At 27.8% G+C, this 72,089-nt stretch overlaps 5 protein-coding genes across 10 annotated transcripts in view; 4 read left to right on the forward strand and 1 right to left on the reverse strand.

The window, feature by feature from the left end:
• The window catches only part of LOC136092305 (uncharacterized), a 13,925-nt gene extending 12,761 nt beyond the window's left edge, over positions 1-1,164 (forward strand). The window contains exon 4 of the mRNA XM_065820225.1: positions 714-1,164. Within this exon, the coding sequence (XP_065676297.1) occupies positions 714-862 (149 nt within the window). The 3' untranslated portion in view covers positions 863-1,164. The remainder of the gene's footprint in view (positions 1-713) is intronic.
• A 2,719-nt stretch (positions 1,165-3,883) lies between these two features.
• On the forward strand, positions 3,884-10,052 carry LOC136092306 (uncharacterized). Of its 2 annotated transcripts, none has more exons than XM_065820227.1 (5): positions 3,884-4,088; positions 4,318-4,463; positions 4,858-5,449; positions 5,598-6,707; positions 6,880-10,052. In XM_065820227.1, the coding sequence occupies exon 5, from the start codon at positions 8,342-8,344 to the stop codon at positions 9,944-9,946; it is 1,605 nt and encodes a 534-aa protein (XP_065676299.1). In that variant the 5' UTR covers positions 3,884-4,088; positions 4,318-4,463; positions 4,858-5,449; positions 5,598-6,707; positions 6,880-8,341; the 3' UTR covers positions 9,947-10,052. The 2 variants fall into 2 exon arrangements, with proteins under 2 accessions (XP_065676299.1, XP_065676298.1); XM_065820226.1 differs by having other exon boundaries at positions 5,662-6,707.
• A 2,278-nt stretch (positions 10,053-12,330) lies between these two features.
• Positions 12,331-15,363, forward strand: LOC136092307 (uncharacterized). The gene is made up of 8 exons (XM_065820228.1): positions 12,331-12,836; positions 12,953-13,089; positions 13,162-13,295; positions 13,682-13,751; positions 13,896-13,942; positions 14,397-14,549; positions 14,694-14,853; positions 15,090-15,363. The coding sequence occupies exons 2-8, from the start codon at positions 12,960-12,962 to the stop codon at positions 15,236-15,238; spliced, it is 843 nt and encodes a 280-aa protein (XP_065676300.1). The 5' UTR covers positions 12,331-12,836; positions 12,953-12,959; the 3' UTR covers positions 15,239-15,363.
• A 10,278-nt stretch (positions 15,364-25,641) lies between these two features.
• LOC136092322 (uncharacterized) lies at positions 25,642-33,016 on the forward strand. Of its 5 annotated transcripts, none has more exons than XM_065820289.1 (8): positions 25,690-25,841; positions 26,179-26,241; positions 29,802-30,021; positions 30,122-30,306; positions 30,918-31,149; positions 31,771-31,944; positions 32,319-32,398; positions 32,494-33,016. In XM_065820289.1, the coding sequence occupies exons 3-8, from the start codon at positions 29,835-29,837 to the stop codon at positions 32,518-32,520; spliced, it is 885 nt and encodes a 294-aa protein (XP_065676361.1). In that variant the 5' UTR covers positions 25,690-25,841; positions 26,179-26,241; positions 29,802-29,834; the 3' UTR covers positions 32,521-33,016. The 5 variants fall into 5 exon arrangements, with proteins under 5 accessions (XP_065676358.1, XP_065676361.1, XP_065676359.1 ...); XM_065820287.1 differs by having other exon boundaries at positions 32,629-33,015; XM_065820290.1 differs by having other exon boundaries at positions 32,789-33,014.
• A 9,565-nt stretch (positions 33,017-42,581) lies between these two features.
• Positions 42,582-43,550, reverse strand: LOC136091744 (uncharacterized). Its single transcript, XM_065819453.1, has 2 exons — positions 43,130-43,550; positions 42,582-43,081 (listed from the first exon to the last, which is right to left on the reverse strand). The coding sequence occupies exons 1-2, from the start codon at positions 43,548-43,550 to the stop codon at positions 42,582-42,584; spliced, it is 921 nt and encodes a 306-aa protein (XP_065675525.1).
• Between the last annotated feature and the right edge of the window lie 28,539 nt (positions 43,551-72,089).

The following is a 72,089-nucleotide window of genomic DNA, read 5'->3' on the forward strand; positions in this document are numbered from 1 at the left end:
ATTGCTCTGTTCTTTAAGAACATTGAGCACTCTATTTGTAAAATACACTAACATAATTTACATATATATATATATATATATATATGTATATATATATATATTCATATATATATATATATATATATATATATATATATATATATATATATATATATATATATATATACATATATATATATATATATATATATATATATATATATATATATATATATATATATATATATATATATATATTATATATTATATATATATATATATATATTATATATATATATATATATATATATATATATATATATATATGTATGTACATTTTTTTTATTTTTATATTTGTTCACCTCCCCAAGGCCGAGAAGGCCACTACAGATGAGGAGGCTACTTGTGGTTTTAACCCTCTCTCAACTCTATAACTCCGAAACACGAACCTTGACGAACAAGGCTGCTGCGCGGAGAAACAAGTTGAGCGCGGTACTACCAGGGACGTGTTGGGAATCGAACTCGTAACCTCTCGCTTATGAAGCGAGCGCTCTACCACTACACCACTACCGCATTTATGTATATATACATATATCTGTATATTATACATATATTTGTATTTTGTACATATATTTATATGTATATATGTACATATATTTATATATTGTATATGTATGTTTTTATCTGCGTACCTATGTATGAATATATGTATTTGTAAAAAAATTTAATTTTAGGTGATCGAGGTTTAATGGCTATAGCCATTGTTGTTGGACATTTATCAATATTATTATTCGATTCTTTTCTTATACCTTTTTGGTTATATATTGAAAAGAAATATAATTTTTGTGGCGGTTCACACTCCAGCCAAGAAGAATTAAAATAACTTGACAAATTTTCCAGGAATTTTTTTAAAATAAAAGTGTTAACATAGCTTTGAGAGTAAGCGGTTATTTATACGTTTTCTAATTTTTATTAGGGGCAAAGGTGCTATTTTGTTATGTATTCTGTGTTTTAGTTAAGGTTTTGTAAAAAAATTTTTTAGTCAAATTTTTTTTATACGAGTACATAATTAGTAAGTTTTTATAAATTGTTTTATATATCTTGTATCATCTTTTTTTTTCTTAATAACGACTTGTAAGAGAATTGAATTAATTTATAAACATCAATAAATAGGAGTTTTCTTAAGTATCTAGTTTTTTAGTATCTGTTTTCTTGATTTTTTAAAAACATGGCATTTTCAGCTTTTACTGCAAATGCCATGTAAAACACATTAGTCATTGCGGTAGTAGTGTAGTGGTAAAGCGCTCGCCTCTTAAGCGAGAAGTTCCGAGTTCGACCCCTACCCCGTCCATGGAAGTACCGCGCTCAATTTGTTTCTTCGCGCAGCGGCCTTGTTCGCCAAGTTTCGTGTTTCGGAGTTATAGAGTTGAGAGAGTTACTAAAAGTAGCCTCCTACTGTAGTAACTACTGTACTATAGTAGCCTCTTACTGTACTGTAGGGGCCTTCATGGCCTTGGGGAGGTGAATTAAAATAAATAAAAAAAGTCAGCTCAGCTTTTTTACATAAAAATAAACTTGCTTGCGCGAGTTAAAAGTACTGCTTTGTTTTTATTGCGTTAAAGCTGCTGTTAGTAAAAAGTTCTGGTTTTTTTCAGGGATTCTTAAATTCTAGTTTTGCAGCTATATTTTGGAAATCAATAATAGATCTTTAATTAAACAGCATTTAAAATGTTTCATATTTTATTTCAGCTTATATTCTTTTTTAGACACAGCTACAATTTTTTTTTTTTTAATAATGAAGCAGCTGATGATTTCATATTGTAAAACATTTTTTTCATTTTTTAGATGCGACATTAACTTTTATTTACTACTAAAAGAAAAATCAATTATATTTAAGAAATATCTTTTTTAAAGAATTAACTTTAAAATAAAATCAAGCATAGATAATATGAGCTATCTTTTTTTATATCCCTTGCTTTGTGGCGCCAGTTCTCGATTATAAAAATTTATAAAATAAGATAATCGCGCATAAACAAAGTTTCTCATTAAACTTTCTTTCACAGAAAAGCGTGATCATTATAAAGAAATGTAAACTTGTAATCATTTACTTTAATAATTTGTATTAACAAGATGGTAGACCACTAATAAACTTAAATTCTTTAAAAATTGCATATAAATTGATATAAATTGATTAAAAACGTATGGTAAAAATCTATTGTATAATTATGGTAAAACTATAGTATAGTATAACAAAAACATATAAACAAACTATAGTATAAACATACTATACAAACATATAAACATGCTATAGTATAATTGACAAATTTTAATAAAAAAGTTATAAAATTTTAGCGTTTGAAAGTATCGGTCTAGGACACCCTATAATATGGTCATTTCGCTGCGGTGAATATATCAAAATCGATTGGTGTTATCAACTTTTTAAACTTGTTTTTAATCTAGTGAAAAAAATTGCTTAATTAAAAATAATATGACTGGTAGATTTTTTTAATCACATTAACACTTAAAGAACAAAAAATAAGGTGTTTTTTGGCTATATATGGCCTTAAATCTTTTTATTGAATTACCTTAATGTTTTAAAAGTAAAAGACACCCATAACAACAAAAAGAACAACTTCTGAAAACTGATTAAATACAAAGTCATAAAATTTTCAAATTGCAAATAAAATCTCACTTATAAAATCTAACAACAAATATTAGTAAGGTGGAATTCAAGTAAAACCTGAAAAAAAATCATGTTAAGTTAGACTTGACAACAACATTTCCTATTCTCAAAGTCATGTCAAGTCAAAGTCAAAGGCTTTTTTTTTGTCAGCAATGACAAAACAAAAGCCCCATGATTTTGAGAATATGAAATGGACATTTTGGGGCTAATTTTCAAATACAAATTTGCAAAATGAATAATTTTTTTATATCGCCAAAATTATTAGTTATTTATATCATCTGAAAGATAATTTAATTCCGAGTAAAACGATTGCTTACACGTAGTTTAAAAAATGTGAATTAAAGCAGCTCTAAGTGAAAACTATGACGTCATAGTTTTTTAAAAGATATTTTTTCTTTGAAGTCGTTAGCATTATATACTGTTAGAAGTTTAATGTTGTATTAAGTAAAACATTTTCTTTAATCGTAACGTAAAAATATTAGTGCTTGTTCAAGGAGGGACTAGGTCGTGAGGGGAGGGGGGAGGGCTATAGCTCCGGGTCTTTTACATTTTGATGTTCCGAACTTTTTTAGTTGACCTTTTTTTTTAGACTTTTTTTAGACTTTGGTGCAAATTCGCTATAAAAAAAAACTTATATTACAAAATAGCAATAAATATCATTTTTTTCTATTTAACAAATCTTTTCTTCTGTTAGAAGTAGCTTCCTTAGTGAGGCTTTATTAGGTTTCCGCATAAATTTATTTAAAAAAAGAAACTTGTGGAAAAGGGGTGAGTTCGTAATCAAAGTAGCTTTCAACATTTCTCTCTTTGGAATTGCTACTAATCTTGCAAATAGTTTTGTTGATTTGATAAAAATTGAGTTTTTTTTTTGTCAATTTAAGCACATTCTGTTAATGTTTCAAGTAATAAAAATTGGTTGTTTTTTTTGCGGAAAACGTTGCAGTGAACATAGGCCGGTGGCCAACATTGATTATCGCTTCATCCCGTTGGACACATCTAATAACTGAAATTTCTATATTGAATCAAGCGTTTCTTAGTATTAACATTTTAAAAATGTAAACTTGCCCCTTTTTTTCACAATCTATTATTTTACTTTCCTTTATCGTGCTTGATCGTTTTCTAACGATTAGTCTATCGTTGATAATTAGTAATTTACGGAACAACCAAAGCGACCGAATGTTATTTAAAACTTTTTAATAAATCTTTCCGTAAAATATCTCTGTCACGTTTGGTTAAAAATATAAACAGACAAAATGGCAGCATCGTTAAGCGACAATATTTGTTTAATTCATTTTAATAATATACCGAATAAATGCATTAAAAAATGCAGTACTAAAGCTATAAAAAAAATATTTAGCACACGAAAAAGGTGGTGCAAGCTTCGAAATAAACATGGAGATGTGGCAAGATTTTCTTTTAGTCTAAAGTAAGATGTAGTTTTACCACAAGTTAAGATTAAACAATATCTATGATGAAAAATAATTTTAATTCTAAAGTGATCAAAACAAGGTTTTTGTAAGTGTTATCACCATAATATAAACAATAATATATTCAAAAAATCAAAATAAGTATATAATTTATCTTAATAATAGCTTAATTTTTTTATCGGGTTTATACAATAAATTTCTGGTCTTCTAAATCAAATTTTTATTCAGGAACTAAAGACACATCACTGTCAATTTTGGTTTGGGACAACATCAATTTCGGTGAGGAAACAAGATCTGGGAAAGGAACTACTCATATGGCTAATGGAATCATTGTTCAACCTTTAAATATTGGACCAACCCAAGAAAAAAGAGAGGTATAAACAGTGCGCAATGTAAGGGGAAAAAATAAAGGGACAGTTTTCACTAATTTATAAATACAATTTTTCTTGTCTAATCTTTGCTATGTTAGGAAAGATATAGAAAAGAATGGATTATAGTCTTTAAAAAGGTGGCTGGATGACATCTTGCTCTTCCCCCCTCACTTGGAGCACTGCATATCAATTATACTAAATCAAAATTAGAAACTTTATGATCTTTTTTGAAACATTTATGTTGTTTGTTAAAACTACATAGTTTTATAGCTAACAATTCTTTTTTTTAGTAGGTGTTCATTCATTTATGTTTCTATATTGGATTTAGCTATTTTCTATAAAAAAAACTTCATTCTTTTAGTAACCCACTTCATACCATTTCACTTTTTTTTATTAGATAACAGTTTCAAAACGACCTCAATCTATTCAAGAATCACTTTCTAGCATATTATGTTATCAGATTGGGAAAAAAGAATCACCCAAGCTTAAAAAGCTAATCGAAAAAATAAGAAAGTTAAAAAGCTAATTAAAAGCTAGTTAAAAAAATTAAATTATAATTAAAGCTAGTTAAAAAAATTAAAAAGCTAATCGAAAAAATAGAGAAAGTCAAGGATCAAGATAGGGCTTATCTATTATGCAAAAGTCAAATTCAAGAAAATTCCTTTCCAAGTTTGACTGCTTTCAATATTGGTCAAAACAAAGCTGCCTCTCATGTCTCGTACATTGGATATTTACCAGTTGTTGATGCTCCTGTTACTGATATTGCAGCAATATACACAATATTACGTAGAAGTGTTGATATTATAAACAAACTAAATTTGAAGTATGGAGTAATTGCCTGTGATGAGGCTGTGTATTCAAAAATTCAAATGGTTCGGTGGAAGGAACCTGAGTTTTCGAATAGATTTGTAGTAAGACTTGGCGAATATCATACTATGATGTCATTTATGACTGCTATTGCTAAAAGATTTGATGGATTCAGGTTTAAGGTATTTAATTAGTTTTAAACATAAGGATGAACATTTTAGAAGATAGCTATTTCTATTTAGAGATAAAGATATTTTGACAAATTTTGATTTTTTGTGTTAAAGTTTTTGATAAAATTATAAACTTTAATTTTTTTTAAATATTTGCTAGCTATCATTTATTGGTTTATTAAAACTGTAAACTTTGGGCATTAATATATCAGTCTCAATTTAAGGATATTGTCATTGAATCTGGTCTAGTGGCAGAGGGAGCAATTAAAGGTATTCTCACAGGTTAACACTATTACAGAAGCATAATGGTGCATAAAATCATGTTTGAGGCTTCAAGTCGCCTTAGATTTGAATCATTCTTGAACTCCTTGGATGTTGACAACCGACGTGAAGTAGAGGATTTCTGCTTGTTATTAATGGAATTACATGGCTTTTCTGAATTCCACTCGTATATTGAAAGTGGTTTGTTTGTTGAAGTTAGAGTAATTATTATTGAAATTAGTATTCCCGCCTCAGCTGGTATCATAAAATCAACGAAGTCGAAGCTTATAAATATACTCGAAGATAAATGTATTGATAAGTTATCAGTGGATATTCCTAAGAACAACGCATTAATTTTGGACGGTATGGCTATATTGCAAATAATTAAACCTGTACCCGAAAATTTTGAGAAACTCAGTCAATTGATATTCACTATGGTAATGAATTTTGCCATAAGTCAAATAGAGTTGACTTTGTTACGGACAGGTATCGAAATATTAGTATCAAACACGCCGAGCGACAAAGACGAGCTGAATCTGGTGTCCAGAATGTTACTATATTTGGGCCTAATCAAAAGTACCCAAATAATGGAAGAAGTTTATGAGTGCTGGCAGCAATAAAGAGGAACTGGTTAAGTTTCTTTTGGAAGAATGGAAAGGTTATGCAATAAATGAAATAGAGATATTTATTACACATGGTGATAGCACATACTGCTTCAGAAATTCGATTTGTACGGAATTGTCCGAACTTTGTAGCGACCAAGAAGAAGCTGATACTCGGTTATTGTTACATTGTAAGCACGCTTCGGTTTCATATGCTCATGTTATACTTGCAAGCCCCGATACAGATGTGTTCGTAAGTGCATTTTACCATAGTTGGTTCATCTCTGCAACTCTTCATTTTGAAACAGGATGTGGAAACAAACAACGTATCCTTAATGTAAATAAAATCGCAAAAGAGATTGGTTACGATTGGTGTGATGCAATGATTGGATTCCATTCCTTTACAGGTAAATTCAAATTAAATTTCATAAGTGAAATCATTATCTATCTTGCAAAGAATTTATTTCATGCACTATTTTGCTACTTTATCAAAAATAATGTGTTAAATTGTGCTGTTTATCTAAACTAATTTTGTATCTGAAAACGTAAATGTTTGAAGTGTTTCTACTTATTACTTAGGTTGTGATGCAGTGTCTGCTTTTCAAGGAAAAGGTAAATTATCTGCTCTAAAGACGGCAGGAAAGAAAAAAGAATATTGTACAGCATTCCGAGGTATCGGAATGTCACAAGATGTATCAGATGACGTTGTTAATGGCATACAGAAATTTGTTTGTCACCTTTATGGTGCAAGCAAAGAAGATGTTGTCAATAAAGCACGATATTACTTGTTCAAAATGGGCAAATCTATAGAAGAGATGCTCCTCCAAATTATGATTCGCTTATTTTACACATTAAACGTGATAATTATGATGCTTACATCCGAAAAAATGCATTGAAAGGTATATTAAATGTTCCTTCGCCCGATGGCTATGGTTGGTCTTTAAATGGAGACCAGGTAAACTTGGTTTGGACAACAATTCCACCTGCACCCGATTCACTTCTTGAATTTGTTCACTGTTCTTGCAAACCTGTTTGCGTCACAAATCGATGTTCTTGTAAACAAAACGGAATCACATGCACTGATCTATGCGCATGCGGTGAAGCGTGTGAAAACACCTCGTTTGAAGAAAGACTCTATGATGATGATGATGATGATGATGATGATGATGATGATGATGATGATGATGATGATGATGATGATGATGATGATGATGATGATGATGAAATAGAGTCAGAAAGCGATCTTGATGAATAAAAAAATAGTTGACATTTCTAGTATTTTTTCTTTTTTTAAACTTTAGGTGCTCTACTTTTTGTTACACAATACCCTCTAAAAAATGAAGCATTGATTGGATGTCGATCAACGTTGATTTTGTGTTTATATTCGCAATCAACAGAGATCAACTGTAAACGGATGTTATTTCAACGGCAACTTTATCAACAACAAATCAATATTTACTTCTAAACACTTTATGTACATTGATTTACTGTTGACGTAGGAAGAAAAAAAAATTCGTTGCGCTTGAATCTTAGTGCCGTTTGCTTAAACGATTGGATGACTTACTACAAAGCTTATTAAAAAATAAATGAATATATAATACTAGCTACAAAAATCATTCATCTTTAGATTTCTTTTAATTTTCTATTTCAAGATTAGTGGAAAATAAGATAAAAATGCCAAAACGTGACAGAAGCGTATACATGAGAGGTTATATGAGAGAAAAAAGAGATTCAAAAAAAAGAATTAATAATTATCTTGAAGAGTGCAATATTGGACAAGAGAACTGTGAGTTTCTATCTTCAACCAATAAAAATTTTTCTGATGTATCTGAAGAGGTGTACAGTGATACAGTAATATCTTCAATCACCTCACCAAAAAATGAAATTGAAGATTATTTAAATAAGTCTGAAGCAAGTTATAGTGATGCTGATGATATTGCAGATACAGATAGTTTGTACAGAAATATTGATCCTCAAACTTCAACAAAAGATTTTTTATATGAGTGGTCATTAAAATATGACATAAAAGATGATGCTTTAAATGCACTTTTTAAATCACTTTAGCAAATTTACTCCATATTTACCAAGATGCAGACAGACATTACAAAAATCTCTTCAAAAAGTTGATGTCGTTTGTGTTAGTGGAGGTGATTATATATATCTTGGTGTTAAGAATGCTATTGAGTATTTTATGTCTGTATCAATTAAAATTGTGGTAAAGCTTGATATAATTGTAAACATTGATGGTGCACCTATATACAATAGTAAAAAGACTTCAATTTGGCCTATATTAATTACAATTAATAGGAAAGGACCATATGCTGTTGCAATTTGGTATGGTCAGGGAAAACCAACATCTTTAGATGAGTACCTTCACGATTTTATTCTTGAAATGAAAGATTTACAAAGTAATGGATATAAACAGCTGTTAGTGACTATTAAAGCTTTTATTTGTGATGCGCCTGCAAGAGCATTTGTAAAATGCATTATAGGGCATAGTGGCTACCATAGCTGTGAAAGATACACGGTAGTTGGCACACAAAAGCATGGTGTACGATTATTGGAAACAATTGCTCCTCTTCGTACTGATGTGGATTTTAAAAATAATTTATATAAAAAAGAAGGTCACCAACTTGAGAATCTTTCTCCACTTGTACAATTAAATTTTCCAATGATAACTGGATTCCCACTGGACTATATGCATCTTATATGTCTTGGGGTGGTTAAAAAGCTTATAATGAACTGGTGTAAAGGCCCAAGATGCATTAGATTAAGTCAATCTGTTAAAGACAATATTTCAAATGAATTGATAAATTTACGAAGTTATACGCCATCCAATTTTCAGCGTAGGCCACGCTCTTTAAATGAACTTGAGAAATGGAAAGCAACAGAGTTTCGATTCTTTCTTCTGTATGCTGGACCTGTTGTGTTAAAAGGAAAAGTAAATAAAAGTAATTATGACTTATTCATTTCTCTTTCAATTTCAATGCACATACTGCTTTCTGATAGAATGGTGCAAAATAAAGTATTAGTTGCCTACGCTAAACAATTACTTAGTTGGTTTGTTAGAGAAGTGCAAATTTTGTATGGGGAAATCTTTGTGACATACAATGTTCATAGCATGATTCATTTAGCTGATGATTGTGTTAATTTTGGGGAGAGTCTTAATCATCTTTCATCTTTCCCATTTGAAAGCTTTTTAGGTCAAATTAAAAGAATGGTACACAAATCACATCAGACAGTTACCCAGATAGTTAAACAACTGGATGAGAGAAAAAAGTTAGATATTTTTCTTAAAGAAAGGAATAGTAAAGAAGTTCTTATCAGAATGGCAAATGACAAGATTAAATCAAATGTGCGAGACAGAGTCTATTTTATCAAAGACAAAGGGTTTGTTTTAGTAGAGGAGGTTTTGGTAGACATTGTAAAATGTAAAGCACTAAATCCTTGTTCAACTAGAAAATTTTTCCCAGATTATTTTGAGACATCAGATTTAGATATTTTTTATGTAGATTCATTAACTAACTTAAAAACAATATTTGTAAATAAAAATGAACTTTTTAATAAAGGCTTGATGATACCTATTCCAAAAGGTGGATATGCTTTTTTTGTGCTGAGACATTGTGACATTGCCTGTGATCAATAACTGCTTATATTAAAAACAGACATTTTTTTTTATTGCTGATACAGTCTTTGCTTCTGTTGTATATGTCTACAATATATATAATTAAATAAACAATATTTTTCTTTTTTAATTTATATATATTAATTAATAATAAGTTTATTAATAATATATATATACATATATATATATATATATATATATATATATATATATATATATATATATATATATATATATATATATAGAACCCTTAGATGTTGTCCGAAAGTTTTTTCGATATTTTGTTGACAAAAAGTAAAAATTAAAATGCAAGACCGGAATTTTTTTTTTTAATAATGATAGACTGCCTGCCCCAACCAAACCCTCAGTCGATGTAGCAGCACTCCCTTGCGGGTCAGGCTATTTGTCAGTCGATGTAGCAGCACTCCCTTGCGAGTCAGGCTATTTGTCAGTCGATGTAGCAGCACTCCCTTGCGAGTCAGGCTATTTGTCAGTCGATGTAGCAGCACTCCCTTGCGAGTCAGGCTATAAGATAGTCGATGTAGCAACACTCCGCGCATGATTTACAGTAAAAAAAATAAAAATAAAATCATTTTAATAAAAAAAATTAAAATAAAAACATTTTATTAAAAAAAATAAAAATAAAAACATTGTTTATATTGTTAAAAACATTCACAATGTTTTAAAAACATTCAGAATGTTTTTAAAAACATTCCGGTCAATTAAATTTGCGTTTTTGTGGTTTTTTTATATAACAATTAATTTGTAATTAAATTAATGGTTTTTACTTTAGTCCAACACGGAAATGTTGGACGAAAGTTAAAAGTAATTAAAAGTGACGTATATGTTGGCGTAAGAATCACTTTTTTCCTTCCGCTCTTCCCAAAGCCAACAAACTATAGATCTATATATATATATATATATATATATATATATATATATATATATATATATATATATATATATATATATATATATATATTAGGGTGGAGTGAATTTTAGTTTTTTTTACAATTCGTTTAGCCTGGGTGTGCAAAAGTTGTCTATTCATTTCAGAAATACTCTGGAAAAATATCAATGCTCTAGGAAATTATCTTGAGGTGCCTCAAGACCTTTAAAATTTTAATGGGTTCCTAATATTATGTAAAAAAATTTTCAAAAGTATGTCATGTTGAGTCTCAAAAGAAGCAAAATTTTATAAAAATTTCAAAAATAACAACTATTTTATAAAAAAATTATTATTTAAGATTTTTTTGAAATTATAATTAAAATAAAAAATTTTTTTTTCATTTTTAGTTTAAAAGGTCATTTTTTCTGCAATAAACTATAAAATAACAATTTTTTTTTAAAAATAATTGTTATTTTTGAAATTTTTATAAAATTTTGCTTCTTTTGAGACCCAACATGACATACTTTTGAAAAACTTTTTTTTACATAATATTAGGGACCCATTAAAATTTTAAAGGTCTTGAGGCACCTCAAGATAATTTCCTAGAGCATTGATATTTTTCCAGAGTATTTCTGAAATGAATAGACAACTTTTGCACACCCAGGCTAAACGAATTGTAAAAAAAACTAAAATTCACTCTACCCTAATATATATGTATATATATATATATATATATATATATATATATATATATATATATATATATATATATATATATATATATATATATATATATATATATATATAAGTAAAAGGCCCAGGTAACAAAAGAAAAACTATTCAAATTAAGATTAAAATATATTTATTAGTTAATTTTAAACAATAATAAAAACTATTTACATTTAACTTCCTATAAAAATTTTATAAAGGAAGTAATTAAGGTTTTTATTTAAAAAAATATAATTAACAAAAATATAGTATAACTTGTTGGTAAGGAAGTTTTAAAAGTAATGTGAGAATAATTACTTTCTGTTTATATGTTGATTGTGTCATGTCTCTGTTTATGAAACTCACCTACATAAACAGGGACATGACACAATGAACATATAAATAGAAAGTAATTATTTTCACATTACTTTTAAGACTTATATACCAGCAAGAATATTTTTGTTAATTATAGCTTTTTTTTATATAAACCTTAATTACTTCCTTTATAAACTTTTTATAGGAAGTTCAATATAAATAGTTTTTTATAGTTTTGTAGTTCTCATACAAAGGTGAGGATTTTATATGAAAGGCGTTCTGTGTTAGAGAAAAATTTAAAATAATTGTTTAAAATTTAACTTATAAATATATTTTAGTCTTAATTTGAATAGTTTTTCTTTTTTTATATATATATATATATATATATATATATATATATATATATATATATTTTATATATATATATATATATATATATATATATATATATATATATATATATATATATATATCTGCTATCAATCTGAAGATATAATGTTCTTAATGAAATTGTTCTAGCTAATCTTTTGTGCAATGTTTTTTATTGTATGATTTTCATAACTTTTTTCTTATATAACTTTGTTTGGAATCAAACAGCATCAAATAGCAGTCTATTGAAATGTCATTTGCCATTGTTGAATTTACAAATGGAACAATTAAAGAAGTGGAAGTTATAGCCAAAAGTTGGATGAAAAATGATGGGAAATGCTTCTGGCCCCCATTTAAAAGTTCCTCTGCAATTTGAAAGGCTGTCACTAGTTTGCAGGCACCGACCTCTGATTGGCAGATATACCCTGCAAGGGTTTTATACACCACAGGTTGGAATTAACTATTAACACCAGGTAAAATAATTGAAATAGACCTTAATATTGTGTACTGTGTGTTGAAAGTATATCTGTGTATAGATTTTTATGAAGAAGCTCGAACACACTTGGAAAAGGCAGCAGATACTTCAAACATTGAAACTGATACTGAAGACAAGAGAAGAACAAAACAGAAGTAAAGCTCCTTAAATTATATTTACTAAATAAAGAAAAGTTTTCACTTTCTTGTCTCTAAAATTGTAAATTATCCATATTGAGCAAATAAACATTTTTTTTAAATATATATTAAAGGAGAAAGATGACAATGGCATTTTGGGATAGTGATGAAGATGTGGAAGTTAGTGACAAGGAACTAAAAGAATATAAAAGACATCATTTGACGAGTTCTGATAACCAAAGTAGAATGAACTTGATTTCAAAAATATCAGGTAAGTTATTTTCATTAAAATTAAAAACTATATTATGATAAAATAAACATTCATTTCCTTAATGAATTATAGAAATTCTGAAACCAATATCAACTCCATGTTTAAAGAGTGAGGCAACTAACTATCCAGTAGCTGAAAATACCATTGACTTTTTGAAAGCAAACAATGGAATTACAAGCAAACTCAAATTGTCATCAAGTGAATTGGTACAAAAAGTGTAAATATTGCTTTTTATACAAATATATGCAAATTTTAAACCTGTTTATAAACTGTTTTTAATATACTTGTTTTATTTTCATAAACCAAAGCTGAAGATAATATTATTTTGTTAAAGTGTTACTGTGACAAAAAGTTTTTGGTATAAATATCAACTTTATAGATTGTAATTAAAATAAAAAGTTTCTGAAATAAATATCTGACAAACCAACAGTAAGTGTAGGAGAGTATTCGCCAGTTTGATTTTGTGTGTTTACTTGGATCAGATACTTTTTGTTCCATACATATATATATATATATATATATATATATATATATATATATATATATATATATATATATATATATATATATATATATATCTTTATGTACCCAGATAGAAAATGGTGCTAAAATCTTTTGTTCAGAAGAAGAGGATAGGAAACAAAAACAGTTGTCTAGTCAGGGTAAATAGCTTTTTTAGAATGTATAGTTTTTCTTTTTTCTTTTTCTTTTTTACGTGTTAAATGTATATTTGCCAATTTATTCATTTTCTATTGATAAACGAATGAAGGTTTCGTTTTTCAAAAAAAAAAATTTTATACTTTCAGATTTTCAAAAAGTTGTCTTGAATTGGATGGCAAAGATAGATAAAAAGGTATAATTACTATTGTTGTTGTTTTAATGCTAAGGATTGCTGTTGTTAGTTATCTTATTTTTTTTTTTTTAAACAAATTTACTTCTGTAGGGGCTGCAAGCGGCCTGTCGTAATGTTAGGAGTTAATCAAAATCTGATTTTATTGGATAGTTTAGGTCCTTTATCAACCCTGAGCCAAAGAAGGTAGTAATTAGTACCTTTTTTGGCTCTAGGTTGACAAAAGGTTAACTGCTGACATTGCTACTTGCTGCTTGCAGCCCTTTCAGAAGTAAATTTGTTTAAAAAAAAAATTAATAATTAGATAACCAACAATAGCTGTAATCCTTCGCAACCCTTAATTAATTAGGGGTTGAAGTAATCTATATGAAGAGTACTATTTAACATATGATAAATAATATTCTTAAAGAAAATATATTCCATATATATGTGGAATATATTTTCTTACCTTTTGTAGATTGATATGTTATTGCAGCAGCAAGCCACAACAGGAATAAGTACTCCTAGCCCTGTGCCATCAGATACCATTTTTGAAAGGTGCCTAACAAAATCTGATGTTGATTTACTTGAAGAAAAGGTCAAGGCTAACAATGTTTTCAAGGGTAGAGTAGTGAGTTTTTATTATTAAATATTTGGTTGATAACAACTCAATTGATATGCACTGCAATAAATATTGCACAATCTTGTAATTTGAATGTTTTGCTGATATTTCTTATTTAAACTTTAATCGTTTTTTTTTTTTTTTAATTACTAGTTGAATGTCCTTAGCCGAAGTGGAGGTTGTTCTGCATATAAATCAGCTTTTGCTATTGGAAAGCTGTTGATGAGTGAGGAAGCTGGGTCCTGTTTCAATGTCTCCGGTGGTTTGTTTAAAACAAATTTTAAAACATACACACTTTATCAATTAATCGTGGGTAAGAAAAGTTTTATGGATATTTTTTAATTAAAGTTTGTTCCACCACAATATAAAAAAAGGAGGAAGAGATACAGGCAGGATTTTAGGCAACAATTATAATACCAGCATCACTATAGCACTTTCACTAATTCCTGAAAAATTGTCTCAATAATAGTCATATACTTGTTATTATTTGTTTATCCCAGTCATTTGCTTATCTGATAGTTTGCAATAATTTCTGCAATTTGATTTTAGATGCGATTATGAGGCAGCATCATAATGCGAAAGTTACAGAATGCCATTCGGGAATTTCAGAATTCTTAAGACAATCTGGAACAAGACACAACCGAAAAGGTTTAAAGATGAACCACGTTGCAAATTCTGAACCTTCGAGCAAAGGCTGAGCCATCTATAACTTTTTGTAAAGAAAAAATCTCCATTTTTTAATCTAAAATTGAAAAGTAAATTTTTGTAATATTTCACGTTGAAAATATGTCAAAAAACAAGCTCTATGATCTCGCAATGCTTACTTTTTTTTTGTTATTCTTCTGAGTTTGTTTTGAATTAATCGATGTCCTTTCAACAGTTTGTTTACATTTGCCCAACAATTTTTACCATCATCCAATTTACAAGAGTAAGTTATTAAATATAATTTAGGCTATATATATATATATATATATATATATATATATATATAGAACCCTTAGATGTTGTCCGAAAGTTTTTTCGATATTTTGTTGACAAAAAGTAAAAATTAAAATGCAAGACCGGAATTTTTTTTTTTTAATAATGATAGACTGCCTGCCCCAACCAAACCCTCAGTCGATGTAGCAGCACTCCCTTGCGGGTCAGGCTATTTGTCAGTCGATGTAGCAGCACTCCCTTGCGAGTCAGGCTATTTGTCAGTCGATGTAGCAGCACTCCCTTGCGAGTCAGGCTATTTGTCAGTCGATGTAGCAGCACTCCCTTGCGAGTCAGGCTATAAGATAGTCGATGTAGCAACACTCCGCGCATGATTTACAGTAAAAAAAATAAAAATAAAAACATTTTATTAAAAAAAATAAAAATAAAAACATTTTATTAAAAAAAATAAAAATAAAAACATTGTTTATATTGTTAAAAACATTCAAAATGTTATAAAAACATTCAGAATGTTTTTAAAAATATTCTGGTCAATTAAATTTGCGTTTTTGTGGTTTTTTTAAAAAACGATTAATTTGTAATTAAATTAATGGTTTTTACTTTCGTCCAACACGGAAATGTTGGACGAAAGTCAAAAGTAATTAAAAGTGACGTATGTGTTGGCGTAAGAATCACTTTTTTCCTTCCGCTCTTCCTAAAGCCAACAAACTATAGAACTATATATATATATATATATATATATATATATATATATAACAAAAGACCAGATTTTTAAGTAAGTTATTAGCAAAACAACTAAATCGATAAGTGTTGATTTAACGTTGATGAACAACGTTTAATTAATGTTTTTTTTATACAACATAACAACGTTGATAAGTGGCTAACATTTTGAACAGTAAATCAATATGAAATCAATGTTAAAAAGAAACACCAAATCAACATTGAATCAACACTATACTTTTAAAACGGTAATTGTTGATTTAATGTTGATGAGCAACGTTTAATCAACGTTTTTTTTATACAACATTTCAACGTTGATAAGTGGCTAACATTTTGGACAGTAAATCAATATGAAATCAATATTGAAAAGAAACACCGAATCAACATTGAATCAACACTATATTTTTTAGAGGGTATATGAGTACGAGGTAGTTCAATTACATCGACGAAAACAAAACTTATTATCTTGAGACATGGCCGGCGAGAATAGATATCAAGTAAATGGGGGTGGGGTGGGGGGCGTAAGTCTAAAAAGGTTACTATTCCAAATTTGCAAGCTGATCCGACAAAAAAGTTTAAACTTGCAAACTAAATGAGCTAAAAGGTCCACATTTGCCAACTAAATGAACAAAAATTATATGATCTTATATAGACCACCAGATGGCAATATAAAATCTTTTAAAAAACATATAATTCTGTACCTAAAACTGGCTAAAAATAAGCGCTTATATATAATGGGAGATTACGTATTAATTAAAAACTAATTCTCAAATTAGTTTACAATTAATACGTAACTGCTGTCATTAGTCATTTTGATCCAGTCATTAGTCATTTTGATCCAGTCATTAGTCTGTCATTAGTCATTTTATTATTATCATTTATTATTATCATTTTATTATTATCATATTAGTCATTTTATCATTAGGCTGTCATTAGTCATTTTGATCCAGTAATTTTAGAACGAAGTACTAATAAGCGAGGAGGAGGAGTTTTATTTTTTGTTAAAAATAACCTTCTGTATAAAGTTCGAAGCGAAATGTGCGTTTCTGACGAAAACAAAGAGATTTTAACAATAGAACTTATCAATAAGCGTTCAAAAAATATACTAATAAGCTGTTGTTACAGGCCACCAGCTGGAAGAATTGAAAACTTTGGCAAATTTTTACTAAAAAACATAATAAAGCAAACTGATCGTGAAAAGAAAAAAAATTACTTGATAGGGGATTTCAACATAAACTCCTTTGATTATTATGAAAATCAAAGTTCGAGAAAATTTTTTAATGGTTTATTTGAAACTGGAACAATACCTTTAATTAATCGCCCGACTAGAATCACAAGTCATTCATCATCATTAATTGATAACATTTTAACAACCGATTTTTTTAATAAGTCGCTAAAAAAAGGAATTATAAAAACCGATGTTTCCGATCACTTCCCGATTTTTTTTTCTATATGTGTTAATTTAAAAAAAGAAAAGCAGGGAAAAGTTTTTATAAAAAAACGGCTTATCAATAATAATAATTTAAATTCTTTCAGAGAACAATTATCACTTGTAGATTGGGGTTATATTAACTTTAATGATAATATCAACATAATCTACGACAATTTTTTCAAAACTTTTCACCAAGTGTATGATTCCAATTTTCCTTTAACTGAAATAGTTTTAAGCGATAAAGAAATATCATCTCCTTGGATTACTAAAGGTCTCAGAAAATCGTCAAAAATTAAGCAGAAGCTTTACATAAAATACCTAAAATCAAAATCTGAAAAACATAAACAAAATTATAAAACTTATACAAACTTATTTGAAATTCGCAAAAGTGCAAAAAAAAACTACTATTCAAACTTGCTTAATAAATATAAGCACCACTCAAAACGCGTATGGCAAATCATGAAGGAGGTGTCTGGAAAACTTAAACCAAATAAAAATTTACTTCCAAATTTTATACAAATTGATAACAAATTAATAAATGACTCAAATGATATTGCATTTGAATTTAATAAGCTTTTCACCATTATCGGTACAAAATTAAGCGATAGTATTTCATTCATTAAAGATAAATCTGTTGATGTGTTCGAAACATCAATAAGCTCTAATCTAAATTATACTGAGTTAACTTTTAATGAATTTGAGGTTGCTTTTAAGTCATTAAAACGTAATAAAGCTACTGGGTATGATGATATTAACACAAATATTGTGATTGATTCCTACGATGTTAATAAAGATATTCTTTATAAAATCTTCAGAGCATCCATTGCACAAGGGTCTTTTCCAGATAAACTAATAATAGCAAAAGTAACTCCAATCTTTAAGACAGGGGATCGTACAAATATAACAAATTATCGCCCTATTTCAGTTCTTCCAGTTTTTTCAAAAATTTTAGAAAGAATAATGTACAACCGAATCTACTCATATCTTGTTGAAAATAAAATTCTATACGAAAACCAATTTGGTTTCAAAAAAAATAATTCAACCGAGCATGCCATTCTTCAACTAACGCGCAATATAACTGACTCTTTTAAAGACTCTTGTTTTACACTAGGAGTGTTTATTGATTTGTCTAAGGCATTTGATACTATCAATCATCAAATTCTGTTAAAAAAACTAATATCATATGGTATTAAAGATAAAACCCTATTATGGTTTGAAAGTTATCTTACTAACCGTAAACAGTTTGTTTACAATAAAGATTCTATATCTCATCTATTAATAAATATAACATGTGGTGTTCCACAAGGATCCATACTTGGTCTACTTAATTTTTTTAATATACATAAATGATCTTCATAAATCATCAAACTTAACAACAATAAATTTTGCAGATGACACTAACTTGTTTTTGTCTCATAAAGATATTAATATGCTTTTTACTAATATGACAAATGAATTAAAAAAAGTATCTGTTTGGTTTAAACAAAATAGATTGTCTCTAAATATAGAAAAAACTAAATGGACACTTTTTTATCCACCTTCAAAAAAACAGAAACTGCCTCATATCATGCCAGACCTTTTAATTGATAATATAATAATAAAAAGAGAAAAAGTTACTAAGTTTCTTGGAGTATATATTGATGAGAATCTATCTTGGAGAAATCATATTGATAATACCTCCAATAAAATCGCTAAATGCATTGGAATTCTCTATAAAGCAAGAAATGTATTATGTAAACACCAGTTAACACAATTATATTATTCATTTATACATTGTCATATAAACTACGCGAATATTATATGGGGAAGCACTCATAGAACAAAACTAAAATCTCTTTACCTTCATCAGAAACACGCAGCTCGCGCAATAAATTTTAAAAATCGGTTTTTTCATACGAAACAACTTTTTAAAGAAATGAATATTTTAAATGTATATCAACAAAATGTCTTTAACATTTTATGTTTCATGTTTAAATGTAGAGAAAATTTGTTGCCAAACGTATTACAAAATCTTTATTGTATGAAACCTAAAAACAAATATAATCTTCGAATTAATAACGATCTTATTGCCCCTTTTTGCTATAAAAGCAAAGACCAGTTTTTTGTTTCTTATCGAGGTTCTTATCTCTGGAACAAAATAGTCTTACCAAATTTTGATTTTTCTACCCAACTGACTTTTGCCTCATTCAAACAAAAACTTAAAAGAATTATATTTTTAATTGAAAATATTTTGATTTACTTATAATTGTTTTTTTGTTTTGTTTGTTTATTCGTTGTTGTTCTATTTTGTATATTTTATTTATTTTTTAATCTTGGCTTTTTAAAATTTTATCTTGGTTTTTACATGTTTTTGCATAAAGTTGTATTATTATTATTATTTCACGTAAGACATTGTATTTTTATCAAAAATTAACCATATATTGTAAAGGGCTTCATGACAAGATCCACATGATCTTCTAGAAGTCCTGTCGTTACTAATGTAAAAATTGTTAAATTTAATTGGTTATTGTAATATTTTTAAACGGCAAAATATTAAAAAAAAAAAAAAATTAGTTTAACCTAATTTCGGCATGTTTTCTACCTATTGCACAATCTAACATTATGTGCAATCCTGTCCGCTTTCTCTATGCTATCTTTCTAACACGATTACTTCTATCTTTTGCTCCAAGATAACTTCGTTCTTCCAAAACTCACTTTACTCTCGGCCGTAAAGCGGTTATGACGCTCCTTCTTGGGGGGATGAACATGTCTTTGCGTGCCTTGATATGGTGGTCTCTGTATGGCAACTAGCCGGAGGAGAATAAACCACAATACCTATAATGGGAGATACTAATTTGGATCTTTTAAAAATAAAAACTAATAGCAATGTCAAATGCTTTTTAAATAATCTCTTACAGCACGGCGTAGTACCCTTAATAAATAAGCCGACTCGAGAAACTCTCCAAACCGCTACCCTCATCGATAACATATTTACAAATAATACTATAAAATTTAACATTCAAAGCGGAATAATAAAATCTGACATAAGTGACCATTTTCCAATATTTTTTCTACTTAACAATTTCAACAACAAAAAAGAAAACAAAACAATGATTATAACAAAAAGGCAAATAAATCAAACAAATATAACAAAGTTCCGAAGCAACTTAGCAATGGAAAACTGGGATTAGGTTGTTAATTGCAAAGATACTAACGCAGCTTACAATATTTTTAAACTCACTTTTGCAAGTTTGTACGAAAAAGCGTTTCCGAAGCTTGAACAGTTAACTAAACTCAAAAACCTTAAAAGTCCTTGGATGACAAAAGGTCTTATTAAATCTTCAAAAAAAAAAAGATAAAGCTTTATGAAAAGTTTTTGAAAAAAAGACATATAAAAACGAAAAAATATATAAACAATACAAAAATCTATTTGAAAAATTTAAAAAGCATTCAAAAAAAAACTATTATTGCAATTTAACTTTTGCGGTAACACCAAAAAAACATGGGGCGTAATTAAAGAGGTAACAGGGAAAAAAAAAGATGCCACCAAAGTATTCCCGCAATACTTAAAAACAGATGAGAATGATACAGTAGCCAATAAGGCAATAGATATTGCAGAAAAATTTAATAATTATTTCATAAAAATTGGGGAAAAACTAGCTAATAAAATAACTCTTGGAAAAAAATGTTATGAATCGTATTTAGAAAAAAAAACGTCAGTTATGAACGAGCTTGATATAATTCCGGATGAGCTTAAAAATGCATTTAATACCTTACAACAAAACAAAAGTCCAGGTCTAGATGACATTAGCGTGAACGTTGTAAAAAGTGTCTACGATATTATCGAATATCCCCTTCTGCATATCTGTAACCTGTCTTTAAAAAATGGGGTATTTCCTGATCAGCTAAAGCTAGCAAAAGTTGTTCCTATATTTAAAAGCGGAGATGATTCTATAGCTTCTAACTACAGGCCTATTTCTATTTTATCATGCATTTCAAAAATATTAGAGCGCATAATGCACAATAGACTTTACAACTACCTGGTAAACCACCACCTGCCTAATAATAACCAATATGGTTTTCAAAAACACCATTCAACAGAACACGCTGTAGCCAAACTTGTCAACGAAATTTTAAATGGGTTTGACAACAATAAATACACTCTTGGGGTTTTTCTCGATCTGTCAAAAGCGTTTGACACAGTTGACCATGAGATTCTTCTTTATAAACTGTATAATTATGGAATAAGAAATAACAATTTAAAATGGTTTCGCTCTTACCTTAAAAATCGGAAACAAGCTTTATCATATGACAACACTGTAACACGACTTGAAAACATTACTTGTGGGGTCCCACAAGGATTAATTTTTGGTCCATTGTTATTCCTCGTTTACATTAACGATATCTACTTATCTTCTAACATACTTAACTTTGTCCTTTTTGCTGATGATACGCAAAAATTCTTTAGCCACACAAACATTAGCCTATTATTTAATACTGTTAATCAAGAACTTGAGAACCTGAACGAATGGTTTAAGGCTAACAAACTCTCTTTAAATGTCGAAAAAAGTAAATATATTCTTTTTACAAAATTATCAAAATCTGAAACCCTCCCCTTAAAACTACCTGATTTACTAATTGATAAAAAAAAACTTAAACGAGAAAACTCAATCAAGTTTTTAGGCGTAATTCTTAATGAACATATTAGCTGGAGTAATCATATCAAAGTAATAGAAAATAAAATATCTAAAATTATTGGTATTATGTATAAAACAAAACATCTCCTGAACGCAAATTGTTTAAAAAATATTTATTTTGCATTTATTCATAGCTACATCAGCTACTGCAACGTTATCTGGGCAAGTACTTATCCTTCAAAGTTAAATACAATCTACAAAATACAAAAACAAGCAAGTCGCTTGATATTAAATGCAAATAAATACGCTAGTGCCAGACCACTACTAAGAGAAATTGGAGTGCCTAATGTCTATGAAATAAATATTCTTAATATACTTATTTTTATGTTTAAGTTTAAAAATGGTATGCTACCAAGCATTTTCCAAACTTACTTTTTTTTTTTTTAAAACATAAATACGAAACTAAATACTCAATAAATAATTTTTTTATACCAAAAACATTATTAAAACAAGCTGATTTTTCGATATCTTGCCGAGGGCCGCGGTTATGGAACTTGGTTTTAACGAGTAATATAAAAACTTTAACTTCAAGTCAACAATTTAAACGTGCAACAAAACAACACTTATTTGATTTTGATACAAAGCAATTACTATCCTTTTATTAAAATTTTTGATAATGTTAACTATTTAATATCTATTAAATTGACACAACATGTTAATTATTTTGTATGGTACTTAAAACATGTTTGATATTATTCTTTATTATAATAATAACAATTTGTAAATACATTATTTATTATTACTTACACCATTTGTAGATGGAATATAAAACAGAATTTATTTGGTTTTGTATGTATATATGAACGGACATATATTTGCATGTATGTGTGTGTGTGCGTGTATGCGTGCGTGCGTGTATAATAAAAATAAAAGTAGAATAACATAGAGAATTAAAAAAAAATAATAATAATTTTAAAAAAATAATTAAAATTTTTTTTTTTTTTTTTCTTTTTTTTCTGCAAATAGTAAATTGATTGTTAAATCAGTTTTCTCTTTAGTTTCTACTTTCCTTTTTCATTTTTATCTGAATTTTTTAGTTATATCAACGGGGCTGGATGATAAGACCATGTCTTCTGCCGGCTCCGGTCGAAACTTTAATGTTATATTTTTATGTTGTAAAAGCATTGTAAAAGCTTATTTTTTTAATGACGAAATTAAATAAATAAATAAATAAAAAATAAATAAATTGTTTGTCTTGATAATCGCTTCTGTAAACTAATGTTGTCAGGATTTTGTCGAATTGCTAGTCAAACGGCTTCTGAATTTTTATAATTAGCATTGTCTTCTTTAGTTTCTGAAAAGACTCCACTTGATAACGAGTGAAGATGAGTATCTTTTGTATTTAAAGAGATTTTTCGTTTTGAACTAACTATAAAAGTTTTGGAAGTCGTTATAATCGTTTAATTTACGCGTTAACCCCATATATAGATGCTGTTCACTAGTTCCAACTTTAATACCTGTTAGATTTGTCATTGCATCATGAACAGCAGCTGTGTAATTACTACTTGAAACCCAGAGGAGGCGTACATCCTTTTTAAGCCCACAGTCTCTTGTTAACCCACCGCTGGTTTTATGTTACCGCATAAGTGTTTGTTCAACCACAAGATCTGACCATAATCTATCCCAATATCTACCGGATCCTCGAACCGCGTGTTCACCTTCTATAAACTTATCATGAAGCCAGAGGTTAGTCTCTAAAAGAGTAAGCATTTCTTTAAGCTACATTCTAGAATTTCTGGCATAGATTACATGTTGCTGAAAATAACTTCAACATTTTCTTCACAGCTTGCAGATGATAAGTACCAGTTTAAAACTCTTTCGGCACAAATAAGTTTATTCACGTCAACCGATACTTAAGGGAATAATCTCAAGTCTTTCATCACGTCAATATAATCCATATACTGAAGCTATTATGCGTCTGTATGCGGTTCAACTTTCCTTTTCATAATGAAAATAGATAATGCATATAAGTACTCTTAGTTCATTTAAAAACATCAATTGTTTCCTGCTTGTTCATACCGTGATGATCAATTGCTTTTTGGTTGGCAGGTTTAAAGCCAGCAAGATCAATTCTACTTTCTTTTATTTAAAAATTTATTAAATAAACCATTAAAACACTTTGAACTATGGTGTGAGCTCTAACAGATCTAGCAACTACCTTTTACTTAAAGCATGCGTTCAACAGTATTCTCTGTGTACACTTCTTCAAAGACTTCCTCAAGTCTAGATCCCGAAATTAGCTTATCAATGCTACCAAGAAAACTCATGAATATGTGAAACCAATCAAGTCTGCACTTAATTTTCAGAATTTCATTTTTCACAATTCAAATAGCTTTCAACCGTAGCCCAGCGGGCACAGACGAACGCAGGACGTCTGTATGATGTCCTATGGACGTCACATAGAAGTGACATAGATATAAAAGTCCATAGGACGTCCTCAAGACGTCCAGCAGATGTTTTATGCCCCCATTGGGAGTGGTTGATCAAAAGTAATACATGGTATAGATATGATATGCCAAGTATTTTGGCTTGAGATATCACAAATTGAAGAGTTTAATAAATACATGACTCGTCCAATGATTTTATGTCAATAATGGGAAAAAAATTGATAGTCGCCCTTTGAAAGTTGTCACTGTATGTAGTCGCAGCATGTTGCATGAATCCTGACAAATTAATTAACCCTGACGTGGAGGTTCCTTTGAAGTTAAAAACCATGCGTTTGCCAAAATAGATAAATATTCATTAGAAGTGAATGAACCCCTACGGAAATAATCCATGGAATTCCATGGGTTTTCCATGGAATTCCGTAGAATTCTATGAAAGTTCCATGGAATTCTATGGTTTTTCGATGGAAATCGAAATCATATGGAAAAACCATGGTATATTCATAGCACCTTGGGTTTTACAAATGCGCAATTAAAATTTTTAAAGATGTCGTATATTGAGTTTAATCATGGAAAGTAAAATAGTTTTCATTATTAAAGTTTGATAAGCATAAGAAAAGAAGTCTTATATATCAAACACAAATTAAATCATGAAAATCAAGCTAAAATCTCTTCAATAAGAAATTGATGGGTTTGTTGATAATTTGTATTTTTCGGTGTAATTTCTTTTGCATTATCATGTTACATATGATATGAAAGAAATTACACCGAAAGGTACAAATTATCAACAAACCCATCGATTTCTGTTTGAAGAGATTTTAGTTTGATTTTATTATTAATAGAATTATTATAATATGTGAATTATGTAATAGTTTGTGAAAACTTTTTAAATTTTACTTTATTATTTTATTTAAATTACTTCATTATAAGCAGAAAGGTTTGAGTGGCAATATAAATGATGCTATACATCATTTGTATCATTTATGACATTGTTGGTTTTATATGAATTTAATATTTTTTTAAATAATTTAAAAGGTGTCTAATTAAAATGATGAATTGTGTACAAATTAACCGGAAAAGATATAAGCGTTATCTTTGGGATACAACTTGTAATGATGTTCCAAGAACAACTGAGTGGAGAAGGAAAGCTAAGGTAAAGTTTTTAAAGGGAAGTTATTTGATGTCCAAGATTTAACTTCACAGTCAAATGTAAACATATAAATAATACATTCTTATTTTGTATAATTGTTTTTATTTGTTTATATTTAACTAATTAAAAGTGTTTGTCTAAAGTAAAAATAAATCAATTTATGCATTAACTTTTATATATATTAGGTTTTTATTAGGGCCCTTTGAACCAATTCGAAGTGTCACTTCGATTTGAGATTTGATTCTGAAAAAATGATTAAAGATTTTCAAGTCTTTTTTGTGTGGGAGGGTTTATAATTTTATACTTTATAAGTTTATCTAAATTCTTGCATTATAAGCAGGCAGGTTTGACTGGTGATGGAAATAATATTTTACAACCTTCAGATAGTTCAGACGAAGAAGAAGTAAGCTTTTTTTAATTTCCATCTATAAGTAATAATTATTTTGTTCCTGTCTTGTTCTATATAAATGTTATCAACATGCAGATTACATTTATATATGTGCATAAATCTTTTTTTTTTTAACTTTATGATTTTATTTAAATTACTACATTAAAGCAGGCAGAACATTTTTATATGTAAAAGTCTGTGCATAAATATTTTTTTCATTTAACTTAAACGTTTTATTTAAATTACTACATTGTAAGCAGGAAGGTATGACTGACAATATAAATGATGTTTTACACCATGCAGATAGCTTGGATGAGGAAGAGGTATGAATCTTATAATTATTATTTATAGATTAAAATATATTCATTTCTGCTTTTTTCTATATAAATGTTACCTGCATGCTGGTAACATTTATATAGAACACTCAAATGGTTGTGTGTTAATGCATAATTATAAAGTAAATTATAATAGATAATAATTATAGGTATAATTAATTTAAAAATAAAGAAAATTAATTTGTATGTATATATAAATTTTATGATGTATTGTCTAGATTGGTGAATCGGATAATAATGATAACTCTGATAAAGCATAATGAATATCATGGTAATTTGTTTGACAATCCTCTGTATGAAGAAAAAATGTTACCTGATTCTGCAATTACAGTTGGAAGTGCAATCGCACTTATAATGGCCTTTGTTTTGCGGCATAGCTTGACGAAACTTGCTTTGGATGATTTGCTCAGCCTTTTGCATATTTTTATACCTAATTTATTGTTACCAAAAACTAGATATTTGTTTAATAAAATGTTTGGTGCCTGCCAAGGCAAATTGGAACAACATTTCAATTGTAATAAATGCTCTACTTGTACATATTTGGGTACCACTGTAAGTGATTTTGATGTTTGTCCAGTTTGTGAAACTGATGTACAAAACAGTTTGAATAGAGATTTTTTTATTGTGCTGCCACTTGAACATCAGTTACGCGAAATGTTAGAAAGTAGTAATTTATTTGACCTTATTCAGTATCGTTTTGATCGTAGTAAATATAATGCCAAAAACATTGAGGACATTTATGATGGATCTTCATATAAATCTATTGCAGAATTGCAACAGACAATAAATATGTCACTAACATGGAATTGTGATGGAGCAAGTGCTTTCAAATCATCTTCAAAAAGTATTTGGCCTTTGCAATGTGTTATTAATGAGTTGCCTTTTAATATTCGAAGGAAGCATGTGTTATTAACTGGTTTATGGTTTGGTGCTAAGCCGAAAATAAACACTTTTTTAAAGGTGTTTGTCGAGGAATGTTCAAAATTAGCAAATACTGGTTTTTTGTGGTTTAGTAAATCTCAGAATAAAAATATATTAAGCAAGGTTTATTGTTTAGTATGTTCTTGTGATTCTGCTGCAAGGTGTGTTTTGCAGAACATTAAACAATTTAATGGAAAATACGGATGTGCATGGTGTTTAAATCCAGGTATTGCAATTAATAACATTAATGGTGGACCTCCAAAACGTGTTTTTGATGATCAATTATATCCAAGCAGAACTTTAGATGGATTTGTTGATGATGTGAGGTATCTTGTAGAAAATGGAGTTATTAGAAATGGTGTAAAGGGTGCGAGTCCATTGTTACTGATTCCTTATTTTAATATAATTGACGGATTTGTTGTTGATTACATGCACTGTGTTTTGCTTGGAGTTGCAAGACACATGAGCGTCTTGTGGCTTGAAAAGACCAATGAGCCATGGTATATTGGCAATAAAATTAGCACTATGAATAAAATGATGCTAAAAATAAAACCACCAAGTAATATTACAAGAGCACCAAGATCTTTACATGAAAGAGCACAGTGGAAAGCCTCAGAATGGCGTAACTGGTTGTTATTTTATTCTTCATTTGTTTTACATGGTGTTCTGCCACAAGTTTATTATAATCATTTTTTGTTACTAGTGGAAAGTATTTACATATTGTCAAGTGAAAGTATTAGTCATGCAGATCTAGATCGAGCTGAAAATCAATTGCACATGTTTGTGTCCGATTTTAGTGCTATATATGCCATTGATTATATGACTTATAATATTCATTTGTTACAGCATATTTCTTCTACTGTTCGTGAGTGGGGTCCATTATGGGGCATTTCTAACTTCATGTTTGAAAACAGCAATGGTTTTTTGTTGGACCTTTTTAAGGGTACACAAAGCGTACCACTTCAGATATGTCGTACCTTTACGCTTTACAGAAATTTGCCAATTATAGGTGCTAAATATTTAAGTACTGTACCGGAATCTGTTTTAAAATTTTTTGATAAATGTTTATCTAGAACAAACACATCTGGAAAAGCTGTTAGCACAGAAAATGTAAAATATTTTGGTGCACCAAAGTATAAGTTTTTAACCAATGCTGAAAAACGTGCTTTAGAGATAATTTTGCCTAATGTAGTTCCAGATCAGTTAGCTTTTTTTAAAAGAGCAGTTGTTAATGGCCAAATGGTGCATAGTCAGCAGTATGTTAGGAGTTGTAGTAGAATTAATTACTGTGTACTTGTGCGAGATAATATACTCTGTCTTGTTAGCTCATTTGTTATTGTTAACAATGAGTGTTATGTACTCTTGATTAAACTCACTACAGGAAGATGTGCATTTCTATCTCATCATGCTATATCTAGACATATTATGACAACTACTGGTTCTAACAGTAACACTTTGGTAGCCATGCTTGCTAATGAAATTCAGCAAAAGTGTTTATTTTTACCTTTAAATGTGTTTTCTCTTGTAACATCTTATGTTTGCTTCCTGCCCAATCAATGGGAAATTGACTAAATAGTTCCAAATTCCATTTTATTTAATCTGTTTGTATAAATTTGATGCTTTCTTTATTTACTTGAATGTAAATTGTGTTTGTTTTTATTATGCATCATGTATCTTATTCTAGCTATCCTAAATATTATATATAATTTTAAGGTTTGTTGAGTTTATAAAAATGTTTCATTTAAAAAATCATTGTTATTATTATTACAAGGTATTTTTTATAATCAATTTCTATAACCAATTTTTCTAAAATTATTTTCTTTATTTAATTATAACAAACTATTATTTCTTTTATAGTTAATAATAATAGAAATAAAGATGATATCATATACTTACATTTGGTATTGTTTATTTATTTTGCTCAGTGTCAGGCCAGATAGGTGTTGTCATACCCCTTCTCCCCCCAAAGTTAATTTTAAACAATTTGATAAATTGGATAATAAGGAAATTTAGAATTGGAAAATTTTAATTATTCGAGGCAGGAAAAAGGTACTAAGTTTTAGTTTTTAGTTCAAGTCTTCTAAGGCTTGGTACCTTTTTCATTTATGTTTATTTAAGAGCAAAATAAATAGTAATTATTATTATTACAAAATAAATAGTTATTATTACTAAAAAACCAGTTACAACTTATTTGACATATTACTAATATGTCAAATAAGTTGTAACTATTTTTTTTAAGTAAAGTGCTAGTTAGTTTTTTAAAAGTTGTTTTTATTTATATTTTGTGTGAAAAGTGTCCCAACAAATTTTTTTTTATAGTTGTTATAAAATATATTAATTCCTGACTTGAAGATGAGTTACGCTTTGGTGTTTTGGGTGAACAGCCAGCAAACTTCAATTGTGCCTTCAATTGCTGTTAGTGACAAGCGAATGCTTACTGACGATAAACGAGTCGGCAAGGTCAAATGGATGGACGAAAAAAAGAAGGTACCTTCAGAAGGATGGTCTTCACACGATGGACGTGTTCTTTCAATTAGTGGTAAAAATACTTAGTTAATATATTATTATGGGCAATTTACTTTGTTTCTTTATAGAATCTCATTAATATTTTTATAGAATCTCATCAATATTTTTCTTAGACAAGCGAATAGATTTGAGCAAAGAAGAAAATAAATATTGGACAGAAAAAGATAATTTTGATTCAGATATTAGTAAGAGTCCTTCTTCATCAAATGAAAGTCATCGTGTTTTATTCAATGAAGAGTCTGCTTCCAAGAAATTAAAAATGTATGTTTGTAACTCAGAAAATAAATTAAAGCAGAAGGTTAGTGTAGTTTCAATCTGGTTTTGTACATATAAATTATATTTTTTATTTTAATAGCTTAGTAATTATAGTAATTAAATGTGTAAAAAAAAAGATTTCAAGAAACTTTGTTGTTATCAATATATCAATTTGTCTTTTTGTTTAATAATAAAAATTTTATAATTCGTTTGTTTGTAATTTTTATGGATATTTAAATTTTAAAAACAAAAAGACAATATAAAAATATGATTAAATTTAAAATAAGTTTTCTCTTGCTTTGTCTCTCTATCTTGTTTTTTGTGACTTAAGTACTTTTAGAACGAAGCTCCTTATATTTTTTATATACTTGTACCAGTGCTTGAAATGACAACCTATCATCAATCAATGATCAGCTATTTTAAAGAAAATTTTTAAAAATTCAATGGGAATTATCCTAATTTTGGTAAAAAATCACATTTGATCGGCAAGTTTTGAAAAATTATTTCGAGCGCTGTTGTACAGTTTCTGTTTGTGTACTATTGTGTATGTGTCACATCTCTTGATTATGAATAGAATATACTATCAAAAAATGAAATGTCAACATTAACACACTTATTACAAATGTCTAATTGTTTTCTAATTAATAATCTCAGACGGAAGATTATGCAGCAAAATCCTTCAACAAAAGGATTTTATCAGCTATTTCAAGCAATTGTTATAATGAAAATGAAATGGATAGCGAAAACCTGGATAAAATGCCCTGGTTTTCACAATCACAAACTGTTACAGCTATGTTAAAATCTCCAAATACTGCAAGATTACCAACATCTTCAAGTTGTTCGAAGTGCAAGCTATTGGCTTCCACTGTACAAAAATATCGTGATGGTAATGTTTAACCTTTTCATTATTAGTTAACGGATTTTTGTTAATTGCTTTATAATATTTCCTCTTGTTTATAGTATTTTTATTTTATTATTAATTTAATCAAAACAAACAGAATTTGAATTATTGGGTAGTTTAAAAAATTGTTTAATTTAAATTTTTAACATATATACAAATTCTACATAATCAGCTAATACACCTCATTTTGATAAAATTGATAATTGACACTATTTGAATCATTTAAATTTGTGCAACTAATAATTTGTTAGATATATCTAAATATCAGAATGTTTATACCCTACAGAAATTGCTGCTATGACTATACAGGCAGAAGAACATGCTCATTTTAAAATAGAATATGAACGAATGAAACAAATAGTATGTAAATTGAATGATGATAAGTTTAGCTTCTTTGCACTTTTGACAAAAACGTTTTTAAAATGTGCTTATATATGTTTTCTTAGCTCAGTTATGTAAAGTTTATGTATTATATGAGATATTTGGAAAATGCGATTTATATATATATATATATATATATATATATATATATATATATATATATATATATATATATATATATATATATGCTACATGTATTTCCTTTTTCAATTTTTGTTGTTATAGATTTACCAAAGATGTTTGGGTTCATGCAACAAAGCCTAACATCGGCTCTGAGCCAATCTAGTTCAGAGTGTTTAGACAATGCGTCTTCTATTGCTTCACCCCAAATAGCAAGTTTTGCTGCAAGTACAACAACGCTGAGTAGATCTATGGACAAACCATCAGCAAATCAGCAAAGTAAGAATTTTTTTAAAATTTGTCTAATTCAAGAAAATTCAAGAAAATGTTTTTTGCCTTTTGTTATTATTAGTTAAGTGTTAATTCTATCAATTCATGTTTTGCCAAAAAGATCCATACTATAGATTAAGTCGCTATTTGCCATACTTTGAATTAAGTCCCTATTTTTAATTCCCTATCGTTGTGTTGATTAAGATGATTTTCAGTTAAAAAATAAAAGTATATTTCTTTGCTTTATCTAAATCTACTTTGCTATTAGGGTTATATTTTGTTTACCTGTACTTTTGGAAATAAATCAACTTTGTCATTAGAGTTATATTTAGTTTAACTTTACTTTTAGAAATAAATTTATAAACCTATAATTGCTTTATTAGAGAATCAACAATTTATTGTGAATTCACCATCTCCATCAAATGCTGTGCAGAATGTCACTGGGGTTCAACAAGTTGATGAGGTATAAATATAAATTATGGTACTGGTTTTAGTTTGATTTATTTAATTATTAATTATTTACTACTACTATTTAATAGTATTATTGTTCATTATTAGAGTTTAGGCTGTTTTGTTAAAATTTGAAAATTGCTGAAAACTCTTGTAGCCTTGTCTTAACCTAACTGTTAAGGTTAGGTTATGACAAGAGTGCCTATATAAGAGCTTTATATTTTGTGCATCGTTTATCAAAAGCTATTGACAGTGGAATCCAACTTCTTCAGGATAAAAATCTTACGACTGGTTTAGTGTTTAATAGTACTTTTATTGAAGATTTAGACGAATGTCAAAACTCTCCTGGTTACTGTCATTCATCTGCAATATGCTCAAACAATATAGGTGCATCATTCAAAAGGGTTAATGATTAATTGGCATTGAAAAAGATTCGGCTTTTGCATCTACATTGCTGATCTATTAAGTTTGACACTTTTTTCAAGTAGATACATCAGAAAGAGAAAACATTTGTATTTGTCAAAAGCTAGTATGATCAACATTAGATCAACATGCTTAATCGTATCTAGTTGCCATATGTGCAAATTTTGGATTTTGGTATATTTTAACCAATCAAAATTAGTTTTACATGATTGTTGCAAGTTTTACGTATAATAACTTTTTAGTTTGATCTGGGATTTGGTGTGAAAGTTTCAAAAAAGAAGCTTTCAATAATTAGTTCGACAAGGTCAACTCATCTTGCAAGGCTACTCATGGATTTGATATTCACCCAAGAGGAGATGGCACAGTGTTCTGTAACAGGTTGTGTTAGTAACCCTTTAAAAGTAGAAAGGCCAGCATTGGATCCCTCAAAAGTTTTTGCCCTTTTGAGTAAGATTTTTTTATATTTTAAAATTTGTAAAAAATAATTTCTGCGTCATTTTTTTAATTGGCATTACTAAACGTTACGTTTTTATGCCATTGTACAATGCGTTACTTCATGTATTAAAAGTTATGTTTTTTCTGTTTTGTTATGTAGCGTATGTTCACAAACAATTTCCTGGAACCGAAAACCGGTTGATAAAGCAATCAATGGCTGAAAAGCTGCAAGAAGTAGGAGGGAAATTTCGAAGAAAGCAAATCAAAGGAAATAACATAAATGAAAATGAACCAGAGGATTTTTTGTTTTCATAAACTTTTTCAATAATGTTTTGTGTGTGCACTGTCAGTACATAGTCAGCCGCCAATTAAATACAAAGTAATATATTACCTTATATATTAACGTTAAATAATTTAAAGCGCTAATCGATATATTGCTTTGTAATTGATGGATGACTATGTGCCGACAGTAACTGTCGGTATGTAAATGTACTGTTGGTATATATATTTTTTTCATTTTAATTTGTTGAAGCCTGAGTTATCAGATTTATATATACTATTTTTATGCAATAAAACTAGTAAAATTTATATATAAAAATTAATTTTTAAACATAAATAAAAACATTTATATGTTTAATATTTAAAAATATTAAACATGTAAATTGTTATACTTTCTTTAAAATTGTTTTCTTGATCTATTTCAATTGTTTTTTCAATGTATATCACTTATGATAATATGATATTACTTCTAGTTTATTGTTGCATTTATTTTCAGTATGCTTATACATATGCATGTATTAAATATTGTGGTGAAGTCAAATTTTAATGTTTTAGGTACACTATAGCTATTACTTTTCAAAGATTTGTAGAATTCAACAAGATTTAAATTTTATTTTGATTATTGCTTTCGTTGCGCGAAAGCGATCCATAGATTAGGAGAACTCAATAATATATTAGCGAGTTGCGTGATAAATTTTGCGCTTGAAGGTTTTTATGGCAATAACATAATATTTCAAAAAACGTTAAAAAAACTAAACATGCCATTTTACTATGGAAAACCATGAAATTTCGATTGGAATTTGAAACACCTTTCCATAGAAAACTCATGGAATTTCCACAGAAAACCCATGGAATTTCCACAGAAAACCCATGGAATTCCATGGAAACGTGTTCCAAATACCCATGGTTTTTCCATGGGTTTTTTCATGGATTTTCCATGGAAATTTTCCGTACGGGAAATAATGACATTGCTATTTTTTATAATTTAAAATGCATTAGATTCCTTAAGATATTTCTTTTTCTAAATGGTTTCAACCACTTCTGTAGTTTATTTAGTTCCAAAGATATACGTGTTTTAATATTTTCAATACACAGACTTTTTATGAAGTATTTTGTTAAAGTATCTCATTAAATTTTTGGCACCGAAAATTTAAAAAAAAAACGTAACAAAATATTTCATAAAAATTGGGTAAAATGTTGCATTAACAAATCTAAAATAAAACTTTATTCGAAATTAAATCGTTAATAGAAATTATTTGTATGAAGAAAAGTTTCTCCGGGGTTAACAAACACGGACCATTAAGGGATCGTCCATAAAGTAAGTACGCTCGGAGAGGAAGAGGGGGTCTGCAAATAGCGTATATGAAAAGGGGGGACAGTAGGTCAATTTTTAAAGTATGGAGACACTAAATTAAAAAAAATATCATAAAATGTTGGATTGGTAGGTTAAAAGCGTAGGTACTTTTATGGAGGTAGAGGGTATTCAAAAAAGCGTATGGCAAAATGTGTGTGTGTGGGGGGGGGGGGGGGATTCGGCAAAAAAATATTAACTTTCTTTAATATATCAAGTTATCTAGTGGATCCAAAAAACACATACCGAAAACGTCAGAATGAATGAATGAATGGAATTATATTTCACTCACAAAAAAACTTAAGAAAATATTTTTATCTTTTGAAGACTTATCTTTATATTTTTAACATTTTATGAAAATATGAAACTAATTATATATTGTAATATTTTTTTTTTTTTTTTTTTGTTATGTATTTTTTGTTCCATAGTATACATTTTCGTGATTACATAATAAAGATTCGTTAGGATTGAATATACATATAAATATAAAAAAAAAAAATCACAAACATAAATAATAAACAAACTTCTATAATACGAACTCTAAGAAGAACGCGGGAAACTTGCAGAAGACCAAAAGGTCTTATCATCAAGAACCGCTTCACATTGTCAAACATATATATATACGTATAGAAAAATTAAAATATTTACAAAATTTTTACGTTAAATTGTTACATTATAATTGTATTAAAGTGTAAGATAACAATTATACAAACATGTATCGTTACTTTTTCTTAATATTACCACGTTTATTGCTAACGCAATGTTTGAAATATATATTAAAGTATATTAAAAAATAAGAGTTTATATAAGAAGCTAGCAATAAACAAATTTAGAAAAAATCAGTAAGTAAATTTTTATACTTTAAAATACTCTTTTTAATAGTTTTTTTAAAGCCATTTAAGTTTTCAAGGTTAATAATATTTTGATTAAGTAATAAAAACTTATTCCAGATATGAGGTGCACGATAAGTAATTTTAAATTGCACAAGCTTAGTTTTGCATGAAGGCTCAAAAAGGGTACTATTTGTGCGCAACAGGTATTTATACTCGGGCTTTTGTTTATAAAGATTATACAAAATTGAAGGAGTTTTTTGCATTTTACTATTATACATAAGACTTAGAACATTATATATATTTAGTACAAACAATGTTAGTAAAGACATCTGTTCAAAAAGAGGCTTTGTGTGTTCGTTTTTATTTTAATAAAATTAATTACTCGTATAGCATGCTTCTGTTTACGATAGGTTCGATAGGATACGAGAGGTTCTAGTTTGCTTTTATAGATACTACCCCATGCTGTGTTACCGTAATTTAAATAACTTTGAACAAAGCTATAGTAGATTTGTTTGAGTAGCGGCTTTTTCAATAAATGGCGTGATCGGTATATTATTCCGATACTTTTAGATATTTTACTACTTAAATAAGCGATATGTTTATTCCAATTTAGATTTTCGTCAATAAAAACACCTAAAAATTTAGTAACATTATCCCTACTTATTTCTCTATTTTCAATAAACAATTTTGGACGAGAAGATTCAACTTCTTTTTTTTTATAAGAAGGATGAAATAAAGAAAACTTCGTTTTACTTAAGTTAATAGAAAGTTTATTTGCCCTAAACCATCCAGAAATTTTTACTAATTCTTGATTCATTTCTCGCACAGTTCGTTTATAATTTTTCCGGAGATAAAAAAGTTGCTATCATCAGCAAACATTATAGTTGAAATTCTTTTTGATGCCCGATAGAGATCGTTAACGTAGATTAAAAAAAGCAAAGGCCCAAGTATTGAACCCTGAGGAACACCACACTTTAATATGGAAGGATTAGAGAGTTTATTATCTCCATAGTATATAGATTGCACACGTTTATCTAAGTAGCTTTCTATCCATTTGTTCGTTCTACCCCTTATGCCATACATGTTAAGCTTTGATAATAATATTTTGTGGTCGACTGTATCAAAAGCCTTAGAGAGATCTATGAATACACCTAATGTAACTTCCCGTTTGTAAAAGAGTTTTTTATTTCATCAACTAGGTGAAGGACTGCGTGTTCAGCTGATGTATTTTTTTGAAAGCCGAATTGCTTGGAGTAAATAAAATTATTTTCTTCAAAAAAAGTATATACTCTATTGTGCATAATTCTCTCAAGTATCTTAGAGAATGTAGAAAGTATATTGATATTGGTCTGTAATTGCCTATTTCACTTGTATCTCCTGATTTAAAAATAGGTTTTACTTTCGCAGTTTTCAGTTTATCAGGAAAGATACCTTCCTCTAAGGAGTGTTTAAATATTTTATGTTTTGGCAATTAATTATAATGTTGCTATTGATGTCGTCGATTCCGGTTGCTTTGTTTCTTTTTAGGCTTTTAAAAGCATTGTTAAATTCTAACATGGTTAGTTTTTCGTTATTCAATTCTTTTTTATTACGATCTAAATATTTATCAAAAGATTTATTTGCACTAGGAACTTGGGAAGCAAGTTTAGATCCTATATTAACAAAGAAGTTGTTAAACTCATTTGCAATGACGTTTTCATCATGAATTGTTTTGTGGTTAATTTTTAAAGTTTTAGGAAAGCACGGTTTGTTAATTTTTGGTTTACCAATAATTTCATTTAATAACTGCCATGTTTTCCTAGAATCTGTTTGACACTTATCAAGTAGTTTATTATAATAATTAGCTTTAGCGGTTTTTTTAATTTTCTCAAAGAGACTTACATAACTCTTGTATTCCGATTTTGTTTTATCGCATTTTTTTTTAAGGTACTTTATATATAATCGTTGTTTCCGCTTAGATGATTTTTTAAGACCTTTACTCAACCAAGGTAAATTTATGTCTTTAAATTTAATTGTTTTTACTACTTTGGGGAAGTGTTTATCATAAAGAAATACAAAAATATCTATAAACGTATTATACATTAAATTGGTATCATTTGAGGATTCTAAATTTGACTAATCAATATTGGCTAACTCACTTTTAAAGTTAACCTGGCTATCCAAAGAAAAATGTCGCCTTGTGATTGTTTTTTTTTCATTTATTTTAATTTTATTTGAGGTACTTATTGAAATAAATATCGGAAAGTTATCCGATATAGATGTTTTAATTACTCCTTTCTTTAAGGAGATTTCAAATAAAGAATTTGTTAGTATATTATCTATTAGTGTTGCCGAATTTTTTGTAATTCGGGTTGGTTTATTTATAAGAGGAATTACACCAAATTGAAATAAATTATTGTAAAAACTTTGTGTTTCTATAATATTTTCATAAATTAGAGCATTAAGATTAAAATCTCCTAGGATAAATAATTTTTTTTTTCTTGTAAGCTTTTCAAAATAATATTTTGAAGATGATTTGAGAATATTTCTGTTGATGTTTGTGGCGGTTTATAACAGCATGATATTAAGGTATTTTCAGAGTCATTGCTAATGATTTCAATAGAAACAAATTCCCTGTCGTAATCAGATGTGCATAGGTCGTTTCGTAATTTATACCGCAAACTATTTTTGATGTAAATTACAACACCCCCGCCTCTTTTTTTCGATTTCCTCTGCAAATGCACTCCTTCATAGTTATTTAATTGAAAAAGCGTGCATTCGTTAAATTCGTCATCAGTTAACCATGTTTTGCTTAAACAAATAATATTAAAAATAAAATTGCTTTCCTCTAAGAATATTTTAAAGTTTTCAAAATTTGCTTTAGCACTTCTAATATTAAGATGAACAAGAGAAAGGCTCTCATAACGTTTAACATCTTTTAAATACTTATTTATTTCATCTGGAAACACGTAAGGTGTTTCCATATTCATTAATGAAAAGTTATCAATAAAGTTTTTGTCAAGGTCATATTTATCAAAAGTATTTTGATCATTTAATTTAAAAACCTTATCTGAAATGTTTTCAAAAAGACTTTCGTATTCAAACGTTTTCGGATTCATTTTAAAGGGTTTCGTTATTGATATATTATCAATAAAAATATCCAAAAAAATAAATAAGAATTAAATAAACCGTAAATAAAATAAGTAAAAAATTACTTTTTATTTGTCTTCCACTCGCGTACAATAAGCTTGTCGTATGATATGTAAGCAAATTTTCCCAACTTTCTTTCAATTTTCATTTTTCACGCAATTCCTTTCTTATTTTATTCGTTTCCATGCAGTAATCTTCGTTAATATATATATTTTTTCCTTTTAACTTTGAGGCATTTCTTAAAATTTCCTCCTTATCTTTAAAGTCCAATAATTTCAGAACAATTGTTCTGTTCTCTTTTACACCTTTTTTACCAGCTCTATGTGCTCTTTCAATTTTTACATTTTCTACACCCAAGTACTCATTAAATATTTCTTTTACCTTTTGTTCGTTTTCCAGCCAGGTTTCATTATCATCTTCTTTAATTCCGTCAACTCTTAGATTGTTCCTCCTTGTTCTATCTTCAATTTCTCTTAGCTTACTGTTAATTTTTTTGAGGTCAGTGTTGTTATTTTGTATTTCATTATGGTTAGATTTATTTTTTATGAAAATATTTAACGAATTTTTTATTTTTTTTTCAATAAGTTCCTCATGAAAATTTAGACTAACCTTTATTTCTTCAACTTCTGCTGCCAGTGTTGATATTTTTTTAGCGTTCTCTAAAATATTTTTTTCTACTTTGTCTAATCTTTCGTTTAAGATTTTGGTATTTGAACTAACGATACTTATAAAGTTGCTTTCTTGTTGCTTTAGTGCTGCTTCTGTCTCCACTTTGTAGTTTGTAAACAAGTCTTTAATCATTTTTTTAATTTCAACAAGTGTAACTGCCATAATACCAATAATATTTATTACCACTTATTAACACAAATAGAACTGTTAGTTTTTTGTGTTTTTTTATATACAATAATATCGGATTCACTTTTATGTGTTTATGCTATTTTATACAAACTTTGTATTTATATATAAGAATCAATAATAATTTCTTATTTCTTTACAAATTTATTTATATATTCTTACGAAACTTATGTTTTTCGCAAATTATTTCTTTGACATTTTTGTTTTATTCTTTATTTAATGTTATTTTAATGCAATCAATATTCACGAGCGGTTCTCAATGATAAGACCTAAAGGTTTTCTGCGAGTCTCCGCGTTCTATTTATTATGTTTTTAATTTTTATACTTGTATATCTTATTGTATTTGTTATTGTATAACGATTTTTTAATTGTTAGTGTATAACAATTAAAAATTGATTTTTTTCATCTTAACTATCTTATTGCATAAATTTATTTAATATTTAAGAAAAGAACAAAAAGTTCGACAACAAAAAAAGAATACGCGTAAATAAAGATTAGTCTTTACAAAAATAAAAATAGTCGACGAAAATATTGAAATAGTCGACGACTTCTTAATAATTATATATATATATATATATATATATATATATATATATATATATATATATATATATATATATATATGTATATATATATATATATATATATTTATACATATATATATATATATATATATATATATATATATATATATATATATATATATATATATATATATATATATATATATATATATATATATATATATATATATGTATAAATATATATAAATATATATAAATATATATATTTATACATATATATATATATATATATATACATATATATATATATATATATATATATATATATATATATATATATTATATATGTATATATATATATATTTATACATATATATATATATATATATATATATATATATATATATATATATATATATATATATATATATATATATATCTATATATATGTATAAATATATATATATATATATACATATATATATATATATATATATATATATATATATATATATATATATATATATATATATATATATATATATATATATATATATATATATATATACATATATATATATATATATATACAGGGCCTTTCAGAGGTTTGGAGAGGCCTCGGCCAGTTAAAAATCGGAGGCCCCAAAAGAAACATTTTTGTGCAAAACGCGACGCAAGATAATGCAAAGCCATTTAAGTCTCCAGATAGATCAGGACCAGATAAATGTCTAACTTTAAGACTAAATGCAATAAATTAGACAGACCGTCACACACAAATGTGGCGCTTTTTGTACGTTTTATCAAGCCAACTAGCCAAGAGACGCGCTTATCTACTAAAAACGCATTTTTGGGGAGGCTTGGGAATTAAGAAGGTACGACGTATGAGTGAAATGTTACACTGTTACTTTATTGTGAATGTTACAATTCAGATTTCACAAATGAATGATTCATGCATGAATAATTATTAATTGGTTTTTATTATTTGGTTTTTTTCGATATGTAATTATTTCGATATGTAATTATATGTAATTAATGAATAGTTAATTAATGTCACATTTTGAAAATGAAATCTAAACAAATTCACTAAAAGTAACTATAACAGAATGAATTAGTTTTAATTAGTTTTAAAAACGCTTTTCTTGCTTTTTGTTCTGAAAATGCAGAAATTATATTTGAAAAATCTAGTTTTCGTGCAATATCACAATTTATATTCAACATAGCAAGTCCATTCAACCGTTCTTGCCCCATAGTTGAACGATGATAATTTTTTATCTGCCTTAAAACATTAAATGTGCGTTTGCCCGAAGCCGTCGATGCAGGCAAGCTGATAAAAATTCGTAATGCAATTGTAATGTTTGGAAAGACCAAGTCCAAGTATTTCTTCCAGCAATTTTTTTGGTGTGCAGTCTAGTTTAAAATTAGTACCATAGATTCTTTTAAGACATAAAACCTCATTTTCAATTTCTTGTGAGATTTCTTTGTCATATTTGTGCTGAAAATGTTGAGCAGCCAATACAAGATCTTCGTCATTCAAATTTTTAAACTGCCAGAGAAATCCAAAAAGTTTACAAATTTCTTGTAACGACTGAAATCGTCGCGTGAGGCCAGATTGAATTGAGTCAATGATGACAAAATATACATTGATTTTAAAATACAACTCAGCATTATCTTGACTTAAAAAATGACGATTAGTTAAAAGCTCACATGAAACACCAATACTTCTTGCAACAAATTTTGACTCATTTAAAATCTTATCAAGCTGTTCACGCAACCTTTGAATGTCATTACATAGATTTTCAATGTTATCATTTTCAATATCAAGAGTGGCTTGGCGTGCCTCGATGATTAGACTTGTCTGATGAATCATTGTGAGTAGCTTCATCCAGATAGGCGACATCAAAATGCAATCAAATTTGGAAATATACTTTTGAATAGCATTGAGTTCCATTTTAGCCTGGGCTGTTAAATATAGCACCCCAAGTTCATATAAAGCACTTCTTACTGAGTTCAAATGTTGTGCAACTGGTTTAACACCATCAATCCGTGCTGACCATCTTGTTTTGGACATTCCATGCAACGAAACAGGAAGATGTTGTTTTAAAATTTCCCACCTTTGAGGAATGCTACTGAATAAATTGTACATTTGCTGAATTGTTCCAAAATAAGTTACTGCTTCTTTGCATGATTCAGCGCAATCGACACCAACTAAATTTAATGAGTGATTTCCGCAGCTAGAAAACATACAGTTTGGATTTTGTTGCATCAAAACCGCTTGCACCCCGTTATACTTTCCAGCCATATTAGCACCGTTGTCGTAAGCTTGACCAATGCAGGCTTCGAATTCCAGCTTCAAAGCTTTCAATATTTCTAGTGTTCGAGCAGCGATTTCTCTTCCAGTTTTTTTGAAAAATTGTCAAATAAAATAAATCTTTCTTCAACTGAAAAGTTTGAACTATCTAAAATTTTAACATAATTAATAACCAGAGTAGTTTGCTCCTTGTACGAGCAATCTGGAGTAGCATCAACTCTTATTGAAAAATATTTTGCTTTCACAATTTTGTGGAGGATTACTGTTTGAACATGTGAACCACAAATATCAATAAATTCGTTCTGAATTCGTGTTGAAAGATAATGAGCTTGCATTCGCTGCTTACACTGTTGTGATTCTCGAACATGTTTAACATGCTCAGCTGAAAATGGGTCATATTTGCTAAGAAGCTCAATAATACCTAAAAAGTTTCCATTCGCTTGATCACCTATTCGTTGGTTAGAACCAAAAAGTTCTAATCCACGTTCAGAAAGAAAAATAATAACATTTAGAATACGTTGGAATAATTTTTTCCAATTTTCAGTTTCAGTCTTGAGTTCTGATAAAAATTAATTATCCACTGAAGTTTCACATAATGCTGCTCTACTAGCAGATTTCCATACAACATAGTTTTCTTTATGGTAAATTGAACTTTCGTGCGACGGAATACGATCTTTCAATCTTCTCCAACCTCTACTGATGCCCCATCCGGCAGAACTAGAGAAAAATGACACATTTGCAGCATTTTTGTTCAAAAGGAAACATGGTGCACAATACAAAGATTGTTTTTCAACACTCAAGCACAACCAGTCTCTTTTGCATGTTTCTCCATTTGCAAGAGTTTTGTTTAAGAAACGATAAGGAAATGCATGATGATTAGAGTCTTTAACGATATTATTTGGAATTTCAAAGCAAGTAACCTTAAGAAAAGAGTTCACTTTACAAGAATTGTTCTTGTTGATAATCCCAATGTCAATAAAATTGAACAGATTACCTTGATGAATCTGATTATTTATCTCTGTTTCCATATCTCGAATTTTATTTTCACCTGCATTTTCCTGTAATGAGATTTAGATTTCAACCCGTTCCTGGTTTATAATATTTAAATTTCCTGCTGGTTGTTGGTCCAAAATTGGGTCTTCTGCAATTGGAACAACTATATTTTCAATGTTACCATTGTCACTCACACTTTGAGTTTGGTTTGCTTGTTCAATTTGAACTGTGTTTTGTGATTTTTTTGAAAACGAATATATTTTCTTTGAGTTGGTGCATGCTTCCTCGGCCAATTCTTTTCTCCGCCGCCTTTTACTTGCACCACTATCAAATTTTCTCTTCATTTTAATGGTGTCTGGAAATAATATTGAAATTTTAAAATATAATAAATTTATACATCAATCGAACTTTTACAAATTTATAAAACGAATTATGTTTAAAAATTAAAAAATATTTACCAGAACAAAAAAGTATTACTATTCTCAAAGTTACAAAATGTAACGTACAAGAGCAATGCACAAAAGCGCAATATATCAATTTTATACAAAATGATAAGAAACAGTTCAAAACAAATTGATTTAATCTTGTTTGATGAAGTACAACTAAAAAATATAAGAAAAAATGAAGCTACTAAAAAGCAGAACACTAAGTCATAACTTGAAAACTCGTACGAGTTAAAAGTAATTGAATTGTATCAATTTGATCAAGCGCGCCCGACGGAGGGTTAATTGCATCATTACATGACGTACTCTTTACCATGTCGAATTTAGGTTTGGAAATGTGTAATTATGAAAAAGAAATTAATTTATTCTTTTAAGTTAACCTAAAGTTAAATTGTTTAGAATAATTAGATTAAAATAATTACTTTGATATTTATTTTCGTGTTCAACAAATGTGTTTTGAAAATGCGAGGCCCCAACAAAATCGGAGGCCCAGGCCATATGGTCCATGTGGCTCCCCGTCTGATAGGGCCTGTATATATATATATATGTATGTGTATATATATGTATATATATATATATATATATATATATATATATATATATATATATATTTTTTTTTTTTTTATTTCATAAAACTTTATTTAAAATTGAATAGCATTACAAGTAATGAATTGTACAATTTTATCTGTCCTTTAGTATTAGTAGTTTGCTAAGAATACAGGGGAGGAACATATTATTTATGCATTGAAAAGGCAGTAGAGCTTCCAATATTGCTTCGGAGGTAGAGGTCACTGACGCCATCACGAAGGATACGGAGATATTTTTGAATAAAAGTTTTTTTTTAAGTAGTAGTTTTTGCAGTGTTAAGAGCATACGGGAATCTGTTAGGGTTTCTGCTGTTGGTTTGAGTTAATTTAGTGGTTATAGGATGGCATGGGTCTGCAAAGATCTTTTTAAGTATATTAATACAGATCCTGTCAAGTAACTCTTCAATGTCAAAAATAATGTTGAACCTGCTTGAATTGGTTAAATCAATTACAATAATTTGCAGGGCATTTTTATGAAAATGTTGGATCTCTCTTTTTGCAGCAGCACTGCACCAAGTGAGAATAGGAGCACTATATATCTATATATATTGCCAATTAAAAAAGCTGTATTGCAATATTACCATTGCAGAGATCTTATGATAAGAGGTGATTTTCCAAACATTTCCTCAGTTAGTATAGCTTCATGTCGTCTTGGTGATTTCTTTACTGCACAATGTGCTGAAATAAGCGGTTGTCTCCAAAAATGTTTGCCATGCATTGTTTATGAGGTGAAGAAAATATGGCAAAAAGAAGGAATTCCTTTTATTAATACTGACAAGCATATCAGGTTTTTATAAAATTAAAATAATTTTAGTTTCTAGTTTAATCCAATTTCAAATTTATGTTATATAAGTAACAATTATAAAGTCATACAGTTTTATATATTTATAATAAATTACATTAATTTTAATGCATTCTTCTACCTTTGTTTTAGAGACAAGATTGTTGACTTAGAAAAGAAGAGAAAAGATTTAAACAAACACAGGAACCATTTAAGTACAAATTTAGTTTTAAAAAGGGAACAGTTTTCAAGAATGCTAGAGGAGGTATTTGATGTAAGTCAAAAGAATTGTGAAGGTATTATTATGAAAGATAAAACTAAAGATATAAAAACTAGAAGAGAAGATGCAGATTTTCTTAACGACCAGAATGAAGCGCGTGTTCAGAAAATGTTAGGTAAAGATAAAATTTCACAAAAATTTTTAAAAAACAAAACAAAAAGAGAAATAAAAAAAAAAAATCAAAGAGCAACCGTAAGAAAACAGAAAGAGTTGGTTACTGAGAAATATGAAAACATAACAAAAGTTTTAAATACTTTAGATGATAACCAAGATGAAGAGTATCTACAGCCTTCTAGAAAATTAGAAAATCTAATGTTGTTCCTCTTATTGTTCCAAAAAATAAAGGAAAAGATTTAGCTCCAACAGCATCACAATATGGAATAAGTTCGACTGCACTGAGTGCAACTCTTGCTTCTCTTATAATAATTGTTCTGGAACGACAGATGATTTTTCTATTGCTAACCGAAGTATTTTGTGGCAGAAAAAATTAAGTATAAGAAAAACTGCCTGTAATATCAAAGACAACTTTATTACATTGGCTAAGGGTAAAAGTCTTACTGTGCAATTTGACTCAAAAATTATGTTTGATATGAAAAAACTCGGTAAAGAAAAAATTGAAAAAGCAGCTGTACTAATCAGTTCACCAGATCTCCCAGAATCCCAAATTTTGGATATTTTAATTGTGAAAGATGGCACTGCTGAGTCTCTTAGGAAAGCAATCAAAAAAACTTTACAAGACTGGGAGCTATTTGACTATGTTGGTTGTCTGTCCTTTGACACCACAGTTACAAATACTGGTTGGCTAAAAGGAGTCTGTACTCTAGTTGAGCAATGGAGAGGAAAAGCTTTAACTTGGATGGCTTGTCGTCATCACGTTTATGAATTACATATAAAGGTAAATATTGAAAAAGTCATACAATATTTTTATATTTATTTATATATTTAATTATAAATATTTCTTGATGAATTAAATGCTTTATTAATAAAATTTATTTTAACGATTTGAAATAAATATATTTTAGCTCTTTTCAAATGTTCTTACTGGTGGTAAAACAAGTGGACCAAAGACTGAGTTATTTGATAGGCTGGAGAGTAATTGGAAATCTATTCTTGAAAAGAAGATAAATTATGATGACCTAAAGAGATATGACTCAGAAATAAAAATTGTATCTTTTTTGGAAAAGCAGGTTTGTTTAATTGTCCCATTTAGATTAATGTGTTTAATTATAAGTTTTAATAATAAAGTTTTTTGAAATTTAGGTTTCTGAATCATTAACATTCCTTCAAAATTGCCTAGATAACGATATATTTCCAAGAAATGACTACCAGTATTTTATACAATTAGCAGTTCTTTGGTTAGGTGGCAAAGTAACAAAATTTCAATTTAGATTTCCAATGGCTTCACATCATGCCAGGTTTATGGCACAGGGAGTTTATTATTTAACAAATGATCTTCTTCAGCCACAGTTCAGTAACTTATGTCCTAACATAATATCATTGCAAGAGGGAAAGCTGATTTATGAAATTGCTTCATTTACAGCACTATTTTATGTTCCATGGTCTATTAAAGCCCCTATCCTTACCATAGCACCTTCTTTAGATCTAAAAGCTATTAATAAAATGATACAATATTCTGAATTCAGTTTTAAACCAGCAGAAGCTGTACTGAAATCACTTAAAAAGCACAATTGGTATGAAAGATTTGAGGTTATTTGTCTTGCTGATAAATGTTTATCTGTAGATCAGCTACAAAAATTAGCTCTTAAATTAGCTCAAATAGCGAAGCCCACCAGTTATAAGATGGGGAAACTGAATTCCGGAAACTTTACTGACAATGAAAAAAAAAATAACAATTTTCGGGTTATATTAGATTTAAAAATTATGTCACTGGTCTTCTTGTTGTAAATGATAGTCCAAAACGTGCTATTAAACTTGGTAAAGACTTCATTGAAACTTTCAGAAACGAAGATAATAGCCAAGCTAATTTATTAGTTGCTGCAGATCATCGGCTAAAATTTTAGACATCAGAAAAAAAATCTTGGTTGAAAACTTTAAAATGATCTTTCTTTAAAAAATAAATGCAAATGTAAAAATATTTTTTATTTAAAATACAAAGGTAAAAATATACACCCCCCTACCTCCAAATATAAACACCATGTATTTAAATGGGTAGGGCTGACCATTTCCATCATTTTTTGCAATAAAGCAAAACATAATCTAAAAATAAATATATCAGGCTACAAAAATAACTCTTAAGATATCTTTAAAATATTTGTAAGTGACCCTGCCCCCCTTAATATTTACAAAAATTATAAATTTTCTAATTTTCGGACTGCTGGGACCGACCCTAGGGGTACCCATAAAAAAAAAGTTACATATTTTTAATACACATATCAAAAGGAACCAGAAAAATTATTATGGTATTTTTTTTATTGACTTTGGTGTTTCATGCCCCACCCTAATATATTTATATATATATATATATATATATATATATATATATATATATATATATATATATATATATATATATATATATATATATATATATATATATATATATATATATATATATATATATATTTTATATATATATATATATATATATATATATATATATATTATATATATATATATATATATATATATATATATATATATATATATATATATAAATTTTGAAATTAATGGTCAAAATTGATATTAATTAAATTATTAAGAAATCGTCGACTATATTTATACACTTAGTATACTATTTTATATACTAGATTAGATTGTATTTATTAGAACAAATAATACATGTTCTAAAGGATACGCAGTTCCATGTTGATGGTCACTAACAGCGTGCCCCAAAATAAATTATGTAACAGCGTACAACATTGAATAGATAACTTATATACAAATAACAAATGAGATATGCAGTCAACACCGACATGATTTTTTAAAATTGATTAAATTTCACTCTTAAAGATGTTGATATTATTTGATGTTGAAAACATCGAATGGCAAATGATTGCAAATGTTAACAATTTGGTAAGAGAAACTATATTTGCGAATATCTAGTCGACATTGTTGTTTACGCATTTTATATTTATGTCCTCGCGTGTTGTTTTTGTTGTCAATAAAGAAGAACATAGATTTATCAATTAAGACCAATTATGCAGAATTTTAAAGCAAGTTGATAAATCATGTTTTACTCGCCTTATTTCAAGCGAATACAAATCAAGCAACTGAAGTCAGTTATAGTAGGTCAAATTGCTTTAGTGCAGAATTTTCTTTGTGAAACGTTTTTGCACGTTCTCAACGACCTTTATCAGTTCAGCATGAAACGGCTTGAAAATTACAAAAAATTGTGTGACGTAGCTTATGGGTGGCCCCTAACCCGAGCTGCAAAGAATAAGATCGCCTTTTTCAAAATCAATTAATAATGGAAATGACTATAGTCTATCAGGTTCGTTATCATACTTAACATGGTTATGTGGTTCGCTTCCCATTTATTTGATCAACTCCTACCACTTGTGTCCCAAAATACGTCAAAAGAATCTTCTTCTCTAACACAATGTTGAATACAAGTATCTACAATATCGGATAGATTGTTAATAAATCTGGTTAAGGAATGTTTTTTCTGTTGCTCTATTAATTTGTTTAATCTTGAATCCTGAATTTTTTCCATTAATTTCTTTTTTTTTTTTGCTTGCAACAGCTGCATCACGTAAAATACAAGGTTTTAAATTATTACTCAAATTACATAAAGGTTGTTTTTTTGGTATTAAATTTGCTTGAATAACAATAATAAGATTTTCATATAATTCTTCCCAAGACAAGTTTCTTCTTTTGGTTCCTTCTACCTTTAGTTTTTTGTCACATTCCATACCTAAGATGACACGATAAAAATTAAGTTGAGCAAGGAGTACTTTTGATTTTAACAATTCTTCCATATTATAAATTATAAAAATTAATATTATATAATATATATAATATTATAAATAATATTAATACTATAAATGAACTTTTCACAAAGTTTAAGTTCTATAGAAATAAAATTAGCAACTTTTTAAAAAGTAGTAAAAAATCATACTACATAACATATTTTAATAACAACATGAACAAAATAAAAAATTCATGGAAAGGCATAAAAGATATCATAAAAATTAAAGCATCATTACGTAAAACACCTACTCAGCTAAATCTGAATGAAAATATCATCACAGACCATGCCACTGTTTCAAATATATTTAATAACTACTTTGTTTCTATTTGTGAAAAACTACTCAATAAAATCATGCCATCAAAACGTACTTATAGTGACTTTCTTAATTTGCCTAATGCTAATTCTTTTTTTATTGACCCTGTGAGTGAAGATGAGGTATCTAGTCTTATTAATAATGCTCTTAAAAGTGATAAAAGTTATGGACCTAACAGCATACCAACATTTTTTCTTAAACTTACTTCTCACATAATCTCCAAACCTCTTAGCATTATGATAAATAATTCTTTTAAAAGTGGCGAATTCCCTGAAGTTTTTAAAGTAGCTAAAGTCATTCCAATTTTTAAAAAAAGGCTCCTTACTAGACTTTTCTATCTATCGACCCACTTCTCTTCTTTCCAACCTAAGCAATTTTTTTGAGAAGGCTATGCATAACAGGCTATACAAGTTTCTAGAAAAGTTTAAATGTTTGTACCAACATCAATATGGATTTCTAATCTTCTCAGTAATTCCATTAATTTCTTAATGGAATTACTGAGAAGATTAGAAGAGCTCTAGATAATAAGCACTTTGCATGTGGGGTGTTTATAAATTTGGATAAAGCTTTGGATACTGTGGATCACTCCATCCTTTTCACAAAATTGGAATATCGAATCAGAGGCATCCCACTAAAATGGCTTACTTCGTATCTCCAAAACAGAACACAGTTTGTTTCTATTAACGGCACTAAATCTGATTTACATAATTGCTCAAATGGCGTCCCACAAGGTACAGTTTTAGGACCACTTCTTTTTGTTCTTTTTATTAATGACATAAATACTTCTTTTAAATTTGCAACTGCTTACCATTTTGCTGATGATACTAACATGCTACTGGTTGACAAATCACTTAAAAAAATCAAAAAATATATTAATCATAATCTTGGAAATCTTGTTCAGTGGCTTCGCTCTAATAAACATTCTCTCAGTTTTAACAAAACAGAGCTGATCATCTTTAAATCCAATCTGGAACCAATTAATAAGCACTTAAATTTCAGGCCTTCCCCTATCATTCAACAATATCTTTGCAAGTACAAATAGTCACTATCCTCTTTGCTCTATCAGTAGCTTAAACTTAGTTATTCCAAAACACCACTCTGCTAAATATGGAAATAAATCCATGAAATATCAATTTATTACCTCATGGAACAAACTACCTCCTGATCTAATATCTCTTAATTCAATCTCTGAATTCAAAATCAAGCTTTTTAATTATTTGTTAAAAAAATACAATTGAATATTTCTACAAATTAGTATTGGAATTCTTTATTATCTATATCAATTCGTGATCCTTCAGTTTTTTATTTGATATTTTTAACATTTTGAAATTTTTTTTTATCTGCCATTTCGAAACTTTTTTCATTATATTATTATTAATATTAGTACCAATATTTTGGCATTATTTATTTATCTATCTATTTATTTATCTCTTTTAATTCAACCATGCTCTACTTCGTACTAAACACGTTATTTGATTTGATTTGATTTGATATAAACTGATTCTTGCTATGAAATCCATGCTCTTACATTTAAATTTGTTAAGCTATTACAAGCTGAAATTTTTTTTTGGTGTAATTTAATTTCTTCTATATTTTTTTCGTCTTGCTTTGCTAGAAGGCGGATAGCTTTATCTTTTTTAAGTGCTTCTTCTCTTTCATCATACTTGTATTTCATCATTGATTTGTTGGTTCTTGAATAATCAAGTAATTTTTTTCTCTCTTATTCTGTTTTACTATTTAGCCATTCTAATGTTTGATTCTGAGACTACATCATCAAAGCCTGGATAGTTTGAATATTTGCATTTGGTTTTATACATATCATTAAATCCAAAACGGCAAAGTCACTTTCTGATGCTTTGTTAGTAGCAGAGACATAAGAAGCTGCATCAGCAACTGAATCAGATTGATTCCAATATTTACCACCAGGTAACTGATCAGCACACTGACGTTCCAAAATAATAATGAAAAATAACTTCAAGTGATTGCACAGTCAAAGAATCTTACTCATCATTTTGTGTGTTTTTAAACAGTTTGCAGTAAATCATATCTCGATGAAGAAGATTAGTATCCTACAAAATTTTTTTATTTGCAAACAATAAAGAAGAAGCATCCTTACAAAGAGTTTAAAGTCTAATTTTCAAACGAATTAGGTAGGGGTTCAATAGCAAAATGCTATCAAGTGATTTGATAATTTGCCATAAAAGAACTGTAAGTAGTTTATTAATGATTCCTAATGACTCAACTTTAGCAACAAATACAAGATTTGTGATATCTTTCTTAAAAGCCTTTAATAAATTGTTTGGATTAGGCCACGCATTAAGAAATTCAATTATAGCATCCTTGTAATAATATAGGGCAGCTGCATTATAATAAAAAATTTTAAAACGATTTCCAATAAATGGAACAAAAAATACTTTTTTTATTACGAGAAGAAAGAAAAGAGGCAACACCAGCTTCCTCACTACCCCTTGAATGAAATGCCTTACATGTAGTACGAACTCACCTAGTAGCGCCACTTTCTTTACTAATAAAAGCAAAAACATTCTCATAATTATCTTCTAACAAAATTTTTTCAAAAGAATTTAAAATTTTATCTGTTTCAGAAGCAAAATTAGCAAGCAAATGGAGTTTGCAGAAAAAATTACTCATATCCTTCATATTATCTTTAACATTTGAAGAAAGTAAATCTCAATTATTGATTGCAATTGGCAAAAAGTTTTCCCTTAATATTTTTAATTGCGAATTAAATAGAGGATTAACTGGACCAAGTTCAGACATCGTTGATTTAATTGGTGTTATTAATTTAGCAAAGTTGATTTCTTTTTCCATGGCAGAGTTGCTAACAACATCACAAATATCGTCTATTATGTTAGTAAAGTTCTGCAAAATATTAGCTGCATCACTAGCAACCACTTCAGACAAACCAAAAGATAATGTTTCACCACTTTTTGTTATTATTTGAAAATTTTGATGTTTATGGTGTTTCTGTGTACCATCAACATGCAAGCAATTGCCAACATTAGAATTTTTATTAGTCAAATTATTTTCAAGCATTGTTTCAGCAACTTGAAATTGACCTAAAATTGCAGCTTCCTGAATTAACCTGCATTCAACAGCAGCTGATGGCAGTCTAAATACATTCTTTTTGTTAGTTTGTTTAGTACTACTTTAATGACGTCTTTGACACTATTCATACCAACAAAGAAACCAACTTATTTTTGATTCTGTTTTTCAAAACCTTTGTTTTACTATATAATGTCGCAACTTCTTTTTCTAAACTTATAAGATTTTTCATATTGTTTTCATTACTATAAATGTTTTTATTTTGTAAAGCAATTTTTAAATTACTAACTTTTTTTTGCAACTTCAGTTTTTCTCTTTTTAATTCTGAAATATTTATACATGAACTTTCTAGAATCGAACTAATAATTATTGTTTCTTTTTTTAATTGTGATATCTTACATTTTGTTTCGTTGTTTAAGGAATTAATTTCGTTCTTTTTTATTTCCAACTGAGCTTCACGGTATATAGCTTTTTTATTTAAGTTTCTTACACTAAATGATTTTTTGTGTGCCTTAACTAACTCTTATTTGTTTTCAATAATGTCAAGGTTTTCTTCCTCTTCACAATAAAGTTTTTTAATTTGGTACAGTTCACTTTTCATTAATAAGTTTCTTGAAACAAGCATTTGTAGATTGTAGATTGTTAGACATATCTTCAAAATCTTTTAGATGTTTAAAATAATCCAATTTTAAATATCTAATTTTAAAATAATCTAATTTTAAATCCATCATTGATTCAATTTTTCTTTTTAAATTTTTATATTCTTTTTTGAGCATTTTGTTTCGCTGATTAAAGTTATTTTTTCAGGAATATTAGAACACTATTTAAATGCATTATTATTTGCCACAGGTGGAGTAAAGGTTTCACCTAATAGCAATACCGAACTACTATTTTTGCGAAGTTTCTTTAACTTTCTGATGTTATTAACTAATCTAATTATCTTTATGGATAATGATTTTTTTCAGCAGACCAGATTAATATTAAATCTATATATATATATATATATATATATATATATATATATATATATATATATATATATATATATATATATATATATATATATATATATATATATATATATATATATATATATATATATATATACATATATATATATATATATATATATATGTATATATATATATATATATATATATATATATATATATATGTATATATATATATATATATATATATATATATATATATATATATATATATATATATATATATATATATATATATATATATATTCTGCAGCATGAATAGATGAACTTTTGCCTATTAATGACTAAAATGACTTTTATTCAAATGAAATATTGAAAAAGTTCACGCACAAACAAATTCGAAATGTAATATTGGCCATTTTAACGTAATTTATTTTTGTTTCAACTATATATAATATTTATATATAATATAAGTCATTAAACCAACTGATATGATAATTTATACAACATATTATTATAGAGACAGGCTAGTACTGTGGAGGAGTCGTTTGAGTACAATCGACTCTTTTTGTACCAAGTGGTCTTTATTCACACAAATTATGTTATAAAAATCAAGTAAAATGTAAATTTTTACTCTTAACTTCACACTACTCGAAACGAACCCGCTAAAAATGTTCGCGATACTGCCCCGAAAGAACTGTTTGGAAATTTTTGGAAATTTTTGGAAATTTTTCAGAACAGTATAAAAAGTTGTTCGTTCGAGAAGTTTCTTTAGAGTTATAAAATTTCCTTTTGCTTTTTCGCAGAGTGATATAAGCCGATAAATAAGCCTCACTTACTCAAAGCGGATAGTTAAGTTTAAATAAATTAGCCTAATTTTGAGTCAATACTATTATTGTCTATTTAAAAGAGATCTTGTATTATTTGGTGAGTTACATTAATATTTGTGATTTATATACAAACATATAACTGTGCATATAATATTTTATTAATTAATCTTCTGTAATTTTGAATTGCTTGTTTTTAAATAAAATATATGAAAACTCGGTAACAGTTTCTTTATTTTGTAACGTGTTTAATATTTATATTTATATTTTTCTATTTTTGTTGCTGAGTAGAATATATCATGTCGTTTAAAAAGAGCTCTAATACCGTGATTAATGTGGAAACTTGGATAAAGAACATAATCCAGTTTCAAGCACCATTAAGAAAATGCAAAGCGGCAATATACAAATCATCCTTGAGTGAAAGGAGTTGCATGCTCCATAAAAACCAAGTCATTGGACGTTTCAAATTTCTTGAAACCGTTACCAAAAAAAAGAGACAGAGAATCAATGTAATTTTTATTTAACTTAAAGTCCTATACAGCAAAACTTTGATTGTTTCACATGTGTCTGTTCAAGTCATTTGTGCAAAACTAGCATAACTTTTGGAAGACTAAGAGCGCTGCAGAAAGAAACAAAACTTTAATGCATTGAATGAACCGTTTGACACCACTAAAGTTAATGGCAAATTGTTGTGCAAAGAGGATGAGAACTTGTATAAACTGCAAATTGAGAGCAAAAGCCAGGTTGTTTATTCCACTGGCAAACCTGTTAGTGCCAACACCATCCCCCTCATCCAAGCCATATATTTGTAAAATATGCAAATGGCCTGAGCAAGAAAAAGAAAAATTAGTCTTTTGTCAAACCTCTTATAACATTTAAATATATATTCACTACGTTTCAAGTTTTCTTTTTTTGTACTGCAAATCATTAAATGTGTTTTTATCTTTGGTCTGCAATAAGTGTCTTGTGTATTTTCTTACAACGATATCCTTTGCCATTACAAATAAATTTAATATGTTGGGTAAATTTTATGGTGCCACAATACGTGAACAATGACTTTGGGAAAAAAAATTTGAAAAAAATTAATTTTTACTTATGCGGAATTGCAGTTTTTGGAAAGTTAAATTTGATTATTTACGCATAAATACAAGGGGGTTAAATTTTTTAAACTATTAAAATCTGAAACTTTTTATAGTTTTTTACATATTACCATATAGTATGAAACGTGAATAATTTGTCGTTTGATGTTTTTTTTTTTTTTTTAATTTTTTATTTTAGGTGCCCCAAGAAGTCCTAACGGCCTTGTCACAGAGCACCGCGGAAGTGCATTTAACCAGGAAGTTCACGCCTCCTTCCTTACCGTGACGCGAAAATTTGTCCAGAGCTCGTTTCGAACCTGGATCTCCTGCTTATAAAGCAAGCGCTCTAACCACTGCGCCACGGCCGCACAATAGTTTGTTGGACAATTTCTTCTTCCATGTCGCTCGACGTCGGATTTATGTCAGGGTTGACGTCGGATCGACGTCGGATTTATGTTGGAATTGGAAAGGTTTTTCGACATACAATTAGATTTAAATACAATTAGAAAATAGCATATATTTTCTGGCGTAAAAGCACTTCTTATAAAAAACAAATTTCTATTTTTCTATATCATCTTTCGGAGATATTCTCTTGACAACAACTTTGCCAGGTGCATACCGCAATATTCTTTGAACTTCCGCTTTGATATCCATAATTGTAGCTTTGATTCTTTTCGTCAGAACACTCTCTAAACATAAATTGACAGAATAGAGGTATAAATATATAAAGACCAACACAAAATTAATTTATTAAATTTTTCGGTTTCTAAATCTTAAAAAGATAATTTATTAACTGACTGACAAGAATAGCTAAAAACTAATCCCTTTACAATCTATATATGTAAATAAAATAAAAAAAAAACAATTATTAAAAAGCTAGAAAAGACTTTAAAGAAAAACATACGATATTAAATAGTTTATAATAAAACAAGAAAAATTACCAATGATAAGCTCAAAAACTTTCAACATTTCAAAACTTAGTTTATCCTGAACCTCTTGGTTATTTTTTTCTTTCCGGTTATTCCCTTTCATGACTTCAAAACAAGCCATGACTTTGTTTGACATCAGACTATAAAGAAAAATAATATTATTAAAATAAATAAAAAAATAATAATATGTCAAAAAAGTTTAATACGCCTTGATGATTTTTCAATAAAAATTTGTTTTTGTATGCTTTAATTTAAATTTTTGACCCTAATTTTATATATATATATATAGAGAGAGAGGGAATTTATATTAAATATCATTTTTAACACCTTATTCATTATTTTATACTCAAAACAAAAATTATCTATTGAATCATTAAAAATATAAATCAAAAAATCACTCAATGGCTTTTTTTAACTTTTCTATTATATAACTTAGTAAAATTACATATTAAAAAAAAAAAATTGATTGATTGAAGTTATTTAAACTAACTTTTGAGCAAAATTTGTTTATTTTTTAAGTTTTTAATAAAAAGATCATCGTGAAAAGACATACAATTTATGAATCAGTACAAAAATTGATCATGAAACACTTTAAAGGTGGAAAAAGATACAAAACAAATTTTAAAATAATAAATGTTAAGCCTAATAGTGTAGGAAACATCATTCAAAAATATAAAAAAATGAGTAACATCAAAAAGTTGCCAAGAAGTGGTCCACCAGCTAAGACTACCATGCCCATTGATAGAGAAATCACCTAAATGCATTTAGTTTTTTTAGGTGTTACAAAAAGTAACCTTTTTGTAACACATAAAAAAACTAAATGCATTGAGTCCAGCAAAATGTTTTTAACACAAGCATTTTTGTAACCAAGAAGAATACTTCGATTTAATTGATGGCTTCCTTGATAAATCCCTTGTGAAAAAACCAAATCATTACGCAGAGGACATTCTTGTTCTTCAAAAACAACTCTATTTTTGACAAATGTGAACAGTGAACAGTGCATCTTTCACAAGAGTCATACCAATTATGTGCCTTGACACATTTTAACATCTGCCTTGCTGCAGCATCACAGCAAAAATATTTTAAACCCACTTCAAACAGCAAGTTGTCAAACTTAAAGCCATTCGCTTTTAAATCCTGAAATTCTAATTAAAAGACATTTAGAAAATCAGAAACAGGATCTGGTTTTTGCATACCACAGTATAATGATATAATAAAGGGTTTCATTTCACCAAATGCACCAAGTATTGGCCAAAACTGCTAACTACTGCTTTTAAACAAAGGAGCTACGTCTATATTAACTTTTAAACAAATAGGATTCAAAGATAACTTGTTACCTGTATATGACTCCAGTATTTTCGATATAACATTTAAAATACCCAGGTAAACATATTCTCCCCCACTTACAGGTAAAGTAAGTATATACCTTGGTGTTTTTAACGGTGTACGGCTATCTTTTGGTAATTCGTTATGTCCATTATTAACAAGAATCTCTAAAAATTCATTAATACACGCACGCGTACATTTGTTCCGAGCAGCCCCGGATGCTAGTTTTTCAGAAAAAGAATATTCTAAGATTGGCTCACCATTTCCAAAACTTGTATCAGAAAAATTAAAATCTGATGTAATACTACTACTTATATTCTCATCAAAATTATTAACTGACACAGAAGAAAGAGATTCGACTTCATTGGTAATAAGTTGTATATCGTCATCAGGATCATTAGCCAGGGCATTGTTAATTAGATAATTGATTTCTCGATTATGTGCCCTCCAATTATTAATGTAAGACATCTAATATGATACAAAGTTAGATTCATTTTTTTTCTTGATTTAATTATTTGTGATTTTAATGCGTGTATATATATATATATATATATATATATATATATATATATATATATATATATATATATATATATATATATATATATATATATATATATATATATATACATATATATACATATATATACACAGTGACGAACCCAGAGTTTATTGGGGATGCCGGCTTTTATGGATCGCGGCAACAATACACATATATATATATATATATATAATTATATATATATATATATATATATATATATATATATATATATATATATATATATATATATATATATATATATATATACATATATATATATATATACATATATATTTATATATATATATATATATATATATATATATATATATATATATATATATATATATATATATATATATATATATATATATATATATATATATATATATATATATATATATACATGGGCGTAGAGTACTCAAGTTTTCAAGGGGGGCAAAAAGTTGAAGGTTCAATTTTTTTGAGCAATTTACGTTAACTGTCCAGTTTTAATTGTTATTTATATAGAGATAAAAAATAACAACTTTTTCTATCAAAATTTTGGTTAACTAGCATCAAGAAATATAGAAATATATGTAGAGAATTTACTTGGTTTCTAAATAAAACATTCTACGGCGCGTTTCGTTTTTTTCAATAAACCTATCTAACAAAAAATCCATTTTAATACTCCGGGTAATTTCTTTATGGGTATTCATTAGAGAAACAGCGTTCAGCCTTTCTTGGCTCATGGTCGATCGAAGAAAAGTTTTTAGTCTACGCAGACTACTAAATGATCGTTCTGCTGTACAAGTTGACACTGGCTGGACCAAAATAATCTTTATAAAACGGACAATTTCCGAGACAATGCTTCTCAATCCAATTTGTTCTTTAGCACGGATAAAATCTAGAGCTGATTGAAAATCTACTAACTGGACTTTTTTTCTCATAGCTTCGTCAATGAAAAGGTCCCGGTGAAGCTGTAGTCTTTGATAATTTGTAAAATCGTCCTCGTAGAAGTTTTTTATGTAGTCAATACTGCATTCAGTATTATTTGATCCAATAACAAACTCTTCGACTCTTGTTAAATGGCGAGTGGTTTCAGTTGATTCAAATCTATCGGTTAGGCTAACTAAAACTGCATCTAGACTGATAAAGTATAAGTTCTTGTACATCTCTTTTGGGTCATTTGGCTGGTAATAAGTATCCCTGAAACCAACTTCAATTTTTGCAGGTACTTTCCTTTTCCTGGGCAGAGCTGGTTCGTCTAAATCCATTATTTTAGCAGATTCAGTTGCCGCATCGAAAAGTGTTTTAAAACGTGACTCAGTACGCAAAGATCTCAATATTTGTTTCAGGGTCTGAATGATGGATTCAGCCTTACTAAAGTTTAGTTGGCTTCCCTGAAGTTGAATGCTTGAATCTTCTAGGATGGTAAAAATGATTCGAAGAAATTCCAACTTAAAAAAGGTGTCAAAAACCTGAAAAGAAGACAAAAAAGCCATTGCTTCCACTCGGCGTTTGGTAAAGTCAGGGTTGGTGGTAAGGTCTTCCAGCCAAACCAAAAGTGATCTGTAATTACTGGTAATAGATATTAGTGATGGCTTGCGCATTATCCATCTGGTTGGGCAAAAAGGTCTAAATGATGTTCCATTTTGGTGTCCGTCTTCGCTTTCATTTTGATCTTTTAGGCTTGAAAACCAAGCGAGCCTCTTTGGTGAGCCTCTGGTAAAAGCGATAAACTTTTGAACGAGTGACATGATGTTTTCTATATCAGGGATGTTTTTTATTTCATCTTGTATTACCAAATTTAAGTTGTGAGCTCTGCAATGAACATAAAGGGCTCTGCTTTCTTGTTGAAGAACAAGTTTTTGCAAGCCAGCTATTTCAGAAGACATGGCAGCAGCTCCATCGTAGCACTGTCCCCGACAGTTCTCGAGCCTTAAGTTGGAGCGAAGAAGGACGTCTTTTATAATCAAAAACAAATCCTGGCTTTTAGTTGTGGCTGTCTCATAAAATCCACAAAAATCCTCATTAATTTGGAACTCATCGTCCACAGTACGGAAGGATATCGATACCTATAAAATTTAAAGCTTTTAAAAATTATTAAAAGAAAAAAATAAGGTTCATTTAATTATTGATTTGGCTAATAATACCTGCTCTTTTCCCGTAATATCGGACGATTCATCCATCATGAATCCAAAAAAATCCCTCTTTTTTATCGTGTTTGATAATTCACGTTGGATAACTAACGAAATATCCAACACAATTTCATTTGTGACATCTGGTGATATCCACTTGTACTTCTCTGGTCGATTCATCCATTTTTTCAAGACTGGTACATCCATAGACCTAAGTTCTAAGAGCTGGAATAGATTTGAAGACTCCTTTGTCTTGCCTCGGATGGCCAAACCTTGACAGCCGAGAAAAATCAAACTAGAAAAAATATGATCAAGTGCTTTTCTTGCGTCCTTCATATCTTGTAGATGTTGAGTGGAAGTTTACTGGAAACTGTAGAATCTGACGTGCTTGTCAAAATCATTTCGTTAGCAGCTCGGTGAAAATGGCTAGCTTCATGACGGCGAAACTTCTCATGAGCTTTCTTCCAATTATTAAATCCATTTATAACATATCCCAGAGCGGATTTTTTTTATTTTGATTCAGTAGGCAGCGGAAGCTTCATATTAGTAGCTTTGACACACGAGGAACAAAAGGCTTTTTCTTTAACAGCGTCATAGTAAATCCACTTGAATTCGTCTTCCCAGCTAAAAAGATATCGACGAATATTTTTTTCCAACCTTTTTCCGTTTGCACCTTGTGTTGAATTAGATTTGGATAAAGAGGAGTAGGGAATTCTGTAAAGAAAAAATCTCTTATTTTAAGTTGTTATTTAAAATCTATTATAAGTTATTAAGGAGGTTGGCTGGTACCTTTTTTGTTGGTCCTCACTATTATCACCAACAAAATCTGAACTGTTTGCTTGTAACTTCAACTTATTGTCGGAAAACGATGATACTTGTAAGGCAGATGAAATAGGCACATTGGCATTATTAGAATCATTCTTCTTAGTTCGAATGATAAACTTATCCATGCTGTAAGTTCTTCACACACAAAAGATTTCTAGTTTTTTAACTTTAATTAATTATTTCTTAATTAATGGAAATAATTAATCATTTTTTATAAGTAATCTACAATAATTTGTAATTGACACAAATAATAATGTAAATAAAAAATTATAGCAATAATTGAATTGCGAAAGCAAAAAACAATAGCAATAATTGTACTCATGTAAAAAGTGCTGTATTTGTAAAATCACACATAATATTTACACAAGTAAAAGTAAAGAACTGTTAATTAAAATTTTATTTAAAGTAAAAGTTACTTTTTTAACAGCTGTTGTCCGCTATTCTTAAAGTTTTTTTATAATACTTTGTATGAAAATGTTAACTTAGTAAAAATTCGATTTAAATTTTCTTTTAAAATTTAAATAAGAAAGACTAAAATTCGAAACTTCAGTGACGGAAGTGTTTGAAGTCTTTATAACTTCTTTAAGTTATTGTCAAGTGAATTCACTGGTACTTTGAAATTTGCATAAAATAAGCTTCATTACCGTTAAGTCAAGTTCACCAAGGTACCTTGTCTGACTGGCTTTCTTTAAAGATTTTTTAATTTGTACTTTCTTTTTAACTTATATAAAATCCATTTAAAAACAAAAACGTCGTTACAAAAATTACTTTAATACACTAGGTGGAGCGTGTTTAAAGCATGTATACCTGCGAAAAAATTTTAATTTAAGATCAAAAGACCATTTGAAGTTTATCGAAAAAACGCATTTTTTAGCTGAAAAAAAAGATTTCCTCGATCAATAAGTTTTCCAAGTTTTTATTTAAAAAAAGGGGGTACGTTTATAGCAATGGATTGTTAATTTCTTCGCTTATTTCGGAAAAAACTTGATTTCTTTCTCTGTTTAAAAATAATAAATTGAAATAATATTTATTTTAAGAATGGATAAAATTTCAAGGGGGGCAAACGAAATTTCAAGGGGGGCAAAGTTGACTCAAGGGGGGCAGCCTGCCCCCGTTGCACCCCATACTCTACGCCTATGTATATATATATATATATATATATATATATATATATATATATATATATATATATATATATATATATTTATAGTAATACAATCTTAACAAAAGATATAAGTCCGTATAAAATAAAACAAAATTTTAAAAACGACAAATTTTGCAAACGTAATTATTACCATACCAATTCTTAATATGTTTTTTGAACACCTCAAGAACTTTTGCGGACATGGTCTCATTAGTTAGAGTGTTCCAGAGCGAGGTGGCTCTTTATAACGTACATCATAAATCATTATATATGAAGCCTATAGGAGGTAGAATGAGTTTTTTGCTACAACGGAGTTTATACGTAAGATTTTTTTATAGTAAAAAGGTTTTCCATAAATATTAGGTTTAGACAATTAATAGATTTAAAAATTTCGATCATAGGAAATTTTAAATATCTTAGATGGGTTCTGGGACTATTATCAAAATTTAATAACTCATCCGGGAACAAATCAATTTTTTCATAGACTATAATTAGAGCTTTTTTATGAATTTTATTTATTTGTTTGTTATCTTTTTTTGAACAAAACATCCAAACTAGAGGGCAATAAGAAAAGTTAAACAAAATAAAAGCATTAAACAGCAAAATAGATTTATCACAGGATAAAAATTTCTTATGCGTGAAAGAGCAAAACATTTATCTTTAGCTTTACTGCATAACTGTTTAATGTGTTCCCCAAACTTCAGATCTTTATCAATTGTTATACCAAAAAGTTATACCTTATCGAAGGCAAAAACCCTTATAATACCCATTTTTAGCAATAGATTTTTTTGTGCTTTTTAAGCTTAACTGAAAGAAATTGGAACTTATCATTGGTTTCAGTTTAACTCGATGGGTTAGCAACCATCGAGTTAAACTGAAACCAATCAATCGTATTGGTTGCTTCTTTTTGCAAACGAAAAATAATCTTCTCAAAGCTAAAATCACAAGCATAAATAGTGTTATCATCAGCAAAATTACAAAGTTCCATATTTTAATTAAATAAAAATACATCATTATTAAAGATATTGAACAAAGTAGGTCCAAGGATTGACCCTTGAGGCACTCCAGATAATATATCCAATTTGAGGCAGAAGAACCTATTTTTACCCTCTATTTACGGCCACAAACATAGGGAAGCAAGAGATTAAGACTTTCTTTCAAAAAACCATAGGCGTTTAATTTAGCAATAAGTAAGTCATGCGGGATATAGCCGTACGCTTTTGAGAGGTCTATTAATATTGATCCAACAACACCTCCATTATTAATACAATTATGCCACTTAGTAGTAAAAAAAAGTCATGCTGAGTACTATAACCTCTTCGGATACCACGCAAAAGTTGAACAAATCTAGGTTCAACAAATACCAAGATTGGTTCATATAAAACAGTTTTTAAATTTTAGAAAGGGCTGGTAAAATACTAGTTAGACGGTAATTTGACTTATCAGTTAAGTCATTCTTCTTAAAACATTGTATAACATCAGCCATTTTAAGATAAGACGAGAATTTACCATCATGGATACTATTATTTATGCAATCTGTAGGACTTTCCCTAAAGTTAACAATATAAAATTTTAGCATAAAAGTTGGTATATCATCACTAGTCTTTTTCTTATTATTCATAGACTAGTTCTTTTTCATAAACGACAACAACAGTTTTTCGTAGCTTTTATGCTTTTTTTTTTATTTAAAAAGATGTTAAGTTGCTAAATAGGGAGAGTATAAAATGTCATTTGTAATTCTAAATAAACTTTTTAAATATTCGTTTTTCATCATTCATTAAACTGCCTTAAAAAAAAATATAATAAATAAAAAAAGTGCAAATCCACATACATAATTAAAAAGTACCCTAAAAGATAAATTTGATTAAATGATTAAATTCTCAAATATTTTAAACTCATTTTGTTTTGCCGCCGTTTTTAAAGTATTATTAAATACAATATACTGATAAAAGTATTATTATTTTATTTGCAACAATAAAAAAAGAACTTGCTAAACTATGCAAACGATTTATATCAAATAAATTTTCATAAATATTAAAAAAAACAAAATCTATTTTTTTCCATCATCTTCATGGAAACGAGGACATTCCATTAAAACTTCCTGAGCATTTTGTAAGTAACTTTAATGTCAAGAGATGAAAAATGTATTGAGGAAGGGGCACATACGTATATAATCCAAAACAAAATATAAAAAAGTGTAGACCTCCTAAAAAACGCCTAACAATTGTTAAACCAAACTTAAATAAAGTTTATTTACTTTTCTTGTATTCATTGCAATCTAAATTACGCTAACGTTGCTTAGTGCAGCATTCATGTATTTAAAAATATTAGGCTGCTATTTAAACAAAAACACGCTCAAAGAATTATTGGAAATTAGGATCGCTTCTCACACACTAAACCTCTTTTAAATAAATTCAAAATACCCAACGTATTTCAACTTAAACATTATTAAACTCTTATTATATTTTTGTTCAAAACTTTTATTACATTAATGTTCAAAGTTAATAAGAAAATAGCACCCATCTTAATTAACTCGTTTAAAAAAAAAGTAAATCATTTATACCCAACACGATTTTCAAATAACAATTATATTTAAACAAAAACAATTTTTTACATATAATATTCAATATTTATACTATAATTTTGTATTTCGTAAAACAGAGTTTTTCAAAAATTTCTTTTATATAAAGTATACATGATAATATATAAATGCTGTTTATAAAATGAGCCCCAAACATTCCTTCTTTTGTTGTTGATGTTTTATCTCACTTTTATTTATTTTAAATTTGTTATCTTATTGAATAAAAGTTAAAAATAATAAAAATGGTAAAATATAAAAGTACTTTTAAATTTGTATCTGTTTGCATGATTTTGCATATATTCCATTGTGATTTTAAGAAAATGTGTAACTTAATGACGTAATGTAATTTTTTATTTTGAACTGAACTTATTTTCTTCTTGCCCCTATTTACACTTTCTTAACTAATACTGTAAATTTTTCTCTACGGTATAAAACATAGTAATAATAATAAGAGGATTTAAGGAAAAAGTACATAACAAACATTACTTACAACGTCATTTAGTGCTAAAAATTACAAAAATACACAACAAACTTGATTTGCAATTTTCTTATAGCAAAAAAAAACGAATACTTTTTTAATCAAATTTTAAAATTTAAGAAAATTATACAAAATAGTATGCTTTTGTAGATCTTGAAATTATATTTAAAGTCAATATAGAACAAAACCAAATATTTGTAGTTAAATATAGATATTAGAATAATTTTCACGGCTGCATTAAGTATTAGGTTACAAGTTTATTTGACAATCTTTCCATTTAACAATTTGAACCCAATTAATACTTGAAGAGTTTCTAAAATGTAATCCCTCTCCATTACCTAAAAATTAAATAAAAATTAAATATAAAGGAAATGTATATATATATATATATATATATATATATATATATATATATATATATATATATATATATATATATATATATATATATATATATATATATATATATATATATATATATATATATATATATATATATATATATATATATATATATATATATATATATATATATATACATATATGTAGGATTCTAAAAAATTTGTATGCGCATACTTTCGCATAATTATGCGCATACTTTAGCGTATAACGTTTTTTCAAATTCAAATCATTAAATACCGTTAAATTGTTTTGATTAAGCAGACAGACAAAAAAACGAACTTTAATTCTAATTTTCAAGAAAGTTTTAATTAATGTGATTTTTGAACAAAAAAATCATCAGTTTTAATTGTGGAATTAAAAGTTAATAACTTTTAATTCACTTTTAAATCTTTTTAATTAAAGCACTTTTAAAAGTAAAAACTTTAAACATTTAATTATAGAAGTGCTTAAATTAAAGAGATAATTAAGTAAAACAGTTAAAAACTGAAAAATTTACTTTATATGTTTTTCCTGCAACACAAAGACAAAAGAAAACTTTAATAGATTTACAGATTAATAGGCAAAAGATGGCGTTACAACAAATAAAAGAATATCATGTTTAACCGCTAGTGAAGATGAGAAACGATTTTTTGCAAAACGAAAAGCCGAATCATCAATCAACTTCAACAACGACATCATATTCTCAGCTGATACAGGAGAATCTCTTCGTCTCGTTGAATCTGAAGCTTGTGTTATCATAAAAGTAATCTAGACTCTCGGCCCACAAAATTTCAGAAGCATTATCACTGACAACACCCCAGTAATGAAAGCTGCTTGGAAATTTATTGAATAAAAATTTGCATATATGTCAACATATGGCTGTGCAGCAACGGTGCTAATCTTCTCGTTAAGGAAATGTAATACTAAAATAAGTTAGATTTTTAAGCATTGTGATATAGAAATTTATTTAAAAATGAAAATAACTTGAAATATTTACTAACAAAATTAAACACAGAAAATCAAATGGAAAACCATTTCTTTTAATTTTAAGTCACCTGATTTAAAAAATGATTTGATTAAAAAATTGTTTTTTTATATATTTGACAATACCTATAGATTTCACATACCATTTGACCATTAAATTTGTATGCACATCATATGTATATTATGCTCATAACTTTTGTATTGTATGCATATATATATATATATATATATATATATATATATATATATATATATATATATATATATATATATATATATATATATATGTATATATATATATATGTATATATATATATATATATGTATATATATATATGTATATATATATATGTATATATATATGTATATATATATATATATATATATATATATATATATATATATATATATATATGTATATATATATATATATATATATATATATATATATATATATATATATATATATATATATATATATATATATATATATATATATATATATATATATATATATATATATATATTTGTGAATGCCATAAATGTTATTGGCATTCTACTTAACAATTTATCTAATTTTTCGAAATCAATTTTATGCCAATAACTAATAAGTTTTTTCGTCAACTTATGCATTATTAGGCATTAGTTTTTGACATTACTTTTATTTTCTCTCATAAAAAATGGAGCTTTTTATGGAAAAGATCTTGTGATTTGGGAGACTAAATCATTCTATTCAACATTTGAACATTTTTGAACACAGTCAAATAACTTATACAATGTTCTGAAGAATACGTTTTAAATTTAAGCTTTTTTTTTTAAAAAGTTAATGGCTTCCCATTAACCAAACTTTCTAAACGTATAGCATAACTTTTTAAGTATCCAAATAAACTACTTTTGTATTACTCTGATTTCACAATGTCAACTGTCGCAATACAACCAAAACAGCCTCACACCTTAGCACTAAATCCACCATGTTTTGCAGTTGATAGATAACACTTTTTTATCATACATTAAACGATTTTTTTTAGACAAACAATTATCTCTTGAAACCGAAGATTTAAAACTTTAACACGTTGGTCCAGGTTTACAGCCATTGATAATCTATTTTTTATAGAGTTTTGCCCACTTTAGCATTATTAATATTCTTATGATTTTTAGCAAAGCATTTCGTCAAGATACTTTAATGTGTTTTAAATTAAAATAAACATAAAAAATAGTTAAACAAAAAATTGCATTTTTAAAAAAAGTTATTCATGCAACTCAAATAATTATGAAAAGAAGTGTATATATATACATATATATATATATATATGTATATATATATATATGTATATATAAATATATATATATATATATATATATATATATATATATATATATATATATATTTATATATGTATGTATGTATGTATGTATGTATGTATGTATGTATGTATGTATGTATGTATGTATGTATGTATGTATGTATGTATGTATGTATGTATGTATGTATGTATGTATGTATGTATGTATGTATGTATGTATGTATGTATGTATGTATGTATGTATGTATGTATGTATGTATGTATGTATGTATGTATGTATGTATGTATGTATGTATGTATGTATGTATGTATGTATGTATGTATGTATGTATGTATGTATGTATGTATGTATGTATGTATGTATGTATCTATGTATCTATGTATCTATGTATCTATGTATCTATGTATCTATGTATCTATGTATCTATGTATCTATGTATCTATGTATGGATGTATTGATCTATGTTTGAATTAGACTAACATTATCTATTAAAGTAGTCTTACACATCCATTGGTTTGTTCCAAACGTTACTGCTTGATCATTATCTTTTTCAAATGTTTTTAACAGGTTCCAATTTAAATTGCTTGAGATCTTTGTTTTACAATTTTTCATATGTATTATGAAACATCAAATAGCTTTTCTGACTTTTATGTATAGCATAAAACTCTTTTGTTAAAGTGTGATGACCCAGAATGCAACCTATGCGCAAATCCAAGCCTATAATTTTGATTTTATCAAAGTTAGCAATACTTTGGAATCCGTTTTAAAATTCAAATCATAGCTAATCGTTTTTGTAATTAAAAATGTTTAATAAAGAATATTTATTAATCGCTTTAAGTTTTTGTAAGATTTTGTAAAAACAATGTTTTGACATTTCTGTAAAAACAATGTTTCGATTCTTAAGATTTTGTAAAAACAATGTTTCGATAATATAATTTATTTTATTTTGATAATACTAGAGATGTCGTGACAAGAGATTTTTCCAAAAATTGAGTACCGAATGATTGGTTAGCCACTCGATCAAAGCATCGAATATTCAGCAGTTGAATATTTGGCGTCAACTCGCTAATTTGAAAACTCTAACCTGTTTCATTATACATATATATACATGCATATATAAAAAGTTTTTGCATTAGTATTGTTTCGTAATAATACAAACAAGAAGAAAAGTTCTGTCCATCGAGGACAACTTTTATAATACAAACAATGTGATGCGATAGAGAGTGCTTAAAATTATCAAACAATAAAGCAGTATATTTATTTTTGCCGACAGCATGAATGAAAATATACTTTTTTAAAAAAACTCTAAGTTTTAGTCTATAAGGAAACTGGATATCTACAAAGCTGAAGGCTCAATGCGTGCTACAGGTAAAAACTTTTAAATTTTTACTGTATATTAACTGTGGTTAGCCGAATACTTTTTTTTGGAATCTTGAATTGCTAAAGCAAAAAATTTGCCTTTTAGATACTCCAGAATTATGAAGAAAAAAAAAGAATAGTTTAAGTCTGGAGCTAGCGCATTATAATTGAATATTTGAAGAAATATTTGCTTTTGATTATTTTCTAACAAGTTAATGAAATTCAATAGATTTTTCCAATTATTTAACATTGCTATTCATAAAGAAATGTATTCCTATACTTTTCATTAACTTTTGTCTGTAATTTGAAGAACGATTTGCCTAAAAACCTTAAATTGACAATCTAGAGCTAAGCATAGTTCTAACAATGTCATCTCTGGAATTGGAAAAAACTACTTTTTACGATGGTTCTGCTACCTGCTTTACGCATTGTTTTACAGTTTGGGTATACAGTCCTTAAGAGGAATGTACTTTTTATTGCTCTGCTTTTGAAGTTGTAAAATATTATATACTTAGCTCTTTTAACTTTATTTTTGTCTACAACAAATCAAATATTATAACTGGTTACAAGACTGATATCCTGAAAAACACCTAATGCAATAGCTGATATTGCTGTGTCGCATTATTCAAAGCAATCGCTAGTGAATGCAGTATTTTTTATTTTAACAGGCAACTGGCGTGGCGGCTTAGTTACTTTAGGTTTCTAATTTTTTTTCTAACTTTTTTTCTAATTTTTTTTCTAAAGTTTTTTAATACTCTTCTAAATAGTTTCTAATTCTTCATTGATTACTTCTTCAATGGCGGTGTAGACAACACTATCTAACTCTTTTTGCTTTCTTGTTTTATCTAAATGTTTTGACCATGATTGATGGTTTATAATTTAATTATATAATATATATTAAAAAATTAAAGCCGGGAGAGTTTTTTTGCGTTTTGCAAAATTCCTACCGTTTCTTTGTGTAAATTTTTTTTCTTTTTTTTTCGTCAAACTTCCAAACAAAATTTTTTTACTTTGGAATTATAAAAACTTTAGTTCAATATTGTTATTTTCTTATCTTTTTCACTTTTACAGTTAACTGAAACAGAACACTAACATTCACAAGTTTTGGTGACTTTTTTAAGTTTGCAATGTAATGTTATTTTACACTTACATGCCAATACATTAAGCAATAAAAGTGATTTTTTTAAAACATTTAGCTCTCTTTTTGAACTTTTTTTTCTTTGTTACGCTTGAAGAGTTTCATAAAACTATGATAACTGTCATGATATCTAATTATCATCTGAGTATCTCTATAAATTGTTATTCTGTTTCGAAGCTTTATCAAACACAGATTTAACTTGTTGCGCAACACTATTTAAACATAAAAAAACTTAATGGTTTAATGACTAAACAGTGAGTAGTTATATTTGCTACAAAAATTTTTTTTAAAAACAATCATAAAAGATTAGTTAATATTATCCACTAATCAAAACAAAAATAAATCAAAACAAGTAGTTGCGGCAGGAAACGCACTAGATTTGCTGTGCATTTTGGGAATATTATAATGATAACTTTGTTAAAAAAATTTAAAAAGCTAATGTTTGTTTAAATATTTAAGCGTGATGCGCTAGCTCCAGATCTAAAAGATCTATAAAAATTTTTTTCCATTATTCTTAGGTACCCTGCAAGCGTAACCGAAGATTTTTTTTATGGTAAAGCAAATCAAAAATTAAAATAAAAAAAATTTTCGGCTTACTCTAATATAAATCCCAATAAGCAATCAAAGTTTTAACAATTCTAACTGCCACTTTTATGTTACTTATATGTAATAAAGTTGACACATTTTTAACATGGTTGTTTAATAAAAAGTTATTCAAATGTAAAAATTATTTTTGGTGATATGAGTTTTATTTTGTTACATATATTTTTATTACATTAATCATTACATATTATTATAAACATGTATTACATTATTTCGTCAATGTTTTATGACAATTTGAAAGTCTACCCAATAAGTTATTAGAATTATAAAATCTAACTAGTGATTTTTCACTAATATTATCAAATTTTAATAATGGTAGAATAAGGTAATAATGAAAATGATTTTTAGAAAAACATTTTTTACAACAATTTTACTTCTTCGAAAATATACTTTAATAAATTAAATGTAAAAAAAATAGAAAACAAAACAAAAAAAACAACATAGAAACAAACAAAAAAACAACCTGTCCAAAGCACGCCGTTATCTTTTGTAAAAAAGCAAGCTTCTTTTGTACTAACGAAAAATAAAAAAAAAGAATTTAAACAGTTTTTAAATAGTCTTTTATACACTTTTTTATTGTTAATTTAGTTCTTTAGATGGAAA

This window comes from Hydra vulgaris, chromosome 15 (genome assembly GCF_038396675.1).
Source record: "Hydra vulgaris chromosome 15, alternate assembly HydraT2T_AEP".
Classification (NCBI taxonomy): Eukaryota; Metazoa; Cnidaria; class Hydrozoa; order Anthoathecata; family Hydridae; genus Hydra; species Hydra vulgaris.

What these genes read in the sequence shown, in the direction of transcription:
- LOC136092306 (XM_065820227.1), top strand. Translation starts at nt 8,342, where the DNA reads ATGCACTTTTTAAATCACTTTAGCAAATTTACTCCATATTTACCAAGA.
- LOC136092307 (XM_065820228.1), top strand. Translation starts at nt 12,960, where the DNA reads ATGACAATGGCATTTTGGGATAGTGATGAAGATGTGGAAGTTAGTGAC. An exon ending in AAAACAGTTGTCTAGTCAGG is followed by an intron (nt 13,752 to 13,895) that starts GTAAATAGCTTT and finishes TTATACTTTCAG; the next exon opens with ATTTTCAAAAAGTTGTCTTG. An exon ending in ATGTTTTCAAGGGTAGAGTA is followed by an intron (nt 14,550 to 14,693) that starts GTGAGTTTTTAT and finishes TTTAATTACTAG; the next exon opens with TTGAATGTCCTTAGCCGAAG.
- LOC136092322 (XM_065820286.1), top strand. Translation starts at nt 26,509, where the DNA reads ATGATGTTTTACACCATGCAGATAGCTTGGATGAGGAAGAG. An exon ending in ATAGCTTGGATGAGGAAGAG is followed by an intron (nt 26,550 to 26,779) that starts GTATGAATCTTA and finishes TGTATTGTCTAG; the next exon opens with ATTGGTGAATCGGATAATAA.
- LOC136091744 (XM_065819453.1), bottom strand. Translation starts at nt 43,550, where the DNA reads ATGGAAACAGAGATAAATAATCAGATTCATCAAGGTAATCTGTTCAAT. An exon ending in TGTTGTATGGAAATCTGCTA is followed by an intron (nt 43,082 to 43,129) that starts GTAGAGCAGCAT and finishes AATTTTTATCAG; the next exon opens with AACTCAAGACTGAAACTGAA.